The sequence below is a fragment of the Lepisma saccharinum genome, chromosome 13, assembly GCF_977018435.1.
Source record: "Lepisma saccharinum chromosome 13, izLepSacc3.1, whole genome shotgun sequence".
NCBI classification, from domain to species: Eukaryota; Metazoa; Arthropoda; class Insecta; order Zygentoma; family Lepismatidae; genus Lepisma; species Lepisma saccharinum.
The window spans coordinates 30,376,482-30,448,570 of NC_139241.1; the positions used below are offsets into that span (position 1 = coordinate 30,376,482).

General features: G+C 37.0%; 2 protein-coding genes across 2 annotated transcripts; one reads left to right on the forward strand and one right to left on the reverse strand.

Moving 5' to 3' along the window:
• Positions 1-17,347: 17,347 nt before the first annotated feature.
• Positions 17,348-43,751, forward strand: LOC145996737 (uncharacterized). The gene is made up of 8 exons (XM_083133264.1): positions 17,348-17,373; positions 19,273-19,453; positions 30,677-30,878; positions 32,641-32,809; positions 33,794-34,195; positions 37,869-37,992; positions 41,996-42,105; positions 43,390-43,751. Exons 1-8 carry the CDS (start codon positions 17,348-17,350, stop codon positions 43,577-43,579), a joined length of 1,404 nt encoding a protein of 467 aa, XP_082989390.1. The 3' UTR covers positions 43,580-43,751.
• A 14,914-nt stretch (positions 43,752-58,665) lies between these two features.
• LOC145996738 (uncharacterized) lies at positions 58,666-63,276 on the reverse strand. Its single transcript, XM_083133265.1, has one exon. It carries the CDS (start codon positions 63,274-63,276, stop codon positions 58,666-58,668), a length of 4,611 nt encoding a protein of 1,536 aa, XP_082989391.1.
• Positions 63,277-72,089: the final 8,813 nt, after the last annotated feature.

The window sequence follows — 72,089 nt, forward strand, 5'->3', positions numbered from 1 at the left end:
CATAGTGACTGTCATCAAAATCATGAAGATCTTCAATGTTGAAATCTTCAACCCACTCAAGCCCTGCATATGGCAATTTATCCATCATAGCATAACCATAGAGGCTGTTTGCATCTACATACAGTATATAATTTGATGGCAGTGCTGGATCATAATCAGGAATATATTTATTATTTGCTCTGGCGTATCTCTGAGAACATTGCACCATGCCTCCTCTTATACATTGTTCCATAAACAGATACATATCTTGATCCTGGATCAGATCCAACTGCATTTTAGTGTTCAAAAACATTGCAGACCATGCTAGGCCCGGAGCACTGTAAAAATACATTGGATCCAGCTTATAATTTTGCATGGAAGATTTTCTGAATGCCTGCAGTATATCAGCTAAGAGGGTCACATCAAGTTTTAAATAAGCCTTGTGATAATCACCAAATGTCTGGCATTTTAAATTGTTCCACATCAACTGGGCATGGTGATAATCTTCATCAGATCCAGATCCTCTGATTTTGCTGTAAAACTCTTGTTGTGGTGGCAGAGAACACTCATCAAATTTAGAAAAATCTGTAACATAATCATATGGATATACACCCTTCCGCCTAATTAATTTCAGGTCCTGATTTGGAAACGAAGCACATGTGATTTTGAATTGATCATCAGATAATTGAGTGGCCAGTGTAGCCAGGCTAGCAGACAGAATTCTGTATGAATCAAGAAATCTTAAGTGAATAGGAACACCATTAACTTTAATTATTTTGCTAATGGCAATATATTTTTCATTATTTTCAGCTAAAATATTTAAATTCTGCTTGTCAAACCCCTCGTACCTGATCAAATGATGAAAATCATAATTGGATGCACCATGGCAAAATATAGGGACAAATTTTGGTCTCTGGATCTTAATATTACAGCTATTACACAGGGCCATTAAGAATTTACCATCTGTATGAGAATGGTGATGAACCTTGATATTTGTATCTGAAAATTCAGAATCACATACCGGGCATTTTTCTGCATTGTTGAAATCTTCAATCTGTTTCTCTGTTAAAGGCAACAAAGGTTTTGATTTTAATAAGACATTAGATGCTATGTTATGGCACTCATTTTCTATTCTTTGTGGAAATTCTTTGATGGCATCTGCTCTCATGTATAAGTGTGGTTCACTAGCAACACCATTCTGTATAATTATATAACAAAAACTAGAAGGTTCATGTAACTGGTATGATGTAATTGAAGATTCATCAGGATCTGGGCTACAGAATGCAAGAGGTTTGAGGTTTGATTCAAAATCACAGACTATATATGCTGGGTGTTCCAACAAGGCTTCAAATTTTTTGAATTTGGCATTTTCATTTGAGTTAGGCATAAGCATATGAACAGGTTTATGGTTGCCACAGTATTTCAGATGCTCAATTAACTTGTTTTTAGCAATTTCTGCATTCTTTTCACAAACACCATTCACCATTTTTCTACCATCAAATACAGACAAACATCTTCTGCACAACTTGAATATTGTATTGGATTTGTCTAGTTGTGTTCTCACTAAAGCTTCAAGATTATGTATCAGAGTATAATGGCGTGTATCATCCCCTTCAATTAAGAGCAGATCAATCGGAACAGCAGAATCATCATCAAATGTACTGATTCTGAGAGGATCTATCAAGCAATTGCCACGGCCAGTAGAACAAATAAATACATTAATAGATAATTGTTTACCATTAATATCCCTGGCCTTTTTTTCATATTTATCAATATTCTGAACAGACATTGGATATTCTAAACCCTCCATTGCTTCATCAAAATCATTTTCATGCTGTTTATAATAACGTATTCGCTCAGGATGCCTTGAAACTGGATACAATGCAGCTAAAATACACCACAAAAAGCATTTCTCATCATTATTTTTTATATTAACCACGGCTGTTTTGTTTTTGATATTGGCAGGTAATGGCAGATATGTAGATCCTTGTAATGGGCTGAATTCAGAAATATTAACATAGAGCTTGTGTGGAGAACCGCATAGGCTCCATCCAGACTCTTTTGCAGCAAATTCAGAGTGTTTAATATTCAATTGATCTATCGAACTGCTTATTATTTTGTCTGAATTTGCATTTGAATATACCGGTACAGTTTGTGTTATGTGGGGCTGTGTAAATTTTGTGCCATTTGGCTTCTTATATTGTGTAAACAATTTGAGGGACAGCTTATAAGAGCCATTTTGTGCATTTAGAATTGCCTGCACATCTGGATTTATACTGTTCAAAAAATTCTTAATGTCACATCTTGGCTCTGATACAAAACGGTGATCCCTTAATTGGCCGTTAAAACTGCTATGGATGGGTTCATAGCGTGGCTGCTTTGCTGGTCCAGCATTAACAGGTGTTTCATGCTTCCTTTTCAGACCAGATGTAGATGGTTGTGGGGGCAATGTTGATGACTGTGCAGAACAAGTACCTTTATGTTTATATGTGAAATATTCCAGATTATATATTCTATGGCATTTAGGGCATATTTTTGTCGGAGTCCTGCATTTGTCTGGATTACAATTCCTTTGATGCCTGGCCCAATTGGGGCTGGTTATATTCTTATTGCATTGATTACAATATTTTTGATTTGGCATTTTTGTTGTTGTTTATTATATAAGATTTTCTGGGGTCCAAATCAAAATTCTATGCTTAATAAAAAAATATCAGTTGGGTTCAGCTGTGTGTTTTGTATACCTAGTGTGTGTATATGTGTGTGTGTATGTGTGTTAATATTTTTGGCTTTGGTATTTATATAAAATTTCTTGGGGTTCAAATCAAAACTCTATACTTAATAAACCTATGACAGGTTGTCAAAAATTCTGTATATTAAATCAAATAGATTTGTAATTCAATTTATATAAATTTGCAATATTTTTGTGTTTAAAAAAATATGAGCAGCACTGCAACAACACACCCTTACTCTTCAACAACTCTCACAATACTGGCTGATATGCAATGCAAAATCTCTTTATATAGCCTAAGCACAGACCGCATTGAAAACATCTAAAACAATAAGCCAATCAGAATATAACACATCATCACTTTATGTCATAACCAACCAATCAGAAAACAACACATGTCTAATAATTTATTGCTTAATATTGGGTAATAATTTGTTGCAAAACATGATGCAATATAAATAAACCAGAAATAGGCCACAAGTGGACCGGAAGTAGGCAAACCGGAAGTGAACCGGAAGTGGACCGGAAGTGAACCGGAAGTGGACCGGAAGTAAATATGTGTGGGTGTGGGTGGGTGTGGGTGTATGTGGGTGGGTGTGGGTTTTATGAGCATCTTGGCTTAGTTTTAGGTGTGGGCAAAAAAAATATCAAGAGGGGCATATTTTTAACAGGATTATGGACAATAATCTCACAGAAGTGCCTTTTGTAAGTGTGGACAAATCAATCTGAGGGGGCTCATCATTTCACAGGAACTTCCCGAGGGCATTTTTACAAAAATCTTGGATTAGACGGAGTACCATACTTGAGCAAAAAGCTCATATGGGCATGTTGAGCAAGTTTTAAGTGTAGGCAAATCTGCCTGAGGGGGGTTCATCATTTCTCGTCCTGGTTGTAGGTCAAATCACACTACTTAAGGTCCCTACCAATAATGTTCTTTATTATAATTCTCTTTCTTTTCAACTTTTCATTGAATTTTGATGCTGTAAGGTAAAGTTCCCCATGCATATAGCACCGTGCCATGAACGTACATTTCGGGGATGTAGGGGTAGGGCCCCACACATTCTAGATCTAGGTCATTTTGGATGTGATGTGATCAGCACCACGCTCCGGCCGCCTTTATCCCCCAGGGTTTCCATCAGGTATCAATTGATTTGAGGTTGCTTGAGTCCCAGAGCCGCTTTATGCGGGGAGAAGGCCGGAAAAATTACGACATTGAATTAGGGGTGTGCGGGATCCCGAAAAGTCGGGACCGGGATCGGTAAGAAATAATCCCGTCCCGTTTCCGACTTCGGGAAATGACTTCCCGATTTTTCGGGATCCCGAGCAATCGGGAAATACCGAATGGTCATTTTTAAAAGTTCTTAATTCTCGACGTTTTCTGCATTGCATGTGTCTGGAACTTATCGAAAATTGTTTGCTTTTATTCCAGAAATGCAAAAACCATCACTTAATGTGAAAATGACGTGTAGAATTCGAGATTTTCAGTGCTTCGGGAAATTTCGTCGGATAATGGCGATTTTTTCCCTTCCCGAATGTCGGGGGAAAAAAAATTTCCGTCCCAATCCTGTCCCGCACACCCCTACATTGAATCACCCACTCTGGGATTCGAACTCAGGTTTTCTACGTAGCAGTCAGACGCCTTGCCGACTAGACCACCACAGCCTTTGAAGCTGTAGTAAAATACAATTTATTATTCAGGGGTGAGCCCGATACTGATACCGGCCGATACTTTTCTGGCATTTTGATGTTTTCACGGGTTCCGAAGAAATACTGCACGACACTTTCACGGAGTCCAATTATCTTTGAAATTATGCAAAATTCTAAGTTTATTTTATTTTGCACTTGTCTTGTGTGAACAAACTAAAATTTATTGATAACAGAACATGTAGTTTAATATTCTGGTGGTTTTTTTTTAAAAAAATTATAAAGCAAAAGTCTTCATAAATTGGTGTGTATATGTGTATATATAGAGTGGAATACTTACACACTAATGTTAATCATTTTCAGTAGTTTTAAATTATTACAATTTTGAAGCATCGGTATTGGTGAGAGTATCAATATTGGTTCAAAGCGGTGGAGGGGCACCCCCTTTGTTTTCTGTGATTTGCAGGCTGTTAGAATGATTGCTAGGAATTTTCTAAGTCAACTTTGTGCACAGAAAGGCTAATCGGGACTGGACCTACAGTTTTAAGTGGGATCCGAACCACTATATGCCTCCACCAGGTATCAAACCAGGGACCCCTTGATTACAAGGTGATAACGCTACCACTGCACCATCAGGGAGGCCTAACAGGCTGTGGGTTACAGCAGTTAACTGCCATGTCCAACAAAATAACCGACCAGAGAATGTTTTGAGAAGAGGCATTAGATTCATTATGACTTCCGTAATTAGGGATGTGCAGGATGAACAATTTTTGGTCGGGGCGGGATTGGGAAGGAAATATTAATAATCCTCATATGTAGAAGTGAATAAATTCTCCATTTCCCGACCAGGTCGGCAAATTTTCAAATTTCCCAATGTGGTGAAGATCTCAAATTGTAAACACTATTTTACCCTCGAGTGATTGTATTTGTACCTTTGGTAATTTCAAGAAATTTCAGACACCTATAATGCAGATAATATCACAAATTAACCTCATTAAAATCCATTCTTCCATCTAAAAAAGAATGAATGAAGAAGTGAATAATAGGGTACAAAAGGCAAACCAAGTTTAATATCAACTCAACAACAATTAATTGGTAAAAAGAAAATAAGTGAACAAACGAAGATAATAATTTACAAGACAATCTGCATTCCTACATTGCTGTATGGAACAGAGAGCTTGACATTATTACCGAAACAGAATAGCATATTTCAAGCAGCGGAAATGAGATACCTACAAAAAGTAGTAGGAAAGACTATAAAAGATAAAGGTAAAAGGTAAAGTGCAATAGAGAGAAAGGCACTGCAATGGTTTGGACATGTGACAAGAATGGAGGAGGATCGCAAACCTAGACAGGTACTGGAGGCCAGACCAGAAGGCAAGAGGACAACCAAGAGTTCTAGGGGAAGAGTATGTGCAAAAGATAGGAGAGAAGAAAGGGAAAACAATGCCAGAAGTCTGAAAACTAGCCTTGGACCGAAAAGTGTACAGGAAGTGGATGATGGAATTCGACACTTAATGGCAGAAGGGGATGAAAAAGAAGAAGAAGATGAACGAACCTCTTTTATTTTAAGTAAGATCCTTTGTAATTTCTTGGCTATTCGGTATTATAAAAAGTCAGGAAAATCATTGCCCGAATTCTGGATCTCACTCCAATTGTTCACACCCTGTCCTTTTGAATTAGTACTTTTTATTACAGTACCGTTCGTCATGTAAACACATGGTTAAGAGATACCATAAAGGACAGTAGATTATGTGCTCTCTGTGCATTGTGACAAAGTACCGGGTGTTTCAACAGAAACGCCGTGATTTCAATGGCATTTTAAAATATTTATTAGAACTACACAAAATAAAAAAATACATAATCTGATAGAAAAACCCAAAAGTTTAATGGAAAATATGTTCAAAATGTCCACTTTGGCAATTTATCACTTTTCTCACCCGGTTGCACATGTTGTCAAATACCTGACAAAGGGTTGCACGACTAACTTGTGCAGTACACTGTTCGATGTTTGCTTGCATATCATCTAGTGATCGCGGTCCTCCTTTGAAAACTTCCTGCCTTAGGAAACCCGCAGTGGCGCAGGAACGTTTTTTACTTGGGGGGTACAACATTCAGTTCCCCACATGTGTGTGTGTGTGACTTGACCGTGAAATATGGTGGTGGTGGGGGGGGGGGGGTTCCGCGTGCGTGCTACTTCACTTATACCTAGGCATAATGTGAATATATCGGAAATATTCTATTTTAGAACAGCACACACGAATTTTCTGTTTTTTAATGCAAAATTTGAAAAAATATGTTTATTTATTTGTTTTTCTTAAAGTTTATAGTTAATTTAAAAACAGATTTAAAACCAGATAACAATTTCGAAACATATAATGCTCTGGACTTTCTTCTGGACTCATTTTGAATTTAACGGAACGGAAAATCAGGAGTTTGAAATATGAAAATTGCGAACAAAACATCTATTCATTTTAATGCAGGGTGAGATTAAAGGGGGTGAGGAGGATCCCCCCCTAATATCTTCAGCCATCTCAACCAGGAATAATCATCTACCACCCACTGGATATAGAAACCATATTATTGCACATATCATTCTTGTAAAGTTCCACTTCAGTTCAGTTCATTTTAATTTTAAAGTCTCAATTTATGGCAAATGTGTACCCATCCAATGCCTTTTAGAAGTCATGTATTCGGTATTTTTGTCAGACAACTAGAGGGAATTTTATTTAAAAGAATACTGAGTTGAAATTGTTCCCGACCAATTTTTAAAACATTTGACAAAGTATTTATTTATAAAATAAGTAGCTGTACCTAATGACGCTTTTCAAGCACTGAAAGTACTATCATTCAGTACTTATACAACACCGAAATCCTTCAGATCTCAGAGCAAGCAAAGAAAACCATACGCTCGAAAGTTCTCTTCAATCTTTTGTGGACAATATGAAGAGCGGGCCAAGGTTTCTTTTCGTATGTAGTGGTATTAAATTTATATTCACGCGTGTCTTTTTGGGTGACATGTCAATTAATTCCTCATTTATGTGAAAAAGTGAACTTTAATGTAAGCAAAAACATGTGCGCGTCACAGTTAAATATTTTCTAAGTATACCCAATACATAGGTAAAAATAAGTCTCCCCTCTAATAAAATCACAAACTGAACCCTGTTTTAATGTCTAGGAAACATTTTATTTCATCTAGGAATGATATCGCCATGAGATGAGAAGAGAATCTCGTCTCGTCTTCCGTGTGGTGAGGTCCTTCTCGTTCTTGTTTTTGCGTACTTTTTTTTTTCGGTTTCCACTCAGAAGTTATTAAAATTTATTCTAGATTCACTTCATGCTCAGATAGGCTAATCTGGATTGGATCTACAGTTTAAAAGTGGAATCCAAATCACTGTGCATGTGGGACCTCTTAATTACAAGGCGAGATATCTCATCCTGACCCACGTAGCCTACATCGTGTCACCACTCAAAATTTCACAACATGCATTTTTACTGTTCCTTCTATGCTTAAGATTTTCACCTTATTTCAGTTCTGGAAAATGGAGACAAATTTTAGTCTTACTGACAAAAAGAAATATGGCTAACGTTTGTGAGAAATGACCACAGTTCTTCCATTTGAAAACTATTTAATCTCACCAGCCACTATATGTGAAATATTTATTGAATGATTATACCCAAATCTTCGAACATAGTCATACACATATTTCCATAACAATGCCAAAAAATCCCTCTGGGACCATTTTGTGTACACATCATACACGCCCTACCCCCTAAACACAACAGCTGCTTCTCCCTTAAAATGTTCCCGCTCCTACGAAATTTCCCTTGTGGGAAGATCCCGCTGTGCGAATTCTTTCTCAGGACGAGGTAAAACATTGTCAGTCATGTCCGCGCCAAACTGAAATAAATGAAACGTGATAATCTCTTTTCAATCTAACTATTACCAGCTACACTACAAATGACAGAATACGAGGGCCACTATTTATATATTTTGAGCCTTGGCAACACTGATTGAAGTTAGGCGCGATTTGACGTTTGCACGGAATCGTCTGGCATTATTGACCATAACGTACTTCAAATGTTTTGTCAATTGCTTCATTTGTGTTGTTTATGTTGCCTTGGAGATTGCACGACAACAATAAAATGGAATTAACTCGTGAACATTTTCGTGCGATGATTTTTTACGATTTTCGACGTGGATTATCAAGACAAGAGTGCATCGATCAACTTACTTCCACATTTGACGATGAAGCCCCATCCTTTGCCACTGTGAAACGCTGGTATAACGAATTTAATCGTGGCCGCCATTCGCTCACCGACGAGATTCGCGAAGGTCGTCTAAAATCAGTTGTTGTTCAAGAAAACATTGATGCTGTGCAAAACCTAATACTGCAAGATCGTCATGTGACATACTGTGAGATTGAGGCAACCATAGGCATTAGTTCCACCAGCATATATAAAATATTACATGATCATTTAGCTGTGAGAAAGGTATGTTCTCGTTGGATCCCACACAATTTGACAAAAACTCAAAAAGACGCTCGCGTCAATTGGTGCAAACAAATGCTCAATAAATACAATCGTGGTGCTTCAAAAGACGTATATAAGATTGTAACAGGTGACGAATCATGGATATATGTATATGAGCCGGAACGTAAACAGCAGTCGACTGTATGGGTGTTTCAAGATGAACCCAATCCAACAAACAAATGGTCGCCTGATTTTTCGGGAAAACTGGTCATGTGGCAACTTTGCCTTTAGAGGAACGTAGAACGGTCAACTCTGAATGGTACACAACAATTTGTTTGCCAGAGGTCTTCGGTCAAATACGGAAAACAAACAAACGCCGTCGGATCATTCTTCATCAAGACAATGCCAGCTGTCACACATCTCGTCTAACAACCGACTTTATGAACAGTCAAAAAATCGAATTGATGGGTCATCCGCCGTACAGTCCTGATTTGGCACCCAATGACTTCTTCTTGTTCCCGAATGTCAAGAATAAATTGCGTGGACAACGATTTTCGGCGGCGGAAGACGCCGTTGATGCGTTCAAAAACCATATTATGAAAGTGTCTCAAGAAGATTGGAAAAACTGCTTTGACAAATGGTTCGAACGGACCATAAAGGAGAATACTTCGAAAAACAATAAAGCAGTTTTCAATGCCAAATTCCTGTTTTTTCATTGTTAGGCTCAAAATATAAACTATAGTAACCCTCGTATCGCTTGAGACAGTTCTTTTTTAACAGAAGAAGTATTAGCTATCCCAAGATTATATTGCATATTTCGTGGCGTTTTTCGCGTTAAAGTGTAAAAATTCGGTGTTATTATGAAAAATGGCATAATTCACGTTATTTCGCGATTCCGAAACACCGAAAACTTGCCTCCTTTACCTACCAAATACATTTTAAACACTTTTATTTTGCTTTCCTCAACTTTTCGGTGTCATCGTTAAAACAAAAATTTCACGTCCATATATATATATATATATATATATATATATATATGTCATTAATACACCAACTTGTCTTAAAAACGTTTTTCTGCTTTACATTTTGTTTCGACGCTGCGAACCGGCGAAAGATGGAATGTTATCTTGAATAGATGAAACCGGGCAACACAGGTTCGCAATTGTCACTAACGGATTAACTTTGCAATTAAAGTAAACAAAATATACGACTTATTTGAAAAAAGAAAATTAATAAGATATACGATAGGTATGTCTAAATAAGACACACAGTATTTATTTTAAGCAATTTCTTCAAATATGATGCCAGAGTTTCAAACGAAATCGTCTCGATTATCAAGTTCCGCCTCGCTTCGATTTTGCAGAGATTTATTTCAGTCCCGTCTCGAAATTTGAGAGGAAACAGAGAAATATTTATTTTACATGAGAGCGCTGAACTAAGCTTATATTACATTTCTTGAATCTGAAGTGACGCATGCTTCAATTGTTTGAAAATAATTATTACTTTCTTTCACTTCAGATCCAAGAAATGTAATATAAGGGAAATCGGTAGGGATGGAAAAGAGTATATAGATCTTGCTCAAGATAGGGAAAGATGGAAGGCCTGTGTTGCTGCAGCCATGAACCTAAATACTTCACCTATATGAAGAAATTAGAATGTAGAAATGCTCATGAATGTCGCAGAGCAATCTGTCCCTTTTCCCACAATTGCACCGCATGCGTTCACGAGATGTATCTGAATAATAATATAAATAATAAAATAATAGTAATAATAGATGATCATTTCATGGAACATTTTGTGCCTGTTCAGTAGCTCAGCCTTGTTGAGTCTGTGATCTCGTATTATGGAAAACATTCTTGCAAGCTATTTATTACAGCTAAACCTATAAGATTTGGTTACAAAGCATGCCTGGTGCATGAAAACCTTCCTGTGGATACCTCTTTCGTTTTGATATCTATCAACACAAGAGTATAAGAAGATTCCACTAACATTGAAAACAAATTTAGAAAGACCAGCTCCTCTCATCCATATGCTACATGAATTTCACCGAGACAAAAATTCTCCCAGCTTGAATTTGGATGGATATCTCTCAAAACTATAAGTATCGTTACCCGAACACCCTCTTACACAGTTATAAACAATTTTTATCTGTTTGAAGAGGTTCCCAAGAGAACCGGACAATGAACTAACTAGTATTATCAAGCACAATGTAGTAGAATAAGTTAGCATTGGCTTGAATTTCTGTGGTAAGGAAGATTGTGCTTATTAAGTTATGAACAATATGAACATCTCATATTGAGCGAAATGAAAATAGGTTATTTTAACAGTAGCACCTTGCATATGTCAAATTATCCAAGGGGGTACAGGGGGTACAATTGGATTTGCGGATTTAGGGGGTGCAACATGAAATGATGTTTCATATGTTTCTATGACAAGGGCCTCCCCAATGGCATAGTGGTAACGTCATCGCCTTGTAATCAAGGGGTCCTGGGTTCGATACACGGTGGAGGTACATGGCACATTGGTTTCCATCTAACTTTAAATTGTAGGTCCAGTCCCGATAGCTATTCTGTGCATAAAGTGGACTTAAAAACTTCAATTCAACTCAAGACAAAGTTTCTATAACAAGTGAATATTCAAGAATGATAAACAATATGTGAATATAGAGTAATCATTGTGTACTAAATAGATACCTGAGCACCTTTAGCTCAGAAAATGTGAGATTAATGTACAATCGATCTATATTTTTGTATTATTTTAAGAAATAGTCAAATTTTGAAAGTAATTTTAAGGTTAATTAAAAAAATTCCAAGTTTTCAATAATAAATCAATTTGTAGGGGTGAACGCATAGCGTTACCATATGGTAACAGGGCATAATTCAAAAAGGGAGAATGAAAATTTTCAAAAAAATATTCAAAGTCACTTATTAGTACATAACAACAGATATTAGACTAAAAACAAGAAAAATATTGACAAAAAATAATTCATGCATTTAATAGTTAATAATAATAATAGCAATAATAAAAGTTTACATGCCTGCCTCCCTCCCCCCTGAGAAAAACTCCTGTGGGTGCAGTTTATAACGGCTCAGCCCTAATTCTTTCATGTAAAATAATATTCAATTCTACAACTAAACGAATAGTTCATATGAACTTATTTTGATTGAAACATTTAAATGATACATTTATGTAGTGGGACGAAACACAATGGGTCATAATTATTGAATATCTTCCCCCCGGAAATTCTACCATAGCGGACCTATGGTATTTCATTCCCCCTCCAAATTCATAGATACGCTTGTACTTTGTTTATAATATGATTTCTAATTTAGGAAGCAAACCTCTGTGGTAGAGTGGTTAGCACAGTGGTTTGAATCCCTGTGAATGTCCCTTCATCAATTTCATCACTTATCCTCATCTTCGCGATTAGCCAAAAGTGGCAGAAAAGCGAAGTAAAATAAACCAAACCAATCCATCAAACTAATTTTGGATATTTTCAAGTGTGCCAATATAATGCATGAAATCAGCATAAATCAAATTAGTTGCTTAATTGGAAGCGCCAGCATCCTATAATCTCGCCATAAACATCACACAAACAATTATTTTTATCTGTCGCGAGGTCTCCCCAAAATGCAGGACCTCGGGCAGGGGCTTCAGTTGCTCCTCCCTAGGGTCAGCTCTACGGTGATGGACACCGTGATTTGGAATATTTGCAAAAACTCTGAGAGTAAAAAATTTAGGTTTCGTACCTATGTTTTTGTTGTGTTAATAGAAAATACAAAAAGTGTCCAAGTGGTTTACATTTTATCAGAATTTTGGAGCTCTCATGATTCAAACTGCCCCACAGTTCTTCACAGCAGCTTTGAGGAACATGCCCTTTTTGTTTTAGAGTTGTTCACGTTAACTACATATTGTTTAAACAAATAGTTTAAATAATTTTGCCTGTAGTATTATATGGATGTGAAACTTGGTCCCTTACATTGAAAGAGGAACATAAATTGAGAGTATTTGAAAATAAGATCCTTAGGAAAATCTTTGGACCTAAAAGGGATGAGGAAACAGGTGAGTGGAGAAGGTTACATAATTTAGAACTACATAATTTGTATTCATGTCCAGATATTATTAGAATAATGAAATCAAGAAGACTTAGGTGGGCAGGCCATGTGGCACGAATGGGAGAGGAAAGAGGAGTTTACAGGATTCTTGTCGGGAAACCTGATGGTAAGAGACCTGTAGGAAGGCCAAGACGAAGATGGAGGGACAACGTTGAGATGGACCTAAGGGAAATCGGTAGGGATGGAAAAGAGTATATAGATCTTGCTCAAGATAGGGAAAGATGGAAGGCCTGTGTTGCTGCAGCCATGAACCTTCGGGTTTAAGAAGGCTAGGGAGTTAGTTAGTTAGTTAGTTAAACAAATAAACATTTTGAAACAAAAATGTAGTCAAAAAGGAGGCAAAATTTGAAAAACAATTTATTTATTTTTTAAATTAAAATACGTTGAAATGTGCCTCAAAAGAATGGCTGAGTGCCATGGTCACCCACGACTGATGCCGTGACTCAAGTGAGCGTGACCCATCATGGGTTAGTAAGACACAATTTAAGATAGTACTAAGAGCAATCACTCATCCTACTTTGACATATAACACAAACTCTTCCCTGTTTGACATCTGAAAAGGTGCATCTGAATTCAAGTAATAATCCTTCATGTCACCTAACACTAAAATGATCAATTAAAGTAAGAGTAAAAGACAATCTTCATAATTATTATTTTATATTGCTTTTCTACCTCTTGGGAACCTAATCTAAGTATGGTGTTTGACTGCTACATAGAAGACTTGGGTGTGATTCCCAGAATTGGTGATCTAAGGTCGGAATTCTTAAAGCTTGTCCCTGGTGAAATCTGGTCTGGGGTTAACCCAAACCTCAAGTAAATGTGTACCTGTGGGCAATCCTTGGGGGTAAAGGTGGTTGGAACATGGTGCTGATCACGTCACAAAAAAAATATTTTTTGAATGTGTCTCAACCTCCACTTCCCTGTATATGTGCCTCCATGGGTTAATAGTGCCAACGAACAAAATGAAACCGGCAACGGGACACATTCAATGACAGATCCATGCCGGACGAGGATTCGAAGCTGGAACCTCTGGCTTCATAGCATGTTACGTTGACCATACTGTTTCAGAGATTGGCACGTAAATGGCAGTTGTCACAAATTGGAATTGGCCTAGGGAGTTGGTAAAAAACATATTTAAGTGTACAAACTACTTGTAACGAAAGTTATTTTTTTTATTTGTAGAATGCAAAGAAGGCTGAAGCACATGCAGCGAACCATGCTGAGAATTCAGATATTTTAAATCAAATCCAACAACAAGAAGTAGAGATTCTAGCACTTAAGTCACAATTAGAACAAAAGGTAAGTTAACTTCTGTTCTAATCAAAATCCCAATTCACAGTGAGTCCAGCATTTTATCAGATGGTGCAGAAAAATCTCAACAAAATAAAACTAGCGTTAATTCTCTTCCATAACAGCTTCTAATGCCACATGTTGAACATAACATATGTCTTTCTTAAGTGGGCTGTTTCCCTTTTTGTTCACTCTCATTGACAGTTAAAATGAATATAGTAATTGGTCATTTATTTTATTTCAGTTTTAGTCAGCTGAAGGAGGCTTGGTTGCCACTCGCATTATGCCATTTGACAATTTATTGTTAATTTTGAAAATCAAGGCTCAAACAGTCCAAGGTCTGTCAATAGACTTTTCATGTGTCAATTCTCATTGCTATTGTTTTCTGGCCTTTGTGCCGGAAGGCCCCTACCATTGCTTTCAAGTAGCTCCCCAATTGTCCATATGGTGCTGCATCCATACCAGGAATTGAACCTGGAACCACTTGCACCAAAGACAAGGCTATGCAGGAGCTCAAATAGCAGTTAATCATGAAATCCAATTTAGTTGAACAAAATTAATTAAAATTAAGCATTTTGCATATTTTCGGCAATATTTAGGGGTGTATGGGGTGCTCCTTCCACGTAGTGCACCCAATAGTCAACCTCACTTCCTCATAGTACACCCTGGACTGCAGACTAACGAGGCTCTGGCGACTGGCCCCATGGCAGTATAATTCTGTGTCGTCCTGTGTTTTGTCCTTATTTGTTCTGAGCGCCCTTTTTAGCCTCAGCTTTTAACCAAGGTAAGGAAATTTTAGTTTTCAGACACTCTTTTATTTTTGTTATGAGAAGGGGCTGGACCCGGTATAGTGTGACGGGTGCAAAATAGCCTCAGTGCTGACACACCCAACTTTTAATTCAAATTCAAATTCTGCAATATTTAGATAATAGACTGTGCTACATGGCATTTTGTTGAGTATGTGTGATATGTGCCTCCCAAAAATTATTTGGGATTAAATTTGAAGCCTTACTTCCTTATTCCATATGATATGAGTTCAGCACTACTATTATCACCACAATTTCACTAATACCGCTATACTTTCTAAAAAAGTAAAGTAAAGTGCTCCCCTGTGCTTAACACCACGCCATGAAGGCATATAGGGGTGTGGGGGTAACGCCCCACACTTTCTTGATCCGGTCCTGAGTGGCGGTGATGTGATCAGCATCACGCCCCTGACCGCCTTTACCCCCCAGGTACCCATGTTATTCGACGCTGGGTGGGTGCCGGGGTTGCTTCCAACGTTAGAAAAGTTCCCGGATTTGAACCGACCGGGGATCGAACCTAGGACCTTTAGCATGGTAGTCAGACGCGTTACCGACTAAGCCACTGCGGACACTTTATACATTTTTTAATTCTTTACCCTTTTCCAGGCAGCTACAGACAATGAAAATGTTGAGGGTAAACTTGAGGCTCAAGAAAGACAATGGGAAATGAAACTGCAAGATCTTGAAACTAAGCATGCACAAGAGATGGAAAAACTGTGGGATAAACTCCGGGACCAACAAATTGAAGGTAAGGTGTTGGCTTGTTTTACCTCTTCCTTTCTTTCATGTTTTTTTACGTATGGTTGTAACATCCAGATAAAAACATTTGTTATTATAAAGAAGTGTATGTTTTCAGCCATGAGTTGTCAACATATTCAAAATGAGATTAAATCACAGCAGGTGCCTTGTTTTTTCCTCCAAATTTTCAAACCGTCTTCTGTTCTTCAGGGATGGGAGAAAAAAAAATAGTGGAAGGGTTACCGACTGCTGGCCTCAACTCGCATGTGCCAAGGTGGGAGATCATCGAACCAGTTACAGGGTGACACATAGTCAGCACTGCTCTCTCAATAAAATAAAACCCATTTCTTTATGTATGTTAATAACTTATCGGAACATTACACCATTACTTCCTCTGGAATCCATGCAAAGTAATTTTTGTTTGCCAGGGAGACGTTGACAAACATCTTACGAATCCCAGATAAAGGAACTCTCAAGGCATTCTCTGGAACAAGGTGAAAAATTAAAGCAGCAAGACCTAAAGATGAAGAAGTTTGCAGAAGCTAGAAGTTCCAGGAATACAAATGTAAGTTTTTGCACTTTGTGGATAGAAATAAGCATACTTTTTTTAAAAAAAAATCCACAGGGCTTGGTGAAAATATTTGTCTGCGCCATTGATTTCAGTGCTATCTTTTTTATGGTGATCGGCCATTGGAATTATTAAGTGACAAAAATATGTTCACGTGTAAGAGGCTCTCTTCTATACTTTTTTATCATTTGCTTTGTTTTGATTAAGTTTTCTATTCCATAAAAATAGCACCTAGAATTATTTGCTAATTAACTGTTATTTGCAAATTACAAATATTAATGTTTATTTCATTGCTCCTCAGGTCCCAGAAGGACTGTAAAGTAGTTAACTTGTAAATTTTATTAAACCTGAAATATTTGGGGGGGGAGAGCAAGTTACACCTATGGAGTTGTGTATTTTTCTTATTTTACATCACCTGTCTGTCTCCTTAGGCTAATCACAATGATGAGAATGAATGATGATTACATGCAATTGATGAAGATACACTAAACAATGGAACACCGAAACTTAATGTTGTGATTGACTTATTTTGATAATTCTAGCCTCCGCTTCTGTCATGGGGAGATGACAGTGGAACACCATCAATTCCAAAAAGGAGAACCCCTTCGCCTGTGGAGCTCTAACCAAGAACCCCAACACCACCACCCAGAATGTCTCCCGTAAGGGTGCCGAGTCCAGTGGAAAGTGATACTTCCCCCAAGATGCCTTCCAAAATGGAAACAGTTACGCATGTTTCAAGGAAAAGCCGGGTAGAAGAGAGGAAAGTAATTGAGAGCGAGTCATCAGAAGAGGAAGAGGAGGAGGAGGAAGAAGAAGAAGAAGAAGAAAAGGAAGATAACAAAAGTGAAGAATCTTCATCAGGCAGTGTAGAGAGCAAGAGACATGATGAACCAGATTATAAATCTATTGACAGGTAAGTTTGAGCAAGTGTCATCTTTCTAATTACTATTGACCTGAAATCACAAATGTCTGTAAAATTGTTAGATTTTTTTTGTTACATTTACAAATGAAGGGTCAGGAGGAAAAGACAACGTAAGTGAATTTTCTGTTGTAAGCAAAGTAGTTGTGTCATTTCCTGCCAAGTGGATGCTGTACTGGACTTTACAACATAATTTCTTTCGTTTCCTACATTTGACACGTGCATTGATCAAAGCAAATGTTTTATTTGCACTTTTTATTTACATGTTCAGTAATGTTTTGCAATTAAAATTTAATTTTTCCAGTGTTGGCTTTTTTTCTGTGACCCTTCAAATGCAGTTAAAAATACAAATTAATTCTGGATTAGTAAAGTCATAAAGATAAGGGAATTTTTTCTCAAATAATTCCAGAATCCTTTACAGTGGTGCCTCCCATAATGAATACCTGACGCAATGAACATTGCACATAATGAACATAAAAAGTCCCACATTAGGAACCACACATGATTAACCCGTCAGCAGGCATGCTTCACTATCTAACACAAGGAGGCAACATGGCTGCAATTCATGTAAAAAACAATTGCTATAAAAGCACTAAAATAATGGCCGAGCAAGTGTCGACATCAAAGATAATAATGAACTAGATACCCTGTACATACATACATATGTTTTTTCTTTTTATATTCCCAGCAAACTTTTTCAGCATTTTGCAATTTTGGACCGGGCTCAGCAATGGATTGTTCCTATAGTAAGCTATGGGTTTGAATTTTTGTTTTAGGTTAACTTTATGCACAGAAAGGTTAATCAGGACTGGACCTACAGTTTAAAGTGGGATCTGAAACACTATGTGCCTCCACCGGGTCTCAAACCCAGAACTCTGAGTTCAATAAAGCAGATCTTCGAGTAGGCATCTGATCCCTTGACCACAACTAATCTGCGATGCCGCAGCTGTTACGTGCATTCCCAACAGCAGCGGTCTCAGTTGGTTCCTACCAGTTGAGTGGAGAGAATATCTGCCCGTGAACTAAGAAAGAGAGATTACAAGGGGGGTTACCCCTTAATTACATTACTACTATGCCATCGGGGAGGCCAGTAACCTATGGGAAATGGCATCCTGCATAATGTATTCCTTCCTGGAACAGGTAGAGTTCGTAAGATCATTGATATAATGACAATTTCTTCACCATGTCTCCGTGATAAACAACCACAACAAATCTCTAGAAGACAGAGATATGTAATGTAATGTGCGAGCTCGCAATGTGCAAAATATATCTAACAATGAACACCACTTTGAATAATACTGTAGGGCTGCCCATTGATGAGATTTGTAGTAGTAGCAGTAATGTTGTTGTTGCCTTGTAATTAAAGGGTCCTAGGTTTGATACCCTGCGGATGCATATGGTGGTTTGGATCCCACTTTAAAATGTAGGTTCAGTCCAAATTAGCCTATCTGTGCATAAAGTGGTCTTAATACTGTTACCAACAGAGTAGTTTCTATTAATGGACGAGGAATGGAAACGTGGAGGGGGCATTGCTAGTACATCACCTCAACAGGTACATTATTGATATTGGCTCATCTCTACACTTATACATAGCCACATGCCAGCAGTTTATACAATTTAAATATATTTTTTAGGGGTTGGGCCGATATGAAATTTTGGCTGATACCAATAACCGATATTCTACCGATCCGATATAAAATTAGAAATGGTCCTTGAAGAACCAGAAATGTTCATTGATCTCCTTAACAAATGTGTTTTTCGAGGTGATTGCAATGCAAAAGAAGTTGAATATTTAGACATTTACTTTTTCAGAAAGTAGGGCATGGAGATTATCCCTAAATATTACAACAAAATGGCAGAATTTTGCACTAAATTATAAGATATTTATCAATATATCAGATCGGTAAAATAATCGGTAATTTTACCGATAAACCGATACACTGATATGCCTATATTGGCCGATACCGATAGAGTACCGATTAATCGGTCCCATCCCATTTTTTTTTTTGCAGGTTACAAGATGCATTGAAGAGGAACCCACAGATTGTTTCTGAGCTAAGGATTGAATTACAGGCTCTTTTGAACACCAAGCAGCAGGAACTGGGGATTGTGCCAAGTGCAACTGGAATTCCAGAGAAATTATTCCAGCAGAAAATGGCTATTTTACACAACCAGCAGCATGTATTGGCAGAGGTATGCACTTCCTCGTTTAATGTATAATGTAATTTAACATAGATTTACCCAGAGATCCTGATTTGCACCAAAGCAGAACTGACATAATGTGACAGGGTCCTGGCATCTGTTGGCCAAACATCATAACTTCGTTCTCCATTGCTTTGAACATGTCCTATTCTTTCTTTTATCTAAGATTTTTCTGCTGGTGACAGCATTGGCTGGCATAAATGATAAACAATAGTACTAAAGACCCATGTCTTACTGCATTTTTTTTATTGTGTAATACATATTGTTATAAAATTTCATTAAATAATTCTACACCCCTTAAAATTAATGGGAGAATCAAAAAAATATAACAGTTAATACCATTTTTATTATTCATGATAATATAATATAGTTACATAGAAATGAAATGCTTGAAATCCATTTTTTTAGTGGATCAAAAAAAGTCAATACATGGGGTCAGTTGCAAATGAATGTCCATACTGCTCATTGGGTTAATTTGTAACCAATACTTTCTGATATCCATACCTGCGCAAGGGCATTCGTATCAGTTTATTCATTATTTTAATTGCTGGCCTGCAATGGGAAAAAAATATTGATGTTGTTGTATACTATGAAAGGACAAGCAGAAGAAGAGAGGCTGCTAGCCAATATATTAGTATCAACAAATACAGTTGGGACTGCTTTATATGTAACTCAGTTCTGCATAATTCTGTTTTATACATACATTACTGTAGGTTCGGCAAAATATAATTTAGAAATGTGTTAATTAAACCTTATTTGTAAGTAACGAATTTATACATAATTCAGTGTTGTACAGTCATGTTCAAAAAATCTGTCGCATGGATTTTTTCTAAGTCCAACGTCTTACGAAATTATGTTGGTAGCTCTGAAACAAGGAAGTGTTGTGAAATATACGATCCTCCAATCAGAGTGAAGTTCGATTCGGAGGAGCAGGAGGCGTGACTCACGGTCTTGTCCACAGGAAGTTCAACCAATGCAGCATTTCCAAATATGAGATAACGTCCCCATTGGTTAAATATTGTTTCAATAATGCGAATCGGCAGAAAGATTGCGCAAAAGTTTACTTTGTCGTTATAATGCCTTTAATCGTTTCAAATTAGTATTAAATTATCCCAATTATAGTTCATGAGCTTAATATAATGTATTCATGTATGTGTTTGACAATCATATATCACTCATTAGAATAATTTTCACATTGTTTTCACTACGTGAGATGACATTTCATTTACATTTACGATAAAATAGTGGTTTGGGTGTAATAACAGTTTTCATTAATTAATTTAGAGATGCATTTTTATTTGTTGAGTTAATGATTAGGTTAATTCGTTATTTCTCGCGAAAAAAGGGAACCACAGCTGAAAGAAAATACACAACTTGTATTACTGAGGTCAAGAGTTCATTTTAACATCACTTTTTGCACACATAGGCTAATCACGACTCGGGATACATTTACATTGGAATCAAACATTATGCGACCTGACTGGAACTCGGAAAAGGACACACTGATTACAAGACGTCGATACATTACCACTTGGTCTGGCGAACGCCAATAATAATGAGGGGTTGTGGGAGTGGGAGAGGGGTGGCGGAAAGTAGAAAATAAATAGTATTTTTGGGGGGTATTTAATGTTATATTTATACACATACAAACCTAAGAAAATATTTATTTCGATACATGTGTGTGGGGGTGGGGAAGGGGGAAAAGAGAGGGACAGAAAGATATTGGGAGAGATGATTGTGGAAAATGTTTTATTTGACGTTCAGTAATAAAAACAATCAAATCAATGATGATTATCTTATAAATACCATATTTAATGTAAATTTGTTTTAAAAATGGGGGCGGGGAGCTGTTTGTTTTACGTTCAGTGCAGGATAACAAGTGGAGACACATAGTGGTTCGTATCTCACTTTAAACTGTAGGTCCAGACCCCATTAGCCTATCTGTGTATAACGTGGATTTAGAATTCAGTAGAAAATAACGTCGATCTAGTATTTTGGATTTTAGATGCGTTGAGACCACTAAAATTTCCAATTCTTATAATAAGAAACCTGTCCTCATATTACCATTTTGAAAGAGAGAGAGTTAGTTGTAACATCTTTCGTTGTTAGTTTCAAAGAAGACTAATTCAAATAGTAACAATGGGAACGAATGAAGCTTACGAAAAGTTTTTGCCACCGTGCGGATTTGAACCTACGACCATTAGAGTGACAACCCAGTGCGATAACCACTACCCCACGAGTTCGTTCCATCTTACGGCATGATTATGAGTTAAGACCAATTCGTTCAATATGCATTAGAAATATAATCCCCACCCGCATCTTTATAAACAACACACCCAAACGCTCCTTTGTAGCAAATGAAATAAAGGTGGTATGAATGTCACAAAACATTTAAGCAAAATATACTATATTTACGACGCAATCGTTTTACACGGAGAGGCTACAGCTTCGAGAATTGAGATTGTGGTTTGACTGTAATTGTAGGATACCCCATAGGTATCGATAAGCCAAGGCTCTAGTGTGCACTAGATTGGTTCATTTGTAGTGACGTGCTCAGGAATTTTTAAAGAGGTATGTGAATATAAAAATGTGTTAATGCTAATTTTTTAAACAGTGAACTCATAATTTAATATTCTCTGTCCTTCTCATTATCCTACTTAGGAACTAATTAGTATTGCAGGAGTCATACTGAAAAGAAATCTCACGTGACAATGACGAGAAATTAGATTTACGACTGTCAGTCTCCCTTCCACAATCCTACCTAGAGTTATCTTCAACTGGCAACGAGGTGACGTTGGTCAGCACGTCGAACCCTCAGCCGTTATAGAAGATATCTGAAACCAGGTTACACCAGTCACTCGTAGGTCCCCAATTTCCTCACGATGGTGGGTTACCACCGGTCTTATACAGATAACAGGCCGAGAACCCAGAACGACTCGAATCCATGCCGTCCCGCTGCAGTCGGAGTCCAAAGCACAGAGTCTTAGACCGCACCGTTACAGAGGAGTAGTTTTCATATTTTGTTTCTTATAAATGTCGACAATACATTAAATATATTACGCACCAAAAATTAGTGTAAAAAAATAGCCGGTTCTATAAGAGATTCGAACCTTCGATCTTCACTCAACTAGGCCGCTATTTTTAACAATTTCCCATTTTCTCACTCAATAACCTTCGTTGAACGTTTTTCTTAAGAGTCGTTAGCAATCTTGTAAACCTTATTAACCTATCTGCTGTCTATCACAAATGTATTTTACAACCTGGCGTAGATTTTGATGCCTGCAATTTAGAACTTGACTTTCGTGGTAAGTAATTCTCTACCGTCTACTATAATAAATAAATCAAAGTCTACATATCTCATATTTTGTAAATGCGAAATGTCATTGTTAAATGTTACAAACTATTTCTTATTCCACCGTTAGTTCCAGATTTAGCCACAGCATTCTGGAAACCAGCGTGAAACGTGTTTCCCACACTTCCAAGGTCAGGTGAACCCTTATCAGTTGTATTGGATGCCTGTGAACATGTTACTTCATACGTCATGGTACTGTGGTGGATTTCTTCCCCTTCCCCTTTTACCTTGAACGGAAGTTATCCCCGACTGGGCACGACGAATCAATCACAGAAAAGCAGACTGTCTAGTGAATCGCATGCCATGTATTATTTTGAGCTCCTAGGTTTTGGAAAGTCAAATAAAAAAAAGTATGTAACATTAATTCATAATGGTTGACTTCTTTGGGTATTATTTCATGACTCTTTTCTACTTACTCCAATGAAACTTTTGTCTACTGTTTTCAGTAGATTAATAGGTGTTTTGAAACATCTACTGTGTTCAGATTTTCAAAAAGATATAAATACAAAATAATAATAAGGGGGTATGAAATTAATATTTACAGCCAAAATATTAAACTTAATATATTATACACTATACTGAATAAATTAACTTCACTTGCAGTTTCTCTACTGTACTGGTTTCAGTAGATCAATAGGTGTTTTGAAACATCTATGTTAAGATTTTTTTAAAATTTGAATTACAATTTGTGTGCCTGAAAACTTAGGGTATTTTACACCCGTCACGCTATACGGGGTCCAGCCCCTTATCATGACAAAAATAAAAGCGTGTCTGAAAATTAAAATATCCTTACCTGGGTTAAAAGCTGAGCCTGTAAAGCGACAGACAGTCAGCACAAACAAGGACAACACAGATGCAGTCCTACAAAGATTATACTAACAGTAGGTCCAGTGACCAGAGCCTCGTTAGTCTGCAAAATTCAGTGCAGGGTGTACTACATGGAAGTGAGGTTGGTTTAAATTTTAAATAGATATAAAAACAAATTGTTAGTGAGGAGGAATAAAAAGTTATATTTACAGCTAATATGCAGAGCTAAACACACCACAAGGGTGTAAGGGATGACCTTCCACGAAGTATGTACACCCAATTATTGCTTCCACGTAGTACACCCTGGACTTCAGTTTGCAGACGAACGAGGTTCTGGCGACTGGCCCCATGGCCAGTATAATTTTATGTGTTGTCCTGTGTTTGGTCCTTGTGGGTGCTGAGTGCCTCTTTACAGCCTCGGCTTTTAACCGAATTCAGAATATTTTAATATTTTAGTTACAACACGACGTTACAGTTATGTTATTTTAGTTCTGGTAAGGGTCTGGACCCCGTATAAAGTGACAGGTTCAAAATAGCCTAAGTGCTGACGCACCCAAAATTTTGAATTCAAATTCAAATTAAAGCACACTACATGCAATATTACATGTAGTACTGAAGAGAATATTTCACTTGTAGTTCCTCAACTGTAATTACACATTAGGCCTACTGAAAGTGTTCAGTAGGAAATCATTGATTTTGAGTAGATTTCCGAGACACACAGTAGAGTTCTACAATTGATAACAGTAGATTCTGTCTACTGTAAACAGTAGAAATTACGTAGGTTTATAACGACGATGAGAATGAAACAGAGGTAAAAACAATGATAATGAAATGCAGAAGCGACCTGGAGCAAACAGGAACGTAGAATGTCTGGCAGCGAGACGCAAGAGTTGATCAAGCGATTGTAGCGTCAAATTTAGCTTAGAGCTCATAATTGATATTTCTACATGAGCTCAACATACAAGTTACATACAATGAGAGAATTGAATTGAGTTTACATCTCACGTGATATGAGTCGAAACTATTGTTGCACATTGAACTGTGAAGTGAATCAATATTCAATTCGATTAACTAGTGAATGGTGATGTGCTGAGATGTGATGTGCCAAATGGCTGACAGTATAATAACATATGGACACATTGATTTAATATATTTGAACAATCTTATAACGTGCGATTTTGCATGAAATTTTATTACTTGAATCTACATCACTTCATTGCAAAGGCTACAAGGCATTTTATGGGTTGTAAAATTCTGTGTTCGATTCACCGTTCGGTTAACTCTGCGAATTTTATTTCTTATAAAACCGAAAAATTATTTATTGCATTTTACTTATTACGAAAATTCGTATATTATTTGCTTTGCGAAATGTAGAGAATATATTGCTTTTCATCCTTTTTACAAGAATACAACTATGCATGGTGAACAAACAAAAAATAATGTAAAATAAATACTATTCACAAAAGGATGTCAATAGTATTTATTTGTTTTGTTTCTTGATAATTTTCCCTAAAATAAAAATGTATAACTTTCGCTGTACATGACATTTCGTCGAATATGACACATGGATCATTTTTATGCAAATCCTAGTAAAATGATGAGAAATTCAAAAACATATTGTGAAAAATTATTTTCAAAAATAACATTGAAAAATCATTAGAAAGGAGTGTTATTTTTTAAAATATATGTATAACATTTTTATTTCTTTCAATTATTAATTAAATACAATAATTAGTTGCTATATATAATAATAATAGGGGTAATCGAACAGAAGTCAAACTTATAATATTCGGCGTGTAATACTGATAGCCTATCACCGAACCACTTTACCATCATAAAAAAATTGAAGTTTTTTTTAAGGAAATTACTGGCTAGTGCACGCTGGAACCTTGCCATACGAATATCTACCCTACCACTATAAGAAGCCACGTCACAACCTCAATTCTCGAAGCTGTAGCCTCTCCATGTAAAACGATTGCGTCGTAAATATAGTAGATTTTGCTTAAATGTTTTGTGGCATTCATACCACCTTTATTTCATTTGCTACAAAGGAGCGTTTGGGTGTGTTGTTTATAAAGATGCGGGTGGGGATTATATTTCTAATGCATATTGAACGAATTGGTCTTAACTCATAATCATGCCGTAAGATGGAACGAACTCGTGGGGTAGTGGTTATCGCACTGGGTTGTCACTCTAATGGTCGTAGGTTCAAATCCGCACGGTGGCAAAAACTTTTCGTAAGCTTCATTCGTTCCCATTGTTACTATTTGAATTAGTCTTCTTTGAAACTAACAACGAAAGATGTTACAACTAACTCTCTCTCTTTCAAAATGGTAATATGAGGACAGGTTTCTTATTATAAGAATTGGAAATTTTAGTGGTCTCAACGCATCTAAAATCCAAAATACTAGATCGACGTTATTTTCTACTGAATTCTAAATCCACGTTATACACAGATAGGCTAATGGGGTCTGGACCTACAGTTTAAAGTGAGATACGAACCACTATGTGTCTCCACTTGTTATCCTGCACTGAACGTAAAACAAACAGCTCCCCGCCCCCATTTTTAAAACAAATTTACATTAAATATGGTATTTATAAGATAATCATCATTGATTTGATTGTTTTTATTACTGAACGTCAAATAAAACATTTTCCACAATCATCTCTCCCAATATCTTTCTGTCCCTCTCTTTTCCCCCTTCCCCACCCCCACACACATGTATCGAAATAAATATTTTCTTAGGTTTGTATGTGTATAAATATAACATTAAATACCCCCCAAAAATACTATTTATTTTCTACTTTCCGCCACCCCTCTCCCACTCCCACAACCCCTCATTATTATTGGCGTTCGCCAGACCAAGTGGTAATGTATCGACGTCTTGTAATCAGTGTGTCCTTTTCCGAGTTCCAGTCAGGTCGCATAATGTTTGATTCCAATGTAAATGTATCCCGAGTCGTGATTAGCCTATGTGTGCAAAAAGTGATGTTAAAATGAACTCTTGACCTCAGTAATACAAGTTGTGTATTTTCTTTCAGCTGTGGTTCCCTTTTTTCGCGAGAAATAACGAATTAACCTAATCATTAACTCAACAAATAAAAATGCATCTCTAAATTAATTAATGAAAACTGTTATTACACCCAAACCACTATTTTATCGTAAATGTAAATGAAATGTCATCTCACGTAGTGAAAACAATGTGAAAATTATTCTAATGAGTGATATATGATTGTCAAACACATACATGAATACATTATATTAAGCTCATGAACTATAATTGGGATAATTTAATACTAATTTGAAACGATTAAAGGCATTATAACGACAAAGTAAACTTTTGCGCAATCTTTCTGCCGATTCGCATTATTGAAACAATATTTAACCAATGGGGACGTTATCTCATATTTGGAAATGCTGCATTGGTTGAACTTCCTGTGGACAAGACCGTGAGTCACGCCTCCTGCTCCTCCGAATCGAACTTCACTCTGATTGGAGGATCGTATATTTCACAACACTTCCTTGTTTCAGAGCTACCAACATAATTTCGTAAGACGTTGGACTTAGAAAAAATCCATGCGACAGATTTTTTGAACATGACTGTACATATTAATTTTCATAAAATGTAGTTGATTTATACGTAACCAAGCTATAACAATGTCAGAGAGGTATGCATTTCTTGTTGTTACAAAAACACAAGGCGGGTTTCAAATACGAAACAAGACAGGTGGGCATTACGTCAGTCGGTCTCGAGTTGTAAGAAAGACAAGTGTGGCACGGAGAAGGCAAGGAGAGACGGCACGTGGCATGAAATCAGAGGAGAAAGATTTGCCACTGTTGTTCGGAACATGAGATGCATTTTCTTCTCATTGCAATCATGATACGGAAGTACAGACACTGTTGCTGTGCTACTGGTCGGCCATGGAGAACAGAAAGTGAAAAAGTTACATGTTTGACCAGAAAGTTAAATTTATACTGGAAGATATGCTAATGCACATAAACTTAAGAATCAAACTTTTAGATTTGTTAATTTACCACTTTGACAGAAATAACCTGGATAACGAATATCTTGTTCCTAAAAGTAGATACAATTATGTATTAATAATGATATGACATGGTATCTAAATCTGGATTTGTAAGTACTTCTCAGTTATACATATTATTTTCGCACCTTGACAAACGTGTAACTCAGGTTCAACTGTATATATGATACATAGTGGCATCCATTGGCTTGGTTCAAAACCTGGGCTATCTCTTCATACTGTAATGTTCGAATGCGAGGCTCTTTCTTGGATTTTGAAGTGATGCAGGTGCGGATCCACGAGGGGAGGCGATAGGGGCGATCACCCCTCTAAACTACCAGGCTTTTGGATATATTATGCCTAATATTTTTGAAGACTCAAATATTCTGTCTTTTATCGTCAAGTTTAACAGGCTAGATAATATTTTTTTAAAGTTTGATTTAAGTCAGCTTTGTGTTCAAGGCACGTTAATCGGAACTGCACTTAGTTTAAATTTTGATTCGAATATGCAATATGCATTAAAAGGCGGATTGAATCAGAACTCCTTGAGAGAATATTTTTTTTTTGTTTTATTTGTTGATTCAGTTTATTCCTCATACCTAATCAACCAGTTTACGGTTGCAATAGGAGGAATTATGATAACAACATACATTAATGACCATCTACATGGTCGTTCAATATATAAGTTTCCGTATGCTGTAAAACATTTTATTTTTAAGATACATTAGAAAACTATACATACATGTGTAGGAGGATCCTTCCTCACTTCTCTACATAATCCCCATAGAGATTCAGGCATTTGTCCATACCCTTTGCAAGAAAATCAGGGCTCTGGCTATTGAGCACTATTCTCAAATTCCGCTTCACGTCTTCATCTGTTTCGAAACGGTAACCTTGCAATTCAGACTTTAACACCGGAAAAATATGGAAATCACTCGGTGTTAAATCGGGGCTATATGGAGGGTGGGGCAGCCGTTCCCACCCCAATTCTTCAATTTTGTGTTGTGTTTGCACTGCTGAGTGGGGGTGAGCGTTATCGTCAAGATGAATAACACCAGCTGACAGGAGACCTGGTCGCTTATGTCAAATTGCGTTTTTCAGTTTATCCAATTTTTGACAATAACGGTCAGCATTAATTGTTCTTCCTCGTTCCAAAAAGTCCATAAGCAGAACGCCCTTAGCATCCATGCTTCTGAACTCCTTATGACGGGAGCCCACGTTTTCCGAACAAGCATTTACTTTTCGCCCTTGAGCGCATGCACCTTCACGTCTGATAACAAATCGATTGTTGTTCCTTGTAGACGAAGGATGGCGCTTGTCAACCATGTGCATCTTTTTAATGGCATTGCTTTATACAATATTTTGATAGCACAGGGAAACTTATATATTGAACATCCCTAGTACTTAGAGATCCCACGTTCAAATCCCAGCCTTTGCATGAGTGTTCTTTGTGAGTGTTCCGTCATCAATTTCATCATATCATCACTCCTGCTCATCTTCATGATTAGCCAAAAATGTTCAAAAAGCGAAGTAAAATGAACCAAATTAATCAAACCATCTACTGGGTCCCTCCCTATCTTTGCATGCAAACCAATACTATAATCTCTGGATAAATTAATTCCTGTTTAGAGTATGATATATTGTTCATATAAAACAGTTTAAGTGTAAGTGATGAGGTGATGAGGTGAGGCATGCTATTGAAATTTGCCCTTTCCAACTGTAATTTCTGAATCTGCCACTGAAGTGATGTGACATTGTAATTAAAAACACGTACCTTACAATTTACAAATAATTATAAAAATGTCACTGTTTCATTAATACAGAAACAGTATGGAAAGGATTTCAAGTATTTCATGGTTATTGATAAAATATAGAGGCCCATGTTGTGAAATATTTATGTAGGTCTACGTGCGAGAATGAAATACATAATAAAGTTCTTACCTTGAATATTTCATTTGAACAGGAACTCCATTCTTATATTGCTGATGTCTGTGGTAAAATAGTTAGTACAGCGTACTACGATGCCAGGGGTCCTGCATTCAAATCCAGGCCTGGGCATGGCTATTCTTTGTGAATGTTCCTTCATCAATTTCCTTGTATTGTCAGTCATCCTTGTCGTGATTAGCTAAAGTAGCAGAAAAGCAACGCTAAATAAAAAAACTAAAGCAAATCCATTCTGTTCTTCTTTGGGATGCCAGGCTTGCCTATCTTCATGATTTGAAGCTTATCCTCATACAAGCAGAGTAAATGTTTTGTCAATAGTTCGTTAATTATGTTACTCATGTTAATTCACCACACTATGCAGCACAGATCATTCAACGTATATGTCACTCACTCAATACACTAAATAAAATCTGCGCAGTAAGGTACGCAATTTCCCTAAACTTCCTTCAACACGATCCCCAGTCATAAATAAAGCAGACGACGGGTTCAAAACTTTGTCAACCATTGTAAAGCATGGTTGGTTGAAGGTCAGAGCTTTCGCTTCTGCAAGTGTTCAAAGGGGACAGTATTGGCCCAGAGGGGGAAAAAATTGCTGTTACTTTGCCAACTTTTCCCATTCCTGTAATTGTAGTTCTGTTTAAAAAATTCCCTGGGAATAATCCCATGCTGGTTAGCAAATTGGCATCGCTGTAAGGTATTATCTCCGTTGTAAAATGAAGACTTCCTTGTCCAATGCTTAGGTTTGGAAGCCACTACAAATATGTCCAGGCGCTGGTCGGGAAGGAAGAAGCCTGGTGATAGCTTTAAAGGAAAGGATCCCATGTGTAGATACACCAACACATTTGAATCCTTGGCACGGGAGCAGTGTCGCTAGTTAAATACTATTGTTACTTGAGAGTGAAACATCAGTCACATTTGCTAGTCGATTATTTTCTGAATTTAGTCTGGCCTTCAGAGATAGCCTAGCTACCCTAGAATATATGCACCTGGTGGCATCAGATTATAATGATAATGTAACATTTAGACACATTCATATACCAGTTTATACCATATAAATGTTACTGATTATTAATATTAACTACTTTCAGAAACATGAAGATTTCTTAAAAATAAAGGAAACAGTGGAAGAGGAGCTGAACAAAAAGGTTGGAAGAAAAGGAAAGAAGCCGAGGAAGGAAATTGCAGCCGAAGCAGAGAGTCCAAAAACATTTTCCAAGTTCATGGGCAACATGAAGTTGAAAGCTTTCAATGTGCTCAAAAAATCCAGAGAGACTTCCTTCAGCAACAGAAGTTGGTGAAAAGTTACTGTGTTATGTCTCAAGCTTTACAGACACACAAACAGATATATTTTTGTAAATTAGGCACACACAGGAGATGTACTACTGTGTGCCTAATCTACAATAATTAACATCTCTATGCTGGGAGGAACCAGGCAACGTCGAAGTCTACTGTGTTTCAAAGGCAACAGATCCCGTTGCACTAGCACTGGCAGAGACGATTCCATGCAGGTAAAATAGCGATAGCAAAAAATCAGGCGAGGTCAGGCTGGCTCGGTAGCTCGGTGGTTAGAGCAATGGCACATGCCAGAGACCCGGGTTCGAGTCCTGGTCGAGCCTGCATTTTTCGCTGAAAATTTCTACGTAGATGTATTGTTGTTCTTACACTTAACTTATTAGGTATTGTTGTACTTATATATACAGTCTTCGGCAAAAAAAATATCTGTGGCTGGTTTTTCTCGATGATTTTTAAGGGAAGGAATTCCACTGATATTGGTGTTTCTTATTTCACTTATTGAACAGAATTCCGACTGGCCCAGAGCTCCTTGAAAAATCAAACAATTTTGGAAAAATGTTCAAAAAACAGGAAAAGTCATGGAAATTGAATGAAATATTGGGCTTCCCAGGATTACAGACTGAAGAACCTATTTCACATTTTTCTCCAAGTTTCTTGGCTGTAGATATTTTCTTTACATTTTAATTTTCATTTATTTTCACCAATTCTGAGGGGTTTTAATTGGTGACCCTTCCAAGTAGTACACCCAAATGTCAACCTCACTTCCAAGTAGTACACCCTGGACTGCATTTTACACACTAATGAGGTTTTTTTCTTGACCTAAGGCCAGTAAAATCTTCTGTAGGGCTGTGTGTGTGTCGTCCTGAGTTTTGTTTTGTGTGTGCTGAGTGCCGCTTACAGCCTCAGCTTTTAACCCGAGTAAGAATATGTTACTCTGACATTGTAGTTATGTTATATTTTAGATATGGTAAGGGGCTGGACCCCGTATACATCATCCTTCGTCTTTTCCTGCCTCTGGCTGGGTCAGCATAGAAGTCAAGCATCTCCACTTTTTCCTGGTCTTCCACCGTATATATAATGAAAAATAGCCTAAGTGCTTATTTGAAGTAAGCCTTGTCACTTCTACCCTGAAGATGAGAGTGTCGTTAGCTCTCGGAAGCTTGGAATCTTTTCCACAACTCACATGATCAATAGCCCAAGAGAATCTTTTCTTGAAAACTTAACGTTTAGTATGTTTGTATATTAAAACATTATAAGTTTTTGGTTATGTAGCGTCGTATTTGGCTAATCACGACGATGAGTGCGAGTGATGATATGATGAAATTGATGAAGGGACACTCAAAGAACACCCATTCCTAGTCCAGCGTTCAAACCTAGACCCTAGCATAGAACCACTGCACCATGGAGGTTGGCTGTTAATGCATTAGAAAATGGCCTGGGAAATTTATATATGTTTGGAAAAATGATCAGGAATCGTTGACCCACCCACTGCATAAAAAAAATGAATTTATGTGAGGCAGTTGTCACACTATTCAACTTGTACATGTTTGAACCTCGAACCTATTACAAGGCGACAATATTACCACTACGTCATCAGGGAGGACCCTACAATGATTGTTGTTATTATTTCTGTAGTTGGATACACTTTTAAATGGAAGCATTTATTCAAAGTCAGAAGTATTTCACTTGTTGTCTACAAGAAGGAATCGTGCACAAATATAAAGATTGTTTCTAAATTCTCTTGCACTTTTTCTTACAGAAAAGAAATCAAGCAAAAGGCGAGATCTAAATAAAGGACTCCATATGCACCACAAAAAACCTCATAAGCACCATTCGTCCAAGTCAACTGTACATTCTGTCTCACCCCAAATTATTACGTCCACACCTGTAAAGAAACGGCACGCCATCATGAGGAAAATGTGGAGAAGGTAAGCAAATTATAATAGTATATTTCTGTAAAATGTTGCTCAGCAGTCTACGGAAAGTCGTACAATTTTATCAAAGTAAATTAACATGAAACTCTGCAAAAAGAGAGAGATAGAGGAAAAGTAGTTGAAATCCCCACTCCATCACATTTTTGGCTCAGTTTGAGAAACTTGTTAACTTAAGTGATGCCCTATTTTTGGCATTATTAAAATGGCTGGTCTTGCATCTTGGCCATGCTGTCTAAAGCATCAGGTTTTGGGCTCTTCCTATGGAATGCACGCAGGATCGAGTCTTCTGGGGGGGAAACATAACTTTTCTCCTGAGATTTTGGCCTGTGTATGGAACTGACTGCCACGCATCATCGAGAGAAAATTGTGCAGCTATGAATGAGTAGCATAACCTGGTCATGAAAACCTACAACAATAACTAGGGGTTCGTCGTGCTGACCCACAGTGACAACTTTCTTTCTTTTGTCTCTCTCATATATATATATATGGTGGCCGCGGTGGCTCAGTCGGTAACTCGTCTGACTACCATGCTAAAGGTCCCGGGTTCGATCCCCGGCCGGTTCAAATCCGGGAACTTTTCTAACGATGGAAGCGGCCCCGGCGCCCACCCAGCGTCGAATAACATGGGTACCTGGGGGAAACCCTGGGGGGTAAAGGCGGTCAGGGGCGTGATGCTGATCACATCACCCCACTTACGACCGGATCAAGAAAGTGTGGGGCGTTACCCCCACACCCCCTATACGCCTTCATGGCGTGGTGCTAAGCACAGGGGAGCACTTTACCTTTTTACCTTTTTTTATATATATATATATATATATTATTAGTATTTACTATTAGAATTTTATTATATATTTTCTTGAAAACTTTTAGCCCAGCATAATGACTATATATAACTTACCATAAAAATTGTGTGTTTAATTATCAACATTTGCATGTTTTTGAAACTATACAAGAATTCTTAATTCTCTTTTTTAATAGGAATGTTGATTTAGACCCTGCCGAAGCTTCGAGCAAAGAAAACCTGCCAGTTTCCGATGATGAGCTGGAAGAGGTCTTGAATGCCAAATTTTTCTCCAGGCTTTCTCCGGAGAAGCACAAATCCCAAGATGCTTCACCAAGCAAAGAAGTAAAGAAGCCCGGTTCCGAGAGGTCCATATCTGGAGGAAAAGTATCAGAGCCACAGAAAAGCACCGTGAAACCTCTCCGCGATAGTAGCAATGTGAGGTCTAGTCAAGTTCCCCCACCATGGAGCATGTACGACAATATAGAGAGTTCCCTGAAGAGCCCTCGGTCCATTCAAGACAAGAAAGGACAGTTTAAGTCTGTGACATTTGCCGATGACCTGAATGATGTCCAGAGTGAAGACTGGGATAGTCAGAGGTGAGTGTACGTAAAATGTGACGAGAAGAATTTATCAATACTTGTAAAGTTCCATGCCATACTGGAGGTTATACAGCACCAAGCTCTGGCTGCCTTTTATTAATTTATTGGTTAACTTGGCAACAAAAACAAGTAATACAAAATAAGGGTGGACAAATATAAAATATTTGCAGTTACGATAACCTAGGCTGAGCCGATGTATCGGTATCAGGAAGTATCAGTTGGAATTTATTTGCAGATACTTATCCGGCATTTTGGTGACGAAAAATGCCATACAACAATTTCACACAGTCTATTTTACTTACATGAAATTTTGAAAATTTCGCACTTCCGCATTGCACAATTTAATGGTTAAATCCTATTAATTTCGAAGATCCACTGTCTTCATTCACAAAAGGGTACAGCATTTGAAGCGGAGATGGTACTGCGTCACTGCATTGTTTGTTCCCAGGTGGCGGTAGTTGCGATTTCTCCCATTCAGCAGCGCTGGCGTGCGCCTCCTGGTTTGCGTTGTTTGCTTCCTGCTGTCAGGTGGCGTTGTCAGTTGGTGGTTGGGGGGCTGGGCTGTGCTGCTCAGCATGGTGCAGTTCCTGTTTCCCGCATGGCTGGAGGGGGTCGAGTATGTGCACCACATGTTTTCTTTTTCGGGTCAGGGATCTTCGAAATTAATAGGATTTAACCATTAAATTGTGCAATGCGGAAGTGCGAAATTTTCAAAATTTCACCTAAGTAATTTTAAACCGCGTTTACCACAACCATCATGACAGTCTATTTATCCTGGAAATTATGCAAAATGTGAAATTTCTTTTCATTTTAATTAGTTTTGTGTAAAAAACGTAGGAGGAACAGTAATAAAAAGGCAAAACATTGGAAGTTTTGAAATTTATATTTTTATGTGTGCCGTGTTTTCTCTTTGAGTTCCTGCTCTGTGATTGGTAAGACGAACAAAATTTACTGATCACTAGCCTCGGAAGTTGACCTAAAAATAATTTTCGCTATTAAACTGAAAGTGATTTTTCTCATAAATTACAAGAGAGTTGTTGAATAATTCAATAAAACCTGTTGTTTGGTGCTTTAAACTACCAAAACAAATGGGGGGGGGGAAGGAATTTAGTGCTAATGTAGTATTCTTTACTTTTACTTTAACGTTACATAAAATACACCAGGAGGTTTTTCTGCATGTCATTCAAGTCCTTGCACAATACAGTAGTTGGCCAGCGTCTGAAAATACAATTGTGTTTTGTGTGCATAATTATTTTATGTTGTGACTAATTATTCTTTAAAACACCAGATTAAAGTGATGATAGTGGCCAGTAAGGGAACCTCAGGAGGCTTCACCCAAAGTAAATAATTTAAGTTTACCACAGTTAATTATTTAACCAATTTCAGTTTAAAAAATATTGTGCTTTTGCATTGACCATATTAGTAAATTTAAATATGTAAGTTGTGCTAGCAAATACTATAAAATAAACAAGGCTGAAAAATGGAAAATAAAAACATTTTCTTGATCTAACTGAAGGAAAACAGACTACTGTCAGGTTTTGCCTAGTATTGTCTTCAAGGCCCAGATAAAAAGATGACTTTTCATTAACTTCCGAGCCCTACTGGTAACCAATATTTCACTGATCTTATATAACATTTTAAAATGTCCATAAAGCACAGGAATGGTTCATTAACCTCCTTAATTAATGTATGGGTTTTTGCTTTGAAATACAGGACTGCATATTTAGACATTTTTTTTGTCCAACTAAGGCATATGCACTATATGTTCATAAACATAGCACAATGGAAGAATTTTGCATCACAGAATTTCCGCACACCTGGTAATCTCAGATAATTTTTAATATATATATATATATATATATATATATATAAATTTCAGGGAAAATCCTCCAATTGATCAATATGTACTAGGGATGGGACCGATTAATCAGTACTCTATCGGTATCGCCCAATATAGGCATATCGGTGTATTGGTTTATCGGTAAAATTACTGATTATTTTACCGATCCGATATATCGATAAATATCTGATAATTTAGTGCAAAATTCTGTCATTTTGTTGTAATTTTTGTGGATAATCTCCATGCCCTAATTTCTAAAAAAGTAAATATCTGAATATGCAATTTCTTTTTCACTGCTAGTCACCTTGAAACACACATTTATTAAAGAAGTCAATGAACATTTCAGGTTCTTCATGGACCATTTCTTATTTTATATTGGATCGGTAGAATATCGGTTTATCGGTATCGGTAAATTTTATATCGTTACTTTATCGGTATCGGCCAAAATTTCATATCGGCCAATCCCTAATATGTACTAATGAAGCACGTCTATTTGTCAAAGTGTGAAAATATTTAATGTTCGGTAAATTATTTGTTTGCAATTTTATTTTGTGAACTGCAATACAGTTTGAAAAGGTTTTTAACTCCTAAACCTTTTTCCTTAATTATATGCACATGTAGATGTCATTTTATTCTTGCATTAGTTTTGTTAGCGCTATCAGAAAGTAATAATGTTAATAATAATTAGGGATGAATTGATACGAAACCTTTGCCATACCAATAAATTGTTGATATAAAATTTACTGATAGTGATAACAGATCCAATTGCAAATGCACCTTGAAGAACATTCACCTCCTAAATTAAAATATTTAACTTTATAAAACTATAACATATGAATAATATTTTTATACATAAAGTAACAATGTACTAAATTACAGGCACTTTATAAATGCATGTAGTCAGTAAAATTATTGGAAATTTTACTAATAAACCAATTCACTGACATTCCTATATCAGCTGATACCGAGATTAGATACCAATGAATGTCCCATTTCTAATAATAATAATAATAAAGGTGAGGGAAAATAGAACAGGCCATTGTAAAATGAATTAAAAATAGTAATTAACTGTGTATCAAGTACTCTGAAAAAATTAAGGATTCTAGAAAATTCTGTGAAATCTCATGGAAAATACATGTGGAGGTTCTGTGAGAACCTTGTATCAGATTGGTAAAAACATCAGTAATTTCACTGATAAACTGTTACACCTGTATTGCCTGAAACCAATATAGTATAAATTAATAACAATAGATGGAGGCATGAATATTCGTTTTTGACAGAAACATGAAATGTGAAATAACACACTGTAATGTTCATTTTTCATATATTTGAAAGGTGCGAGGTGCATTTTCCTACCATGTTTTGTCACGAAATGATGCAAAAATAGCTCTTAAACATGGAATTTAGTTTATTTACCAATGCAACACTTTCTGAAATCTTAATTATCCTGCAAGTTACGCAATTCATGGAGAATTCATTCATTCTGTTGTTGATGTTCGAGAAGCAAAAATGGCCTCCTTTCGACAGAAATAAACTTAATACTCTGATTACTACATAAATGTGCTATTTCTAGGGAAATGTTTATTTTGTTTAGGAAGTGTACTTTTTAGGGTTTTATTCCACATTTTAACACCGAAATGCCATTTTATTTACCACTTTTGATCCCGAAACATGCCTACTTTTTAAACTGGAATCTTGATCTTTTATTCACCATAAATCTGGGGCCCTAACAATACAACACAATTGATACGAAGCTATGTTACATGTAAAACATTGTTTTTGTTATTTTGGAGTTTCAGTAATTCTGCATGTTTTTATCGCCTGTTGCAGTGAAAGTGGTAAAGGAAGTGATGTGGTAGATGCCACCATTCCTACGAATTCACAAATAACCAGTGTATTCAGGTCAAGAATATCTCCGAAGATAAAAGAACTGGAGGAAAGACTAGATGACCAGGTAAGTTGGCATTATAGAGGTTGTTACCATGCAACACTGACAGATTTCCACAGCACGAGAACAAGCATGTTCTCTTTGTAGAGTTTTGATTATTCAGGGTGGCAACTCTAGGACGATGACAAAATTCAAGTGTAATTCCCGGTTTTCAAGGTGAACTTTACAAAAATTCAAGGGTAGATATTTCTGTATTTCAACCTCTCATCACTCGCACACATACACACACAAAAATATTAACAATATAAAGGGTATGTGTGATTCCAATGTATCCATTAGGGATGTGACGAAGCTGAAAATTTACCGATGCCGATGTGCTCACCGATAATTTTTGGAACCGATACCGATGCCGATATTTAACCGATTCCGATACATAAGATTATTAAACAGAAATGGGATGTTATTTTCAGCATGACAAAAATAAATTTGCTATGTACATTTCTATTGCATATCATATGTATATACATATATATTTTCAAGAGATGCGAAAGTACATTTGCATCTACAAAATGTTATGTGAACCTTTAAGAAGAACATGGATTCTCTAGAGATTAAACATTAGTACACAAGCAGTTCTTTGAAATGCAACATGAATTCCTGTTCTGCCAGATTGAACTTCAGAAACACGAGATTTGGAAGCACTTCAGGAAGTAACCTACTTCTTCTCTTATCACAAATCTGTTCAGCAACACTGAACACTCAATCACTGAATACTGATGCAGCAGGTATGCCCAAGTATTTTCTCAGGACTTGCTTCAGGTTTGAATATTCATTTTTGAATTTCCAATACAACAACAGATCCTGGTTCAGCAATGTACTGTTTTATTTTCGATTTATAGTTAGGTTGATCCTCTGAATGAGTTTGCAATAATTTTATTACAAAAACTCTACAATAATGACGAATCATAACCAAATTTTCAATGAATTTTACAAAACTAGAATATAAAACTTATTAGAAGGTAAAAACTCTAGTATAATCTGTACCGGTTTAAATATCGGATTTTTGCCGATTCCGATACCGATGCCGATGTGTCAATTTCGGCCGATTTTTATACATCTGTAATCGGCTTCGGCACATCCCTAGTATCTATCAAACTCAAATTTACCTAGTCAACTTCAAGATATCTTAGTTTGCAATAATCTTGTACCTGTCAGATAGATCATTGTTCTGCAAAGAACACTAACCAAGTAAACGGATGGAGATAGTTCTGTTTTATTTTCCACGCAGCTTCCTTTTTCCTTCCTCAATAAAAATAAAAGCTAAACTGTGAAAAACTTGCCTCGGGGCACTTATAAATATGTATAAATTCAATTGGATTAATAAAAATTGCACTTTTTCACGTCTGAGAAAAATTCACGTATAATTCCAAGAGCCAATAATTCACACATAATTCCCGGTCATGTTTCTACACTACAAACCCTTGAAAAACTGCATTTTCTATCCTGTATTCATGCAGCAATACATTACAGTTTTATGTTTGCCACTGACATTTATTTATTTATTTTTATTGCATTGAAAACAATATGCTATGGAAACAATATGATGTAAAGGAACCTCACTGTTCTGGAGTTGCTGCTGGTAACATTGAGAAATTCCTATTATCACATTTAGACTAAAAAGGAAGAACATAGGCTTATATTTATAGAGAGAGATATAGAAAAATATTGAATCGATAAAAATTGTCACCCGGAGTTCTGTTTTAAGTCCACTTTATGCAAAGATAGAATAATCATGAATGGACCTACAGTTTATAATGGGATCCAGACTGCTATGTACCTCCACTGGGGATCAAACTGGGACCCCTTGATCAGGATGTACTACGCCATCGGGAGGCTCCAATAAAATTACATGTTCCTTAATGTTTTTTTTTTATGTTATTTTGAGCTCGATAATGCATTTTTAGACCTTTTTTTTCACATGCATTAATCACTTTTGCTTTCTCAACAATACATTGTAGAGGGTAACCTCTTGTTTTGTGTTCCTTTAACTCTTTCGCTGCTGCAAGCAACTTCAGTCGATTTTTTTTCAATATGGGTAACTTACAGAAAGCGACTGCAGTTGATTTCAAATATTGCCATCGCTGCTGATGTCAAGCGAAGTTACCAGAACATGCTGCCATCTAGAGTCTGGCATTCGAACTGTTTACTAAAGATAGAAATAACCGACTTTGGTTCTGAACAAATTAAAAACTTGTACTGCTGTGTGTATGTAAACAACAATGGCAACAAGATCATTTATCCGCTCAGTGGTTTCAAAAGAGGTTGGAAGTACATATACTTTTTTAGTTGTCAGCCCTCATTTTGCTACCTTTTCCTGCAGTTGACATTCTCTTTTTTCTTCGGAATACTTGACCAAAAGGAAGGGTTATGACCTCTACCAACCCCCACCCCCCCCCTTTTGGACACCCCACTGTATCCACTTCATTAACAATGACAATCTAATACCAAGGGGGACTCCCAGCTATGGCCCTTTGTTCAAAGATAGTGGTAGAATTCATATCAGTACTTTAGGATACTTCTTTTTTTTTTTACAAATATATGCAATTCTGAAAATTTACACAGCAGGGCAAAATCCCGTAGGGAAAGAGTTAACAATTGCAAATAACCATGGTTCACCAATAAAATTGAAATTAAGTTGAAAGTAAGAAGAAAAATGCAATAGAATCAGTGGCGTGCCCAAGCGGGAGTTGGTGGGGGTTATAACCATCTCCTTTGGCCCAGTATTCCTAAAAAAGAGAAGAACATGAAAGGTAGAAATAGATGGCAAAATGAGTGCTAACTACCAGAAAAAGTGTAGGTAACTCCCTCCCTTTCAAAATTCCTGGGCATACCGCTGAATAGAATGTTAAACAAAAAATAAGAAAATTAATAAGTTAATATTTGCAGTAAATTTCGGTTCCTTTCTTTTTTTTATATATATATATATAGTACCTTTTAAGTGCTTACTTTAGGGACATTCCACGGAAAGTGGTCCTACTCCATGTAAATAACAAAATAAATTGAAAATTATTATTGTTTTTAATTGTGTTAAGGTCTAAATGTTTGTTAATGCATATATTTTGCATATTTCACCAACAAAACTTACTACCATCTGTAACCTATATGCTTCACAGACAAATGAAGTCAAACTTTGCTACTGTTTTTAAGTGTCTCACATGTAACTCATTTCTGCTAATGCTTCTCAGGCATTCAGGCTGTCATCATACTCAATTTTTTTTTGTTAGTTAGCAGACATCAAAAATTACATAAATTACATCATAATTCTATGAAATTGTTTCATTACGAATATTTTAATCTAACGTGTCTAAAACCTTTCATGTTATTTGTGAAATGGCATACATAATTAGTTTATGACAAAAACCCAAAATGTGAAATAACACATTGTAATATTAATTTTTCATGTTACTGAAAGGTGCGAGGTGAATTTTCCTACCCTATTTTGTCACGAAATGAACTGCAAAATGCTAAATATACTCTTAAAACACAAACTTTCGAGTTTATTTACTGACGCAACACTTTCAAATGTTTAAATTATCCTGAGAGTTATGTTAATCATGGAAAATTGATTAATTCTGCTGTAAATATTGGAGAAGCAAAAATTGACCCCTTTACACAGAAATAAACTTAATACTCTGGTAACGACATAAATGTGCTTTTAGAAGGAATATGTTTATTTTGTGTAATAAGTGATTTTTAAATCAAATTTAGAATTATAGTCTCATTTTTAAAACCAAAATGTAATTTTATATACCGCTTTTGATCTGCTTTTTCACTGCTATAACACCAACATTTAACTTTGTTTACCGCTTTTGAACCCAAAATTGACTGTTTTTGTACTGAAATTTTGCTTTTTTTATTTACCAAAAATATGTGCCTCTACACATACATAATGCTAGAATGCCCCTTTACACGTTTTCAGTGCCCATATAGTCACACCCTGGTAATTTTCAAATTTATTTACACCAGCTGATCCAAACTCATCTGATACACACACTCTGTGTACTTACAGTTAACCAGAAAAAGAACAAAGCCAACTGGAGGAGTGGATGCTTTCCAGTTTGAAGATATTTCCACTGGCATTACTGCCTCCGAGAAAGAAAATGGATTTTCCCATGCAAAGTGAGTTTTAATCTGACTATCTCTATATTTCATCTGCTGGCAATTATTCTAGGGAAGTGTAAATGGATTTTCATTTTGTAATTACCTGTTTCTAGTATAACTTAATAACAGGCTAATAGTTTTGGGAAGGGTAATTGCACGAACTATCAACATCACTTCACAAAAATGCATGGTGTTAATTGACAGGTATATTTTGAATGTATGACCCATTGAGACCATAAAAAAGTTTTCGAGCATCCATTCAAAAACCATGGGACAAATCTTTCCCACAAAAGAAGTTTGAAATGAGATCTATCAAATGAGGTGTCACCCGACCCTCTTCACCATTTTAACTTTTGAGTTCTTCCTTTCCATTGTAAATAACGCCTCTCAACTTGTCCCATCCATTCGTGAAGTGACATTGATAGTTTTGGCAAAATTCTAAAAGTCGCGCAACCTAGACTGAACATACAAAAATATAGGTAGGTCAAGTACCTGTACAGCAAATATCAAATCTTTTCTTTCATCTGGGCATTGATTGAATAACAGCCAGATGCCGGGCACACCTGGTACTACTGCCTTCTGACATGACATCTAGTAATTTCGAAAGAACATACTTTTGTGAATATGCTCAAATTAACCTCATAAAATTGTCTGTACTGCATAATGGTGTAGGTGTAGTATGTCTCCACATTTAATCACGGCAGTATGTCTCCACATTTTTTCTCTCCATACGTCATGGTGAACCACGGTAGGTAAATACAACATACACATCTTGGTTTTCTTGTGTTTCCTTTACCAAACCTAATGTGGTTAACAAGAAAGTAAAGGAGAAAATATACACAAATAAAGAACTTGAAACATACATACATATCACACCTACATTCTTCCAATGTGGAGACATACTACACCTATACCATGCATAATATGCACAAAAATTAATCTTTCTTTTATCTATTCGATAGATACGCAAACAGACCATTGATAACTCCATAGCTGTCTTTTATCCGTTTGTTTTTACTTCATAAAAAAACTTTTTTACATCTTAGTAACTTTTACTGCATACTGAATGTTCATGTAGAACATGACTCTCTTGTTTAATGTTTAAAAAATATCCAAATAAAGTTAATACCCAGTGTAACTTTCCATGTCATTATCTGATTTTGTACAAAAGTTATGTACAATAAAAATCTCGGTTGCGTGACTTTACAGACACCCTGTAGAACCACATTTCTCCATTAATTTGTAGATAAAAAGCTCCAATTTAGCCCTCGTATATCTTAATTTTTGTCTCCCTCTTTTCAGGAGCACACCCAGCACTTCACTAATTTGGGGTTCTCCGAGAAAGGTTTCTGCCGAGATAGCGGCAGCACCAAAACCTTTGCAAAGAACCAGCATAAAAGACAAGAACGCCACACCTGAGCCTCCACCGAGAAAGACCATGGAGCCAGTCGATAACGATTCCTGGGATCTCGAAGACTTAGAGGATTACTAAAAACTAGTTCATAAAGGAATCATATAGTGTCCGCTGAATCATTTTGCCATATCATTAAATCTGTATTTCCTGACTGGAATTGAATTGTGTTCCAGTATAAGCCATTTCTCTTGTCATGTTTTAGATAAACTTGTAATTTATTTTTATATATATATAAAATTTATATGTTTTACCGAACTATAAAGGTAACCAAGAAAACAATTTTAAATTATTAAAATAAACATTTTGAATTGGACAGAGAATCTGAAGATACAAATAATGCAGATGATCGTTAAAGGGGCATTCCACGAAAAGTGGTCGTACTCATCTAAACAACAAAATCAATTAATTTGGAAATTGTTATGGTTTTTAATTGCATTAAATTGTGAATGCATATAATTTGCACATTTACCAAGTTACTAGCATCTGCAACCTATATGCTTCACAGACAAATTAAGTCAAAATTTCCTACATTTTTAAAGTGTTCATGTAACCCACTTTTGTTAATGCTTTTCATGCATTCAGCTTATGCCATCATTTGTAAGCAGACACCACAAAGTTCTTCATAATTCTGTGAAATCAGTTAATTATGAATATTTTAATCCAATCTCATGTTTAGAACTTTTGTCTAGATAAATCATTATCCCATATCTGCATAAAGCTTTATCCAGATTTTCCCATCCACACTAGAATGTCATTTAACCTTATGGAATAAAAACAATATGAGGGCCATTTCAAAAGTTTTGCATGCTGCAGATTTTGTTTTAAAAAGTAGATTTAATTTACAGGTCTTCGAAGTAATCTCAGTTCACCTTTATCATAGTGATCCAATGTTTAATTTAACACATCTTCTATTTCTACCAGAGCAAAATGTTCTGAAACATTTCCCATGGAGTGATTTCCTCAGCTTGGAAACAAGTCAAAATATATTAGACTCCTGTCAGGACTGTATGGTGGGTGAACAGGGTATTCCCATCCATACTTTTTCAGAACTGAAAATATCATTTCATGAAAAACAATCCAGTACCATTAAAGATGTTTCCGACAAGGTGAACCAAGCAATTAGATGTACTCCTTTTCAGATAAAGTGCCATGTACTACTTTATGTGACCAGGGGTGTACAAATAAAGATGCCATTGTGAGAATACCAGATTCACCTCACCCAAACATTGTGTCTCTGTAATAAAGAAAAAGTGGATATTACTTGGAAGGCCTGTCAGCATATTTTTTTTAATAAACTAATTTTGTTAACCTACAGTGAGAAACTTTTGAAATGATCTATGTTCTTTAATAAAATGTAAAAATAACTTGAAACCTCTTTAAGTAAAAGATATGAATTCTGGAAAATAGACAATTTCTGGTAATTCAGCAAAAAACATATGAAAGCAGTAGTACAACGATTTTTCTGTGATAATAGTAAAGTGTAGCTTTTACAATAAGCAAGTAAAATTAATGTGCATCCATTTATATTTGCACTAATGAGTTTTAACAAAAGGTAGCTATTAAAGTTTTATTGTGTTATCATGAAATATGATTCGTAAATGATTTGTGTATATAATATGTACACATAGATAACTTTTACAGTGAAGTATGTATTTTTTCAATGCTTCCAAACATATAAGAAATTGCAAAAGACTTGTTACGCTTTGTAGCATGTATGACGGCAAACTGAAAGTGAACCATAGAATCAACAGTGGCAAGAAGATTGAAAACCAAAGTTGTATATAAAATAATATTTTGTTGCACCTAGATAGAAAAGAATAAGCTAGTGACAAATTTGTAGCATATGTACATGCAAGTATGGCTAAGTTGCAGTGACTGTAAGAGATATGTCAATTATAATTGTAGGTTCAAGAACTATGAGCTATGTCCAGAATAGGTGTAGAAAAGTGTTTGTTAGAAATATTTGATGCACATTGTTGCTACATATATTACACTATTTTTTTATATGTAGTTGTCATATTTATCAGGGTATACATCGCATCATGATGCCAGGTATTTCTTTTATTTAATGAAACACAGTTGGAAACTTTTAGTGCAATTCAGAAATTGTGAAATGCTTGTTACCAGAGAGGTGTCCTCTTCGTTCATCACGTTTTCTTGCATATGCATTGAAGACTCTTTATCACAGACTTTTGATGGCCAAATCCAGATAAAATTTTATTCGGATATCGGATAATATTCTATAAGATTATCCAAAATGTCTGGATATCTCAATGTGTGCATTATCCATATAGTTTTATTGTTTATTAATTTAAGGCCAATATGCACATTACTTTATTCATCATGTTTGTACTTCACTGAACGGATTTTCTACAACATTCATGAAATTTGTACTATCTGGATTATCCATTGCATCAGATTTTCTGCCCATCTCTACTTCACACGTAGAATAGTGTTAATTTTCACATCTTTTGTAATCAAACACAGAAAAACTAGCAGCTTATACAGAACATTACAACAGCACGTTCCACTTAATGCCAAGCAAATGTGATAAGAAAGCACTTGTTGCTTGTGCAACTAATATGCACAGTAAGTTCTTAGTTTCTGGACTCACTTCGTACATGCATACCATAATTGTTCAGGAATAATATACGCATATGTTTTTAAGAGTTAATGAGAATATATAATACACTAACTATTCCTTCCAGTAATTCGCCCTCCCTGATGGCGCAGTGGTAGCGTCGTCGCCTTGTAATCAAGGGGTCCTGGGTTCGATACCCGGTGGAGGCACATAGTGGTTCGGATTCCACTCTAAACTGTAGGTCCAGTCCCAATTAGCCTTACTGTGCATAAAGTGGACTTAAAACACTAAATCAACCAACCAACCAACCTTCCAGTAATTCCAAGCAATATGCCTGATGCTGTTGTGCCTTAGCATAATTCATGCACAAGTCAACAAAATAAATATCCGTCCAAATGCAAGTACAGTGGAACCCTGATTTTACATTTTCTTGCTTCTGAGTTTTTTCACCTTAGTCCCTTGAAAAACATAAAATCGAGGTTCCACTATATTGTGAAAGTCTTCTATTTACTGTAACTTAATTTTTTTGCAATACAGCAGCACATTAAATAAACAAATGTATAGTCACTATTTTGTAATATTTGTGGAGATGTAACTGAATCTCGAGATCACAAACGAGCATATTTGTAAAATATGCATAAAGTAATAAAATGATTTTTTTACTGTTATTTATAAAATATGTGTAATAAATTTCCAATAGACCATTGTCTTTTTACCTCCCAAATTGTTTTTTTTCCTTCATTTGAAGTACACAAAGCCATCAGTTCTGGTTTTAAATTCCTCATGATTGACATTAATAATTAATTCCCATCATAATTAGTGAAATCATTCAAATCTGAAATAACCTCCTTTTCACAAAAAAACCTTAACAACTTATGAAGTAATTTGAAAATGAAGGATAACTTAACTTTTCATGTTGTTGAAAATATTCAAAAGAAAAAAAAAATTGGAAACTTTCCTGCAATTTTCCTAGTTGCTTCTGTCAACATTTTCTTGCTGGCTTTGTTACCTCTAACTGAATGCATGTTAAAAGAAATCAAGTAAAACAAGCAAGAATAAATACCCAACAGAATTAATTTCAAGGAATATCCTTTCACAGACAAATTACAAAAATTGGTCTTCATGAACTTTTTTATAATAAAAAGTTTACAAAAATACTCAATAGTAATGTTGAAAAAGAATTGACAAACTTTGTAAGTGAAGTATCAAAATATTTGTTACCAAATACTAGGGATGGGACCGATTAATAGGTACTCTATCCGTATCGGCCAATATAGGCATATTGGTGTATCAGTAAAACTACAGATTATTTTACCGATCTGTTATATCAATAAATATCTGATAAATTAGTGCAAAATTCTGCCATTTTGTTGTAATTTTTATGGATAATCTCCATGCTCTACTTTCTAAAAAAGTAAATGTCTAAATATGCAACTACTTTTGCACTGCAGTCACCTTGAAACAATTTATTAAGGTCAATGAACCTTACAGGTTCTTCAAGGACCATTTCTAATTTTATATTGGATCTGTAGAATATCGGCCCATCCCTACCATATCTTAAGAAATGTCGTCAATCCACTCATCCTATTAATGTTTTTACATAGAGACGAGACCATATGTGTTGACGTCTTTCAACTTATCCAAATGTAACTTAATCAATATACAAAAATCTATACACAGAAATATTATAAAAATATATATTTTACAAATCTGGCAGTGATGTAAGCAGTGTTGTGTCTATACTACAATTACACAAACATCAATATATATAACATTACATAAATGACTATTTCTTGCATTTCCATTTCATTATAAAAGGCTTCTCAAGTACATATTTTCAATTAAAACACAGTGGTTTTTAACACTGTTGAGTATATAGGTTGCTCCTTTCTACAGTGCCATAAAATAATATATCACTCTATTCCATACTTGCATGCATTTTGACATTAAATAGTTATACGTTTTGTATTTCCTTTACCTTTTTCACATATGTAATATTTAAAAAGCTAAATAAAGTTCCATGCTCATATTTTGGCTTCAGAAAATAATTCTTGATAAATGTATTGATATTAGTTGGTCACGGAGTCTGCAAAGATGTCATGCGATACTTCTGCGGTGTCTAATTATTCTCAAAATTAGACAACACTCAAAAGCTTCTTTTTATCTTGCATCCAGTTTGTGTGGAAAACTGGATTTTGTGATTACACAGCACATATTTTAATATTCTGATGTCATTCTTGATGCATATAATTGGAGTGAAATTCTTACTGATATTAATCAATATTTTGAAGGCCTTTTAATTATTACAATTTTCAAGCATCAGTATTGAAGCTCATCAGGACGAAGTTCGAAGATAATCAGGACTAAAATTGCAATGAACTGAACAAATGAATAACTATTCTGACCACCAATGAATGCGAGGAAAAAGTCTTAAAAGGAAACCTTTTTCTTGTAACTTTTTGGTTATTTATGCAATTTGTTATTTTTGTTTTTCACTGTTACATCTATGATGTGAATTAATCATTCAAACTACTTGTACAGATTTGAATCACAGACATGTCCCCTTATGTCTATATTAACAGGTTAGGTTTCTGAGTTCTGGTCAAACCTCAATTTTTTCTAGGTTTTCAATATTTTGTATTTTTATTTTTGTTATTTAGTGTCTCTTTTCTGCCCCTTTTGGCTAATTGTGATGATGAGAATCAGTGATGAATGATGAAGAGATACCTACAAAGAACGCACATGCCAGGACTCGAACCTAGCAAGATTGGAAGTCGTCTACATAACCTGATTGGTCACAGAGCCAGATAGGTTTCAGTAGGGTTCTCTTTGGTTCCGGTCAGTCATGGACATAGAAAATGCTAAATCTGTACACAAGAATATCACTTCACAATTTCCAGTTAACCTGGGAAATGCAATACTGATATTCCAGTCACTCACTATAAAACTGCAAATGTTCGATGAAGAATCTAAATGGTTTGTGACAAGGTGACTGCAACAGGTTTTCCCTTAGGAAAAAATACTGTTTAGTAGGGATGGAACAGATTAATTGGTACTCTTCAGTGGAACCTCGATTTTACGTTTTTCAGGGGACCAATTTGGAAGAACTTAAAATGCGGGAAAATTTTACAGCATTTTGCTCAATCGGGACCAGGAAGATTGAATATATAATGCAGGAAAATGTAAAATCGAGGTTCCACTGTATCAGTATTGACCACTATAGGCATATCAGTAAAATTACCTACAATTTTACCAGTCCGATATATCTATAAATATCTTATAATTTAGTGCAAAACTCTGCCTTTTTATTATCTTTGGATAACCTCCATGCTCTACTTTTTAAAAAAGTAAATTTCTAAATATGCAACTTCTCTTGCACTGCAGTCACCTGGAAACAAAAGGTGGTCAGGTTCTTCAAGGGCCATTTGGTATTTTATATCAGATCGGTGGAATATCAGATATTGGTATTGGTAATTTTTATATTGGTACTTTATTGGTAACAGCAAAATTTCATATCAGCCCATCCCTACTGTTTGGGCATTTACATTTATGCCAATTTTTTTTATATACCGTATTTACTCATGTATAATGCTCACTTTTCCTTCCAAAATTTTTGCCCCCAAGAACTGTGATGCATATTATGTACGGAATAATTCGGACAGCCAACATGAAACAGGTAGGGGGTTATTCCATGATTCTGTGACACTCGCATTGATCTTTCATGTTTACAGAACCCTATCATGTTATATATCTTTGTAAAGCTTAAATTCTGCCATTTCTGAATATGGCAACAGTATTCCATTCAAGAAAGTGACGCTAATGTGAAATAAGCTCATCACAAAATGAAGGAACATTCCGATTATTATCATACTTTGGATGAAAGAAAAGTTAAGGAAAAAGAACATTATAATTAAAATGCATTACTGGCCAAATTATATTATATATAAGAAATGTGTAAGTTCCTTAATGGAAGAAATCTTGTGCTACTAACTGCTAGTTTGAGGGTCTTGAATGTGCTTCATGTAAATGTTACGTTAGTCACTGAAAAAGTATATATTTTGAAGTTTTTTTTAGAAAAAGTAAAGAATGAATGAGCAAAACCACGTTTAAAAGTTTGAAAGCCATTTCCCACGATTTTTTACTTTGTAATGTAATGTTCTGCGACACCAAGAAAAGCAGTGCCATTCGTCCACCCACCTCCCATCACATGGGATGTGTATCAGTGGTATTTGTTGGGCGAGAAATAATAGAAAATAACCTCTTGCACACTGCAAATCCAAAAGGTAATTTTGATCTTGCTTTCTACTATTACAGAATAAATAAGGTGGTTAAAGAGTGAAATGGCCTACAACTAAGAAAGCTATTTCTTGAAACTGGATTGCACTGCGCATTGTATACGAGCTATAATTGTTTGTCGCTTTTCTCCATCAAAAACCAGGGTGCGCATTATACACACGTAAATACAGTATATTCATGAAGGTAACGAAATGGCAAAATTTTATACTAAATTACAGGCTATTTATGGCAATATTTGATACAAGCCTATGTAAGACAATACCGTGACGGATTGCCAACATTCTCTCATCGAGGGTAGATAACTTTTTAAGGCTGTTTTCCGACCAAAATGGCAAGTAACAGGCAATGAGTGGCATACGACATGCAAAAGACAAGTGGCATGTACAGCTTGTCCTGTCACTTCAGTATGAAAAAGATTCAATTTATTTCTGAAGGTTTGTCACTTTGGTCTGAATGCTCCTTAAGGAATCGCCGGCTAAGTTCATTGATGGTTTGTAGTTTGTTTCGGATACTGTCTCGGGTGCTCGCTTAAATTTAGCCACTAAAGGGAGACTCAAACTCATAAATATGTCACTGTTCAGAATGTGGACATCCTAATTTGATAAATTTACTAACCTCTGTAACGGCGATGACGTGAATCTGTCATTTGTAGTTCCGCTTTACGTCATCCCATTACATTAAGTGAAAATTTCCCACCCGGGAAATTTAGCATTCATAAAATTCCCTAAAAGGTTATTTTCCTCATTGCTATTTATACTGATAGGTGTCTCCCCAGTCATATTTCACCTTTCCTCCTTCGCAAGTAACGGAAATATTGCCAACTCAGTTCGTCACATTTCTTTCAAGGTTCAATGTCGTATTGGTATTTCATTCAAAACTGGGTCAAGCTTTTATATTGTATCGTGTGCAACCTTATAATCGTAAGTTGAGACATTATGAACTTTTGGCATGTATTATAAAAGTTACGTGTTGCTAGTATGAACTTAGATTATTGCAACCATGCTGCGAAACATTAGTAAGAAAATTGTGCATTTGATCTATTTTTTGAGAACCAACTTTCATTTTTAAAAAATCTTGTGATAGACATTTTTTGTTGAAATCGCCACGCCCAGTTATTTTAATTTTGTGGTACCATTTTTTATATAAATTTGCATGACCAGTATTTAGTTGTATTTCGAAATAATTAAGTGAGAACTATTTGATGTCAAAAATGAACTTGAGATTTGAACTTTGGCATTGAACCTTGAACAATCTTGCTCCGATACGCTCGCTGGACTTTCCGCACGAGCACGTGTCTACAAGGAAGTAACGACAAAAAATATTACGTAACTGCGACGCTTGAATTTGACTATCCTTTTGACGACTTGAATATTATGAGCAGTCAGGGTAATACGCAACTAGAACTTTTCAAAGGTATGTAAGAATACGTGTGTCTATGGTGAATTGAACCTAAGTAACAAACTCAAATTCATACGTGCCTATTCACCGCAAAAAAGATGTATTTGAATGCTACATACTTTTACTATTCATGTGAATTCTTTTGATACTCGTGCTCACTTCTCACTGTTAAAATTGTGAACTTTAATATACCGGTGATTTGCGGAAGTGATTTAACATTAATAAAAGATGTGATAACTGTTGGGGCATTTTGAATGCACCATATGTATAAGTAACCCAGATAGCAAGGTAGACTTACCTCAAATCCACATTAAATTTGCAATGCAAGTAACGGGAACTTGCAGGAAAATTTCAGAGCAAGTCTGTAAATTTGCAGCAAATTGAAAGCAAAGGTACTAATTACCAACATTTGAAATTGCAGTAAGTTCTAACTGTAACCTGCAGCTAACTTGCACGATAAGTCTCAAGGCTTGCTGCAAGTTAACATGAAACTTGTTAAGGCAAGTGTTAAAGTCTCAAGGGCTTGCTACAAGTTAACCTGGAACTTGCAAAGTAGGTGTTAAAGATCTGAGGCTTGCTGGAAGTTAACCTGAAACTTGCAAGGCAGGTGTTGAAACTTGCAGCAAGTTGACCACAATTTTGCTGGGCAACTAACACCAGCAGTTGGTGGGTCGGAATAAGGTAAAGAAGTAGTAGGAAAAAATGGTGTATCAGATAAAATGAAACCAATAGTTACACATACTTATTAGAAAATGTGGTTTCTAATAAGTGTGTGGAACTATTGATATATTTTTCTCTATTACACCATTTTTTCCTACTAGCTCTTCATCTAATTCAGACCCACTACATGCAGTAGGGTAAATATTCCCCCACAGAACCAAGTAGTCACATTTTTAACCAATATTTCCAAATCTAAGGACGAAAAATTGTAAAATTGACACTAAATCTAATTGATAAAATGAGTAACATGAAAATAAATGCAAAAAAAAAAAGACAACAAAAAAAACTGTCTAAAATTAAATTCAATGCCATTCAATGTACATGAAGCATATACGAACTATTTTGTAATTCTTATGCACAGATCAAACTAATTAATAGTCTCCAACAAAAATACATAAATTTGCTGCAGAAAAAAATAGCTAAACACATGGAAAATACTTGAACTATTTTTTAAAAAAAAGAAAGCAAAAGATATGGACTAATGAGCCGGAGAACTATGAATAAATCTCTCATCAAAGGGAAATTGAATTTCTAGTTAAATATATTCATTTTGAGTTTACACCCAAATCCAGGAATGCACTTCCCCCAAAATTATATTGGACGACTTTACTACATTTGCAGCCTGCAATTGTAAACAGATTATTGTAATTTGATCAAAGTGAAAGTGGATGTAGTGTTATAGATGTGGCATTCCAACATTTTTATAATAAAATTGCAGTTCATAAATTTCACCTGTAGCTTGTAAGTAGGCATAAAACAAAAATACCACATGTGTAGTTTCAACTCATTATTTATATTTCTCATGTTTTTACAGATCATGTATTTATTCAGTCTTGTAAGGGGTCCTTAGTCAGGGTCTTCCATCACTTCCTATTGTGTCTATGTGGGCTTTCAGCTTCATTTCTCTGAAATAGAAAATGGTGGAAAAAATAGATTCGTGGCATCAATTCAAGTTCCATTACTACAAAACTATTTTTTTAAACAAAAACACACACAAAAATAAATTTCTGTGTACGACTGAATTTACAGTGTACTCCAGAGGTGTGACATTATCAATACTTCATTTTTTCAACATTGCAAGAATTCCTAAATTATTTATTACATGTGGCAGTTTTCATGCATTATGAAATGCGACATATTCTTTGTTTTTTTAAGCTGATTTTACACACACACACACACACACACACACACACACATAGAGCAAATGATACTAAACCTTCAATTTAAAGTTATATCTCAACCACCATGAATCCTCTCAAGGAATCCAACCTTGAACCTTTTTTTTACTAGACGGTGTTAATTTTTTTCTTACTTCACATTTCTGCCAGTTTTGGCTAATCATGAAGATGAGGATGTTGATGATATGATAAAATTGATTAAGAGACACTCACAAAGAACATCCATGTCCCAGCTGAGATTAAAACCCAGGTTCTCTGGTTTCATAGAGTGATAATATTATCATTGAAAAAATATACTTGGATACTAGAGATCCCAATACACATACAAGCATGAGTTTATAATTGTTACTTCTGTTTGTAAACTACGAGGGTGGTTTGAAAAGTTCTCGGAATCACCACCAGATGTCAGTGCTAGGACAACGAGGTTCCCGCATAGTAATAGGCAATCCTTTATTAATAAACACGTGGCACGTCAGTGTTCTGGGTAGAGATCTGTGGTGCGGACGTCACTTTGTAGTTGTTCCCGTGCAGTGCTTTGTGAAGATGGAAAAAATAGAGATTCGAGAGGTGATTAAGTACTTCGTAAAGAAAGGTATGAAAGCAAAGGAAATTCATGCCGATTTTCTAAACACACTGGGGGACTCTGCTCCTTCATATTCAACTGTTGCAAAGTGGACAAACGAGTTTAAATTTGATCGGGACAGCTTAGAAGATGATCCACGTAGTGGTCGCCCAAAATGTGCTACTACCCCAGAAATTATTGAAAAAGTGCATAAATTGGTCATGGAGGATCGCCGACTGAAAGTGCGTGAAATTGCTGAAGCTATTCGCGATTAAAATTACCACCTGAGCGCTAGTGTCGCTTCCAATATGGCCGCTCTAAGTAGGATAGATCTTTGTTTACATTCAGCAGTAGTACAAAAGAGCAGCGTGTTGTTATGACTGGTATGGTAGAAAACGTTTAAATTACGCATTATTTTTAAATATTGCGAATGCGATGTGAATTCCAGGTACTCTAACAAACGTGAAGCTACAGCGCCTTGAATAACGTAGTGTGGAAAACGACCCAAGAAACTGGTTCCCCGAGACGATGACAAGTAGATGGCAGTGCGATCGACACAGCGGCTAATTTTGTTATGAAAGTAATGCGGCTTAGTTAGTTTTTGGAATATATTGTGTAGATTTGTTTGTCTAGAAAGGCGGTAAGTGAATTGATGGAAACAGTTATATTTGTGGAGTGATTTGCAGTCACGAAATGGTATTAATTTACACAGAAAAGTAACATAAATACGTTTTATGTGCAACGCAACACGAGCATCAACATATCGCATGTGAGGCTGGACGTCAAACGTTGGATTGTGTACACAAGTTTATTTTTGTATACTAATAAAATTGAAATAGTGTCATGAAGGGGAAAAATGTTTCGTGGCGTACATATTATGAAGTCATTTTCCCGAAATGCAGATATTCGAAAGAATTTAATTTCATATTCCATGGAGTTGAAATAGCCGATTACGATGTACCTTGTCATCTCTATCAACAAATTGCTTTACATTCGTGTCGATTGGTAAGTAGAACTTTGGTGTTAAGGACTGTGCATTTTTACTCGTGACTTGGCTGTAAAATGTCTACCTTGTACTTGATGAAAATAAACCGCAAATTAATTAAATTAATTAATAATAAAATAAATTAATTAATTAATTAAAATAAACGAGTATTGTCTGTGTGAATTTCCATAAAAATAATATTTGTGACAATGACAATATTAATGAACCTTTCAGGATAATGCATACACAATACTAATTCTCGCAGCAATTGTCATGTTAAGTGTTACAATCCGTACCTATGTTTTCTTCCGTATTGTTAATAAAAAACTCAAGGACAGGTCATGATAGACGGTTCATAATATTCTTTAATATTTTCGCGACTACTGTACCAAATATCATAACAATTTTCTGATGCAAAGAAATGTTACAAAGAAAAGAATCAGACGTTGCAGCAAAAACCCCATTTACTTCCATTATAAGCAGTCGAGCGCTGTACCCCGGTGTCAACACCAGCGCCTCTAGCGGATTTCATTTTCGAGTGGAACCAGCGAGAGAGAGCAAAACCATGCCGTTTTCCACACTACGTTATTCTAGGCGCTGTAGTGAAGCTGTACTGAGAACGAAGCATTTAATTATGATAGGCAAAAATAACACGGAAAATGCAGACGAAACTATGTATACGCACTGGTTGTCCAAAGCAGTGCTGTATCATCTGCACGTCATGTAACTGGGGTTCTCGGAAATTATTTGAAAATAAAGGAATTGAAATTGACCTGTACTTGAAAAGCTGGGACAGGAGAAAATTGCGAACATATCGTTGCAGTTCTTTCTCGAAAGAGAAAGGCTGGTTTAATAATAATATTCACGATTTCATGACCAGGCTATACTCACTGAAAAAGGACATCGTACTGAATGAAACAGTAACATTAGCATATCCACTTTTTTTCTGGTTGCATTTGACATTAATTCATTTTCAAACTATTTTCATCTTCCCTCTTAATCGACTTGCACCTGTTCCAAATTTCACACATACGTAACACCGGTAATACATGGACGCATTGGTTAAGACGCTTCATGATTTTTCGGAAAAAAAAAAGCTTTATTTATAAAGTACAATTTAAAACTTTACTTTCATGGAAATATATATTTATCTCTCGATAAATAAAGTAAGCAGACTCGTGCATTCTTCGTAATTTCCTTGCCGAATTACAGTGTTATATCCCCCATACCAATCTTCTGTCAATTACGTTTTCCCTGATTTATTAACAAATTTCATTTTGTTGATTCCACGGGGTGGAAACACATGTAACTTTTAATTTGTTCCGACCCATAAAACTATTTAGAGCAAAAAAAAAACCTGAACAGTAGACCTTACTTTCTCGCATATTCACCATGCTTTAAACGACTTCAACACAACGTATCCTACTTAGAGTACTTCCTGAAAATCCCGGCAGATGGCATATCGGTTAATTTTAATCGCGAATAGGAATGTCATCCGAACGGGCGTATCACATTTTAGCAGTTGAATTGGATATGAGAAAATTATCTGCAAGATGGATGCCGCGACTTTTAACACAGGACCATAAACACATCAGAGTGGACATTTCCGAACAATGTTTGACTCGTTTTAAGAGAAACCAAACAGATTTTTGCGCCGGTTTGTGACGACAGATGAAACGTGGGTCCACTACTATACCCCAGAGACAAAACAACAGTCAAAGCAGTGGAAACATGTTGATTCACCACCACCAAAGAAAGCAAAGGCAATACGGTCGGCCGGAAAGGTAGGCGTCAGTGTTTTGGGATGCGAAAGGGATTCTGTTGATCGATTATCTTCCCACTGGTCAAACAATTACGGGACAATACTATGCTAATCTCCTCGACCAACTAAAGCATAAGATACGGGAAAAGAGGCCAGGTTTGGCAAGAAAGAAAATCATCTTGCATCAGGACAATGCACGCCCTCACACAAGTGTCGTTGCCATGACAAAATTCATGAACTTGGTTACGAATTGTTGCCTTATTCACCTGATTTGGCTCCCTCAGACTTCCATCTTTTCCCCAAACTTAAAAGTTTCCTCGGTGGACGGAGATTCTCCTCAAAGGAAGTACTAATAGCTGAAGTTGACACGTATTTCACAGGCCTGGAGGAATCTAATTTTCGAGATGGGATCAAGGCATTGGAACATCGCTGGACCAAGTGCATTAGTGTACAGGGAGACTACATTGAAAAATATAAAGAAATCACTGTTGTAAGTCGTTTCTTTCTATTCCATTCCGAGAACTTTTCAAACCACCCTAATACAACATATTTTTGTCAAAAATTGTTTTCTATCAGAATAATTTCTTTGGTAGCTAGAATCCATGAATTAAAATAAAAGTAACATTTCTAGGGCACCATAGTTGGAATAAAGCATGTTAATAAAGATCCTTACCTACCGTCTGTCACAGTGCTCTGAATTTCTCTTTTAGCTTATTTCTCACACCCCTCCAACTACAAATGAACTGTTGGATCGAGAAATAAAAGACTCGCTGCTAATATCCTTTTGACTATATTCTCAAGAATATGTACAGAACACAGTAAAAAACATGGCAATCTTCATACTTTTTCTGCGCGGGATGACAGTACTTTAACACAGCATAGAACAAGGAAAATACTGCACAGGCTATTGCCCGGAAAACAGAGTAAACAATATTGCCAGGTGCCAACTCACATAATATCTAACATCCTCCCACCTGAGTTGGCATATCAAACAATAATAGTTTCTTAGGTAATTTTATCTCTCTCCCACTACGTGTGGTACAAGGTTTGGTTTCAGTGGGAGGGAGAACGTCTTTCTGATTTTTCTTTTTGGTTTGTAGTTTAGGTAATGAACTCTTCATTGCTTCACCCTCCACTGCAGTCACCTCCAATGGATACAGTCTCTGTACAGGACGAAGTAGTTCACCATGGCAAGTTTTCAGACGTACCAATCTTGTCACTTGATCCTTACCTGGAAGAATCTCAGTTACACAACCCAATGGCCAATTATATCTTTTCATATTGTCAAAACCAATCAACACAATATCTCCTACCCTGACAGACCCACATGCTCTGTTTATGGCTTTTTGCGTTAACTGTCCAAGATACTCATTCCTGAAACGATGCCTGATATCTTGTCTCAACTTCTGACAGTAACGGAGACGATTGTTGAGCATTGAAGAATCCACATGGTCACAATCAGGTACACCTGTCTCCCTGATTTCTTGTAAGAACATAGCAGGTGTTAGAGGAACTAATTCTGTCTCACTTTCATACATGTAGGTAAGTGGGCGTGAATTAATTATGGCTTCACAGTCACAGAGGATTGTTGTCATTTCTTCGTAGTACAAAACTGATTTTCCGAGTGTTCTTTTCAACAGACCCTTCAGGACACGAACCAATCTCTCCCAAAAACCACCCCATCAGGCTGCACTGGGTGGAATGAACTTCCACTGGATTCGCTGAGCTGTGGAATATTCTTCAACTTTCTTCCAATCGAGTGTCATAAATGCATTCTCAGTTCCTCTGAAATTGGTACCATTATCACTGTAGATTACAGAGGGTCTGCCTCTCCTTGACACGAATCGTCTAAAAGCCTGGATAAAAATCCCAGTTGATAGAGAAGTAACTAACTCTAAGTGAATGGCTCTATATACTGCACATGTAAAAAGGCATATCCATGCCTTTTTGCCATCTTTAAGATAAACAGGTCCTGCAAAGTCCACACCTGTTACTTCAAATACATTAGCATCTCTAACTCGATCAGCTGGCAATGGTGCTGGAAGAGCTTGGATTGGTTTGGCTGTGTCTCTCCTGCAAGTAACACATTTCGAGAGCACTGAACGTACAGTTCTTCTACCACGAAGGATCCAGAAGTTCTCTCTTAAAATACTTAGTAATATGTTTACACCTGCATGACATGCTTTCTTGTGCCAATACATTATCAGCAATTTAACGACTGGATGTTGTGCTGGAAGAACTATGGGAAGCCTGAAATTTTCAGTATCTTCTCTGGCAATAATTTTGGTTTTCAAACGAATAATCTTGTCCTTGCCCTCATATGTGCACAAAGAGGAAAGGGATTTGTCATCATTTCCTCGGAATGCTTCTTGTTGTATTAGTCTTAATACTGCATTTTCTGCTTCCTGAAGTTCGCGAACACCAAGATCTCCAGATCTATGATTCTTCGAATTTCTACTATTATACAAAAATCTTTTGATCCATCCAATGAGTCTAATCACTTGGTTATAGTTAGAGAAATATCTGTAATACCATCTAGACTCAGCATCTTGAGCTTTCATACTAAGCATCGTTGATGAAGGTAGCACGTTCCTTCTTTCTCTGTCAACTTCCTCCTTGTTGATAAGAAACTCCATCGGTGGCCACTCACATGGATCTCCTTTCAACCAATGAGGTCCCTCCCACCATAAGGATCTCAACAACTGCCTTGCATCACAACCTCTTGAAGGAAAATCAGCTGGATTCATTTCACTGGGTACATATTTCCATGCACTGGGATCAGACAGTTTTCTAATTTCTTTAACTCTGTTCCCAACAAATACTCCCCAAACTCCTTCTCGTCGAATCCAAATCAGCACCGTAGAAGAATCAGTCCAAAAGATAATGGAGTTATCTTTTAAATTCAAATGTTCTCGAATCCTGGTTGCTAGCCTTGCTCCCACCATTGCGGCAAGCAATTCTAGCCGAGGAATTGTACTATTCTTTGGAGCCACTTGTGCCTTTGCCTCAATCAATTGTACGCTAACACCTCTCCTTGTGTCAACCCTCATGAAAACTGCTGATGCATATGCCACTTTGCTAGCATCACAGAACACGTGAATGCTCATAGAGTTAAGTTCATTGGATTCATAATCCCAGCTCATGAAACTTCTGGGTATCCTTAACTCTTTTAGCATCGGTAATTCTCGTACCCAGTTTAAAAACTGTGTTCTTATTTCTTCACTAACTTGCTCATCCCATCCGAGCCCCTCTGCCCAAGTCTGCTGAAGTAACAATTTTGGTAGAAGAGTCACGGGACAAGTAAAACCTATAGGATCAAATATACGGTGTGCTACAGATAATATCACACGTTTCGAAACTGTCTTGGGCTCAACATCTTCAATGTCCAAATTAACTGTAAATGTATCAGCTTGAGGATTCCAACTGAGTCCTAACACTGAAGTAGGGCTAATGTCCTCATCAACCATTTGAGGGACTGAATACTCCCACCCTCTAAGGTCAAAACCTGCTTCAGCCATAACTGCACGTGATTCTCTTATAAATTTATGGAGATTTTTGTGATTGTCTACACTGGTGGCACAATTGTCCACATAAAAGGAACCTCGTAATTTTAAAATAGTATCTTCTGTATAAGCTAAGTCTTCCTTCCCGAAATGACAACTCTGCAATGCTTGATCCAAATGATGTTCAATAACAGCACCCAACAGAAATGGACTGCTCGTAACACCAAACACTACACGAGTATGTCTGAATTCTTGAACCGTTCCAGTATTAATATCGTGCCACCAGAGAAATCTCAGGTAGTCTCTATCTTCAGGGTGTACAGCAATTTGTAAAAAAGCTCGTTTAATATCTGCTATAACTCCAATTTTTCCTTTCCGAAAATGTAGTAAAATATCAGCAATAAGAGCAATCAAGTTGGGTCCAGGTTCTAAACATTGGTTCAAAGACGGGTGTCCTTTTACTTTAGCAGAAGCATCAAACACTGGTCTATTTTTTGTCGTGTTACTGCTCTCTTTCACTACATGTCGATGGGGTAAGTAATGGCCAAAATTCTCTGTTTCATCCTCTGGAACCACCTCAATGACTCCCTCGGACAACCATTCTTGTAGCACTTCATCGTAACTCTGCAACAGATGTTCTTGTTTCAACTTCTGTGTAGTTGACCAAAGTCGTTTCTCTGCTAGTTCTTTATTGGTGGGGAGAGGCGAACAATCTTCCTTCCATGGTAACTGTACTTCATATCTTCCTTCAGCATTGAATGTCAGTGTCTGCAAAAATTGTTCTTTGACAGCCTGTGTGTGTTCTTCCGCAGACTTCTTGGCAATGGGATCCTTGATTCCTATGGTATCCAGTTCCCACAGATCAGCTACGGCTTCACCAACATATAAATTCGATACCAACAAAGCTGTATCTGATTTTCTGTTTTCACCTGGAACTTTACCCATAAGTGTCCATCCCAGCTGAGTTTCCACAGCCACTAAACCACACTTTAATTTCACAACATGGCCAGTCAGTAATTTACCACAAACATCCGCACCAATAAGAATTTCAACTGGACCTTTCATCTTACCAGTATCTGTTAACCTTATTTGACTTTTGTTCAGCTCATTTAACCAAACACCTGGTGTTACATAAGGAATCTCACCACATATTGTATCTTGATCAAGAACATCAAATGTGCACGAATATTCTCTCTCAATGCTACATACCTTAACGTTATAAACATTATGATTACAAGGACTAGACATGGTACCACCAAATAGCGAATGTATCAAACTTTGTTTGCCAATGGAGTTATAACCCATACCTGTTACAAGAGATTTGCATATATACGATTTTTGTGAACCTGTGTCAATAAGAACTCTCACATTCCTGCTCCTATTGTAGTTACCTTTCAAATCTACTACCAATGTCTGCATGAATACATGCGGATTTTCAAGTTGGTTTATCAGTGTATTGTTTACCTCAACATTTGATTCTTTGCCTTCAGAATAATGGTCAGAATCATTATCTTTGTCTGAAATATTAGGACACATCAATACAACATGCTTTTTCTTGCAAACAATACATTTCAAATTGGCCTTGCACTTCTTCGAAAAATGACCAAATTTTAAACATGCAAAACAATACTTTTTATCTTTTAGAACCTTCTGTCTTTCAGAGAGAGACATTTTCTGGGCTTTAAAGCAATCATATGAACTGTGCTTACCACCACAGAACACACAACTTTTCTCCCTACCACCACTGACACTCAACAAATCTGTCGCACTGGGGATAATAGGCTCACGCGGTGGAGAACACCTTTTCTTCCGAACTTTCACTGCTGCACCATCCAATTCAAACCCAGCTGCTGCAAGGTTGATTCGTTCTTCTCCTTCCACTTCAGCTCGCAGGAATGACATCAAGGACTGCAGTCTTCCGGTCGGTGTTGTCTCATTATTTTCCTCAGCTGCAGACAATGTTCTTCTCTGCCACACACGCATCAAATCCTCTGGGAGACTGGACTCCACCAATGGAAACAGCATTGCTGCATATTTGTCGCTGGTAACACCCATCGATTCTAATGCTCTAAGTTGGGACTCCAGTGTGTCATACAAAGTGCTCAAACAAATTTTTTCTTGACGGTTCAACACCTTTTGTAACACCAATTTTAGCAGTTCACGCACGTACACTTCCACGAGCATATCATCGCGACCAAAACGTGATTTCATGGACTGCACAACTTTCGGGTAATTTTCTTTTGTTGGTGGAAAACTGTTCACAAGCTGGCGTGCACGAGAACCTTCAATTGTCGCTTGTATCAAATACTGAAACTTGTCATCTGCAGGAATTGTATCATCTTCATCGATCTTCTTGAATTGTCCCCAAAAATGTAACCACTCTTTCAAGTCCCCTCCAAACTTCTTCAGTTCGATTTTAGGTAACTTGAATCTTCGATTCTTTACTTCCGAAAACGACTCGCCTTGACAGCAGTTTCCTTCCGACAACTTCAAAAAGTTCGACACTTCAATACGTCGCTTGTTGAACAAACACTGATAATCATCCGACACTGACTGTTCTTTCCCTAACTCATTTTCACTAGCACCCGATTCCAACATCAAATCAAAAACAGATATGTCAGCCGCATGCAGATCACTTGCCTTATTTTCAAGCAACTGGATATTTGCATGAATAACATTCTTGTCCGGAGTTTGCATCGCTAACTCATTTGCAATCTTCTCCGAAACACGTGTAAAAGCTGACCTAGCCACTGCACGGCTTTTCTTGAGACGATCAATGTCCGTTGACATTTTTCGGATATTTGCACTTACTTCTTCTCCGGTCCAACACAGAAAGAAAGACAGATCCTGTCACGGTCGCCAATAAATGTTGGATCGAGAAATAAAAGACTCGCTGCTAATATCCTTTTGACTATATTCTCAAGAACATGTACAGAACACAGTAAAAAACATGGCAATCTTCATACTTTTTCTGCGCGGGATGACAGTACTTTAACACAGCATAGAACAAGGAAAATACTGCACAGGCTATTGCCCGGAAAACAGAGTAAACAATATTGCCAGGTGCCAACTCACATAATATCTAACATGAACACTTTTCAGTTGAGGTGATGGCTACAGAATGTCAAGGTCTTGCCTTTGTCCCTCGAAATCTTATTGAATTATATTTTGAGTGAACTGTCTGACACACATACCATAGTTTTTTTTAGTTTTTTTTACTTTCTCCTTCTAATGGCTCATTACTCATTTTTAATTTCAGCAAAAGATTACATATAACTTTGAACTCCTGCTTTTCTGACAAGATAAAATATAAGACATTTTAAGAGTTTGAATTTCCCCCTCCCCCAACATAAAGAAGACACTGTTACAATGTTTGGCCCATTTTCTTCCTCATTGCATAAATTAACTTATGTTTCTTTAACTATAAAATAATAAATGAAAGCTGCTTTAAAAAAGTCTTCTGTAACCATGTCAAGTAATGTGAAACACGTCAGAAATTGAGAATAGTTAGTCAGTAAAACAGGTAATTTACAGATCAAAATCAAAACAGCAGTCTGACAGACCCCTCCATACTAGTTGTGTGATTATTGACATCCATAGTACTTGTGGGTTAATAGTAAATAAATATATTTTTTTCTAAAAAAACTAAACATAGTTTTTATGAAAAACATGCATAGTTAGTTTTAACCCTAGCTTACTCGTGCCGTACGAGAAACGTACTTACCTGAAAGGGCTTCACAGGCCCACACTTTTTTTAATCACTAAAATTCAAGAAACCATTTTGTTATTGAATCACTGCTTCCTTTGTTGATAATGTATGTTCAGTTATTTATTCATTATAGTAATTACAAAAAATGTAATCATTTATAAAAAACATAACTAATTATTGCATGAGTATTTAACACAATTTTTACCATTAACTAAAACTCATAAAAAGCATGATCTTCTTTTCATTAATTCTTTTTTGTTATAGTGGTGCGGTTGTTTATTAAATATAATAATTTATAAATTGCCATCATTACCAGCCAATTGTATACTGTCACTGGCACGAGCGACCTGAATAACATGATCTCAGAGATGGCACATGATAGGACGAACAAGTGCATTTTGCCTCCAATTTACATTACAATAATGTTTTTTCTTAACAAAAATAATACAAAAATATTAAGAACACCCTAAGTAGTGTAAGTGTATTGTTTCAAAATAACACTTAGTAGGTATGCATTTGTAGCCTCTTTTTTTACCAATCGAATATCACTTTTTGACATATTTTGAAAATTTTTTGTCGATGTTTTAGCGTTTAGTGATGTTTTAGTAAAATTTCCCTTTTTTCCCACTCACATTTGGTAGGTATGCATTTGTAGCCTCTTTTTTTATCAATTGAATACCACTTTTTGACATATTTTGACAATTTTTTGTCGACGTTTTAGCGTTTAGCGATGTTTTTGTAAAATTTCCCATTTTTTCCCTTTTTTTCCCACTCGTACTTGGTACGAATGCCACGATCTTACGTGATATAACTTAACCTATCCTTTTTTTGTGCTAAACTACACGAGAGCCTCTACGTGCTAGTAGTGGTAGTGTCCGGGTTCACCAACATTAAGTGAGGATCAAAAAAACCTCAAAAACTCACTTTCTCTCCACGTTCCGCGCCTCGTTTATTGCGCTGACGATGTTTCGCAGCGAAGAAAACAGCACCAAAACATCAAAAACTCACTTCAATTCACTGAAGTGAGCCACAGTGTTGCAAAACCTACGAAAATTTCATCAAAACCTCAAAAACTCACTTTCTCTCCACGTTCCGTGCCTGACGAAGGTTGGTATGGTACGTTCTGGAACCATCCTTTTGATCTACTTTTTTTATTATTTTACGATGTTTTACGGGTTAATCTAACCTACAATGAGAGAAAAGTGGACAGAAAAAAAAAAGCTCTGGCATCACTTTTTTAAGCTCCTCCTGCAAATTTTTGCTCTTATGCTACCTCGTCCTTTGACCTACACTTTTGAAATGACTTACGACATTTTCCTATAAGTCTGCTGTCTCCTCTTACTGTAAGGTCCCTCAGTGTAATCTACTACGACCTTGTGCTCTCAGCGTAATCTGCTACGATGTTTTTTTTTTTAAACTCATGTGTGATCTTCTGCGGTGTGTGTGTGTGTGCGATAATCAAAATTATTTTTTTAAGACCCTCAAAAAAAGAATAAAAAATAATATCCCGCCACAGAGAGGGGAGCATGGTGCCCAACACCAAGTTCTAAATGGTCATGGCTATCGAAGCCATGCCTCTGTAGAGTTTCACGAGTTATTATTTTTTTTTATTTGCGCATCGAACTAACTTATATTGTATTTTATATAACCTTGTTGATTTTTTTTTAGTATGTGGCAATTTTTTTATGAATTTTAAAACTGTTCCGTCACCCTCTCGTTCTTCACGTCGTACGCGAAGGACTTCTCTGCGATCAGGATGACGCTGCATAGAGTATCGGCAGGCAGCGTGTCGTGGAACTCGCAGACGATCTTGATGTTGGTTCGATCGTTGACCACGACCTGCTTCCGTTTCGTGGTGTTGATGACGAACATCGGCCTGCGTGCTTTGAATTCGCTGGGCGTGTAGTACACGTCCACGCTTCCCTCGGTCACGCGTTTGTAAGCCGAGAACGCTTCGTAAAGTTTGAGGTAATCATCTTTGGTCATGTCGAGGTTGTAATTCTCGCGCGGGAACACTTCGTTCCTACCATTCTTGAGATAAACGTTCTTGATCTTGCAGTCGTCGAATTTGCTGGAATCTTTTTCCTGATTCTTATCGCGCCCGGTCTGAAAGAGCACTACGACGAAATCTGGCATGTCGAACTGTATGTTGTTGAACTGAGTCGTCACGTCGAATTCCATGTGACTTCCCGACGCCAACTTCTGCACGCACTGGTAACCGTGAAAGTGAATCGGTACCTGCGGACTTTTCAAGATCTCGGCTTTGTACTTGAGGGCGTAGTTCGTTTCGTATTCCACGATCGGCATTCTCAATTCCATGCTCCGGATGACGCACTTTGCTGCTTCGGGTAAAGTGTTGGCTATCGGCGTGGTGCCGTCCGGACCCAAAGTAGCGTATCGCATCAGTGCGTCGTTGTCGTTGGCCGCTCTTCGAAACGTGACGCGCAATCCTCCCTTCCACATGATCTCCTTGTAGTTCGAGAAGAATCCCGGAAGCAGACGCATGGGAAAGAGCACCGTGTGACTTCTCGTCGATATTTTGGTCCCCGCTTCGAAACCTCCCGCTTGGTAGTATGCCGCGTCCGTTTTGGATAATTTCAACGTTCCCACTGCCGTCGACGTGATGCCTGGATAATCGATTCTGTCGATGACGGTGTTGTGTTTCCTCACCTCCACCTGCGAGAACAGGTGAGGCACGAAGTTGTCCACGAGTATTAAATTTGCTGCTGCGGGAAACGCGTCTCCGCTTTCTTTCTTCACCACGTCGAATTGAAGGTAGAGGTCCGCTCTGTGAGGATAAACGAACCCGTCGGTTACGTCCACGTCGTATTCGATCTCCCGGTTCGCTTCGTTCAAATTTGCGAACGTGCGACGGTTCGGAGGAAAAGATTGCAATTCGTAACTTTCGATTTGTTCCATGATGTGTATGGTTATTTATTATACGTCGATCTCCACAATGGCAGTGGTCGTTGCACCTGCGAAATCCACCACCTCTCCTTTCTCGTTCGTGACCACCAACTCTATGTCGTCTATGCGGTTGCGACATACTGGAAAATAGATCGGCGAAGAGGGTGTGTAGATGATCGGTTCCATGAACTCGGAACTTGGTTTGAAAGTGGCGATGATTCCCGTCTGCTTGTGACTTCCCAGCAACCCCCCGTCCGAGGATTTCGTGATCATGCCTTCCGCCACGTTGCAGTGAACGTTCAGAGTTTCGATGGCCAAGAATTTAGGAATATTGGTTGCTACGTGCTTGATGCCAGCTTCGAGTTTTGTGTCGTTCTCGAAACCTAAAAGTTCTCCCATAGTGCCCAGGTCCACGGTCTCCGTCGCGGAAACGATTTCCACTCTGTGCGTGACCGAATTTTGAGAAAGGTACGTGCCTTTGGGTAATTGAGCTTGCAAAGTGGAAAGATTGTATTGGCCTGGCGTGACGACGATGTGTTCGCTTCCGACGCTAATTTTGTTGTTGTGCTGCGTGACGTTAGGTATGAGGTACATGCTGTAGAATGCACGCAGAGCCACGGATTTAGGATAGACGACGTCGTCGTGCAGCGTGAGTTTCAAGATCGAAGATTCGCTCGTGAGATGGAACACGCCCATCCTAGTGATGATGTTTCAGATTCCACAATGCTTTCTGGAAATCTTCCACCTGCGGCTTATTTATTTTAGAGAGAAACGCGAGCACGGAGAGGCAGAGATGATCGCAGTTCACGTCTCCGAAATTTTGAATGCGTTCGTCGTTGTAGTATATAGAGGTTTTGTTCGTTTTCAGATAATGGACTAAATTTGTAGGTGGAACACCTCCGAAAGAATCGAAAACGAATGCTTTATTATTGTCGTTTTGTGGTAACATATCCAATGCGTGCCTGGATTTTCTTGACCGTCCAAGTTGACTACTCCGCATTCTCTTTTTTTAACGCTTGAAGGTAACGAGTCGGACATGAAAACTCCTCTGAAGTGTTTGATTCGTAATGGTTCGATCAGAGATTCAATGTCTCGGTTGGTGAGTGCTGCTGTTTCTTTTTTTTTAAACTTTTTCATCACGCCCACCCCCTTCCCCCCTTTCTTCTCCATGGCCAGGTTGTGACGTTTCTGTTCTTCCAATTCCGCCTTGTTCTTCTTCGAGTCGATGACGGTTTTCGCAATGGCGGCGCTTCCGCCGGCCAAACTTCCAACGGCCCCCAATGCTGCCAGGATGGCTGGGATGCTGAATATGAAACCTCCGATCTTTTGCTGTTTCCGCGAACGCTGCAAGCGTCTCAATTGTGGAGTGCTGAGCAGCAATTTCATTCCGTGTCCTTTGCTCAAGCAAGAACGTTTCTTCTCGCGTTGTTTCTTGGTGAGTAACCCATCGAGGGCACCTAGATTTTTAAGATTCGAATATGGTATTTGGTACACGACACCTTTGGGCTTCATGTTTTTTTTTTATGCTATATGTTATCTGGGAAAGAGAACAATTTTTTTTCCGTTAGGTATACGATGTGTGTTATTTATATCGTCTCACTCAAAACAACTGTGGCGATGTGTTATTTATATATATGTATTCTGGGAAAGAAAAAAAGTTTTTGCTTCGCCTAATGCTATCATGTGGTTTACAAGATCGACAGTTTCAATGTTCGACGCGTACCAGTCTTTGGTAAATCTTCTTCTCCCCTGCCTCCACTCGTGCAGCTCGTCTAACCTATCGTCAATTTTTTTGTTTGCGGCTCGAAAGAGAGTCTCTGGGGATCGGAACATTTTTTTCATTCCGCTTACTTCTCGGAGGTGATCCATGAAAATCATTTTGCACGGTGAACGAAATTCTGGCGTTACTTTACACAAGTCTGTGAGTTTAGTTACATCCCCGTCGAACGTGAACGTAAATATTTTGTGCAACACTTCGGGAGGAAGTTGACTTATACAAGTTGACATTTTTTTCATGGTATGTTATTTATATATATATATATTCCGGGGGTTGGGGTGTCCGTGATTAAACAAATTCTATTACGTGCTTCGTTTTCTTACCAAGAACTTCCTTTGTCCCCTTGTACACGATTCGAGTTTTGTTCTCGATTAAAATAGCTAGCTTCTCGTCGGATAACATGATAGCGTATCGATCTGGTAAAAATAGACTGTATTGTCCGTTGAGCAACAGACGCACCTTGGGACCATACTGGGTAGAAACAATTGAACCGGAAGTTATCGTGTAAGGTTTGTCGACTTCCAATTCCTGAATTTTTACATACTCGACTGACAAATTTAGCATTTGTTTTAATGCTTGAAGATCACTCATTTTTTCAGTCGTCATATCGAAGAGAAATTTCAGGGTGTGTGTGTTAGAGAATTTTAATTTTTCACAATGTGTGTTATTTATATACACCGAAGATTTTTTTTTGATTTCGTAGATTTTTTTTCACGATGTGTTATTTATAGATCAATTTTTTTTTTTACTTGTACATTTTTTTGACAACTTTTTTTTCTGACGGTAATAATTTTTCCACGTCAACTTTTTTTTTTGACGAGACAAATTTTTTTTTGACGATAAAAAAATTTTACGATAAGGCAACTTTTTTTTCTGACGGTAATAATTTTTCCACGTCAACTTTAGTAGTGTATATTGAGCGTTTCAAAGTCATACTTGGTACGAGTGCTTTTTTAGCCTCTTTTTTATCAATTGAAAATCAGTTTTTGACATATTTTGACAATTTTTTGTCGACGTTTTAGCGCTTAGCGATGTTTTAGCAAAATTTCCCATTTTTTCCCTTTTTTTCCCACTCATACTTGGTACGAGTGCATTTGTAGCCTCTTTTTTATCAATCGAATATCAGTTTTTGACATATTTTGACAATTTTTTGTCGATGTTTTAGCGTTTAGCGATGTTTTAGTAAAATTTCCCTTTTTTCCCACTCACACTTGGTAGGTATATCACGATCTTACGTGATATAACTTAACCTATCCTTTTTTTTATTACGTGCTAAACTACACGAGAGCCTCTACATGCTTTGACCTACTTTAGAGTAGACCCAAATGGAGAGTTCACAAACCGAAAGTGAGGCTCGGTGAGGCTCGAAAAAACTTCAAAAACTCACTTTCTCTCCACGTTCCGTGCCTCATTTACTGCGCTGACGATGTTTCGCAGCGAAGAAAACAGCACCAAAACATCAAAAACTCACTTCAATTCACTGAAGTGAGCCACAGTGTTGCAAAACCTACGAAAACCTCAAAAAAACTCACTTTCTCTCCACGTTCCGTGCCTGATGAGTAGTAGGTGGAACCCAACGTTCTGGACCCATCCTTTGACCTACTTTTTATTTTACGACGTTTTACGGACTAAACTAACCTACAATGATAGAAAAAATGAACAGAAAAAAAAAGCTCTGGCATCACTTTTTTTTAAGCTCCTCCTGCTCTTATGCTCCTTTGACCTACACTTTTGAAATGACTTACGACATTTTCCTATAAGTCTGCTGTCTCCTCTTACTGTAAAAGGTCCCTCAGTGTAATCTACTACGACCTTGTGTGCTCTCAGCGTAATCTGCTACAATGTTTTTTTTTAAACTCATGTGTGATCTTCTGCGGTGTGTGTGTGTGTGTGTGTGCGATAATCAAAATTATTTTTGTTAAGACCCTCAAAAAAGAAAAGAATAAAAAAAATAATATCCCCAGCCATAGAGAGAGTGGGGGGTGCGCGCGTGGTGCCCAACACCAGTTCTAAATGATCATGGCTATCGAAGCCATTTGCCTCTGTAGAGAGTTTCACGAGTTATAATTTTTTTTATTTGCGCATGGAACTAACTTACATTGTATTTTATATAACCTTGTTGATTTTTTTTAGTATGTGGCAATTATTTTTACGAATTATTTTTTAAAACTGTTCCGTCAACCTCTCGTTCTTCACGTCGTACGCGAAGGACTTCTCTGCAATCAGGATGACGCTGCATAGAGTATCCTCGGGCAAGGCATCGTTGAACTCGCAGACGACCTTGATGTTGGTTCGATCGTTTACCACCACCTGCTTTCTCTTCGACGTGTTGATGACGGTCATGGGTCTGCGTGCTTTGAATTCGCTGGGCGTGTAATACATGTCCACGCTTCCCTCGGTCACGCGTTTGTAAGCCGAGAACGCTTCGTAAAGTTTGAGGTAATCGTTTTTGGTCATGTCGAGGTTGTAATTCTCGCGCGGGAACACTTCGTTCCTACCATTCTTGAGATAAACGTTCTTGATCTTGCAGTCGTCGAATTTGCTGGAATCTTTTTCCTGATTCTTATCGCGCCCGGTCTGAAAGAGCACTACGACGAAATCTGGCATGTCGAACTGTATGTTGTTGAACTGAGTCGTCACGTCGAATTCCATGTGACTTCCCGACGCCAACTTCTGCACGCACTGGTAACCGTGAAAGTGAATCGGTACCTGCGGACTTTTCAAGATCTCGGCTTTGTACTTGAGGGCGTAGTTCGTTTCGTATTCCACGATCGGCATTCTCAATTCCATGCTCCGGATGACGCACTTGGCTGCTTCGGGTAAAGTGTTGGCTATCGGCGTGGTGCCGTCCGGACCCAAAGTAGCGTATCGCATCAGTGCGTCGTTGTCGTTGGCCGCTCTTCGAAACGTGACGCGCAATCCTCCCTTCCACATGATCTCCTTGTAGTCCGAGAAGAATCCCGGAAGCAGACGCATGGGAAAGAGCACCGTGTGACTTCTCGTCGATATTTTGGTCCCCGCTTCGAAACCTCCCTCTTGGTAGTATGCCGCGTCCGTTTTGGATAATTTCAACGTTCCCACTGCCGTCGACGTGATGCCTGGATAATCGATTCTGTCGATGACGGTGTTGTGTTTCCTCACCTCCACCTGCGAGAACAGGTGAGGCACGAAGTTGTCCACGAGTATCAAATTTGCTGCTGCGGGAAACGC

Excerpts from the sequence above, each read along its gene's own strand:
- LOC145996737 (XM_083133264.1), top strand. The coding sequence starts at position 17,348 with ATGAAGGGTCAGGAGGAAAAGACAAC. Across the intron at positions 37,993-41,995 it reads AGGAAAGACTAGATGACCAG|TTAACCAGAAAAAGAACAAA; the intron begins GTAAGTTGGCAT and ends GTGTACTTACAG. Across the intron at positions 42,106-43,389 it reads AATGGATTTTCCCATGCAAA|GAGCACACCCAGCACTTCAC; the intron begins GTGAGTTTTAAT and ends CCCTCTTTTCAG.
- LOC145996738 (XM_083133265.1), bottom strand. The coding sequence starts at position 63,276 with ATGTCAACGGACATTGATCGTCTCAAGAAAAGCCGTGCAGTGGCTAGG.